Source organism: Plecotus auritus, assembly GCF_963455305.1.
Source record: "Plecotus auritus genome assembly, chromosome: 2".
Lineage (NCBI taxonomy): Eukaryota > Metazoa > Chordata > Mammalia > Chiroptera > Vespertilionidae > Plecotus > Plecotus auritus.
In genome coordinates this window covers 91,289,651-91,361,739 of record NC_137771.1, presented here as the reverse complement: position 1 = coordinate 91,361,739, position 72,089 = coordinate 91,289,651, and the positions used below count along the sequence as shown (strand labels likewise).

Sequence of the window (72,089 nt, the reverse complement as noted above, 5' to 3'; positions counted from 1 at the left end):
GCACTGATTTATAAGTTGATTTGAAAAATAAATAAAAGTGATAGAAACCTGCATTTGGTTTTAATGATAGACTGTTGCAGCGTGAAAAGTAAGGATATGAAACATTGCAAGGAAATTAGATAGTATGCCCTGAAGACAATTGCAGCTACCAGCCCATTAATTGTTAGATATTTATTATTAAAAATTTCTTTTCATGAGTGACTGCAGAATATTTGTGCTACTCAAGCTGTTGAGTTCTGACATGAATGAAGTGTGGGGAGCTCATTTGTTTCTGTGTGTGTGTGTGTGTGTCTGTGTGGTAACTGACATGGCAATGACCAAACTAGGTGATAGATTTTTTGGGCAAAACCACAAACACAGAGGACCTGCCTCTTAATAGAGCCAAGAATGCTGAGTACTTGTCATTTCTGGAGTCGTCATCACCACCATCATCATTGTCATTGTAATTATTGTTACTAGTAATATTGTTTCCCTGATGTAAAACCATTTGTAAACCCAAGCTATACCTTACTACCTCAGCAAATACAATTCTAAAGTCACTAGCAATAGTACCCCAGAGGGACTTCACGTATGACCATGAAAAGCAATTTTGTTATTGTACCAGCATTTAATTTATAATGTTTTATGGTAGCCTGGGAGGACCCAGAAGGGTTGCTACTTGAACGTATCACAGTTTAGATTATATACTCAATGGGTGCATGAAAACCAGGGTTTCCCCCCTCTGTGTTATAGTTTGTCTAAAACTGTTTTCTTAAAAAATAGGTAACATATTTGTTTTCTCATTAAGAAAAAAACCTGAATGGGTCTTTGATTAACTGGAAATTATTTGTCATTACAGATTAAGGTTGTAAATATTTTTAATTCTATTTTTATTCACATTTAAAACTTTATGTTTTTGATTCTTTTATTTGTCAGGTATTTTTAGGAAAAGGATATATCTGGACATATCTCCATTTATTTTAATATGTAATCAATGGTCCAAGTACATAAATATATTTTTTTAATCAGAAGGCACTTTATAGTCAGTCTTAATTCATGATTCACTTTTAGGGCTATTTTTAGTTTAATCTTTCTCCTGTGCAGTGAGGAAGCACACAGATAAATAATTTACAGTGGAGAGAGTTGGTGTAGCAGAGAGACGATTCTTTACACAAATAGTGTATTTTAAAAATACCAGAGTTGATTTGCAATGCAAATCAAAACATTTAACTTGCCATCATTTAACATCCAATAAAAATGCTAGGTGGTCCCTGTGCCACGATGTCCAGCTTTGCCACCAATGACTTACAAATGCTGCTCCTGTGGACTCTGTTTTGCTCACAGCTTTGACCTACAGAATTCCATGGCAAAGCACTGAGGACCTGAGGGAAGGCTGGGCTCAGATGTTTTTCCTAGATTGTAAGCTACCTGAGGGTGGCAATGGTGTGCATTTCTATCTGTAGATTTGGAGCTCAGCCTGGTGCCTGTCACTGATGGACTGATCAGTTTATTCAGCCTAAAGGCTTCATTTTGATGAATTTGTGAAAATCAATTAACAAGCATTTGTTGCTTTCTGTCCCTCCTCCTTCCTGCAGAGAGGAGGGTTTTTCAGATGTTGACATTCAAGTGTTGCCCATTTGGCTGAGCACCAGGCTTGCATCCTAGAATGGATGGCATTGTATATAAGGGGAGAGACATAAATCCCCTTCCAGCTCTGCGCTGTTCCACTCTCTCCATTCACTTTGGCTTCCAAAATCACTCTCACCCCTGCCCTCTCTACAAATCACCTCACTTCTCTTTTCTTTGAGATTGTGTGAATATTCTTAACTCCAACCTCCTCCACCTCCAGTTTTATTGATATTTCTTTTCCTTTCTTCTCTCTGTCCTGTCTCAGAAGTGTCTGCTTTCCAAAATCAGTCCCACCACCATTCATGTTGATTTGTTTCCACTGTCACTGAGGCTTTGTTCCATTATTTGTCTCATCTCTCTTGCTTCTTCAAGTTACTTCTGTAAAATGACAACTTAAACAATTTGGTAGTGAGTTTGATGTCCACGTCCAAGGGGAAACAACCCATGGAGTGGAGGAGTACAGTGCCTCCCACCCAGCGGAGCACTCTTCCAGAGAGATTTTGGGTAAGAGCAAGTTTTATAGAGCAGTAGAAGAGGCAAAGCACCCTGGCGGGTGTGGCTCAGTTGTTGGGCATGTTAGATTCCTGGTCGGTCGGTTGGGGCACATGCCCGAGAGGCGGGTTCAATTTCCAAAAGGGGGTGTGCAGGAGGCAGCTGCTCAATGTTACCCTCTCACATCGATGTCCTCTCTTCTTCTTTCCTTTCTCTCTAAAAATCAATAAACTATTTTTAAAAAAAAGAAAAAGAAGAAGAGGCAACACAAAAGCAAGGCCTGATTGGCTAGGCGGGTGGGGATTTCCTGAGAAGACTAGCAGACCCCATTTTCCAGGGCAAGGTAAGGGAGCCAAAGCTGAGTTGGAGGGTTGTGATTGGTGTGTATTAGGTTTCCTTGACAGGTGTTTCCATTAATGCAGATTGACCTTAGGTTTAAATTTGTGACATGGACCAGGCCATTGGGACAGCCTTTATTTTGTGGGTCCAGATACAGATATGAACTTTATCACTTATTTCCATAAATAGTTTCCTGTTAGACTTCAGTCAACTCAGTTATCCCCAAAGTGATCATTTTTTCCTTTAAACTCTACTTCTTCAAGCTATCTTCTAATTTTTTGAACTATTTAAAAATATAAAAACTGTTCTGACCTCAGAGCTGTACAAAAAATAGGTAGGCAGTACTTTGCTATTTCTTGTACAAAGAGTCCCACAATGGTTGATTTCAAGCTACTAATCACTATGGCTTGCAAAATTGGTGAAAATGTACTAGTTCTAGCTAGCTGGTAAAATGTGGCTCTAACAAGATGTTCATAGATTTTAATTTGTTTTTAAAAAGTTCCACTGTCAAATAGATTTGTAAAGGCAAATCAAGGAGGTTTTTGTACAGCTGACTTCTCACAGCCATGAGTTTCCTCCTGTGTGTGGTGACTCTCAGGCTTCCTAATGGATTGACCAATAGCTAGAAATGTCCTTTTGAGGAGCATTTCTCAGGACAAAGGATGAAGGGTGTTATTTTGGTGACATTTTAGACTCTCCTCTCTGCTTTTCTCCCATGTACAATCAGACGCTAATGCTATCACTGCTACCCCTTATTTGCCCATTGTTGTCTTCACAATCCTAATTCAGGTGTCAATCCCTCATGTCTAAGTGAGCCAATCTGGTCTATCTTCCTAGAGTAAATCTCCGATTTCTTACTTGGACAACTGCACTGCTTTCCTCTGGATCTCTGCTTCCACTTTGCCCCACACAATAGTCACAGAGATTCTGTTAAGCTGTAAGTCAGAACACACCACCCCCTTTCAGTGACACACCATTGTACTCAGAAGGTCATGGGAAAGATTTTTATTTGGACATGAATGAAATGAAGTCTCTGGCCATGTGAACATCTGAGAAAGACAAGTGCAAGGACTCTGAAAAGAGCTTGTTTGGTGTGTCTGGGGACAGGGGTGAGAATGGAGACTGAGGTGTAGACGATGAGATCCAAAGGTAGCTGGGGTCAGATCACCTGATTAACATCCTAGTCTGGATGGTCTATTCCCTATTCTCTGCCCTGCCCACGGGTCTCATTGCTTCCCCCAAACCTAGCATGGCTATCTTATGCTTATTCTCGGGAGTAATTGTCAATGGTGCCCCCTTTCACTATCACAGTGCTCAGGTTTACATGATGCTATATGATTACCATACCGTCACCTCCCTCCAATTTCCATCTGTCACAATCTTCCCATTCAAATGTCTTTTCTGATCCTCTTGACTGGCTGTGGTCTATTCCTGACTCCTGGTTACAGTTATTTACAGTCTTCTCTTTTTTCTCCTAGAGTTCTTCGACACAGAGACTGTGCTTTGCCAGACACCACCAAAGTGCCCGCCCAGGACAGTGACTTGCACAGAAGTAAATACCTGACACTATGTGTTGAATGATAAATGACTGACTGATTAGAAGTTCAATAGAAAGAGCCATTACCAGTCTGAGGAGTTTGAGATTTATTTCCAGGCTCCCCAAACACTGCTTTCATCAAACTGACCCTGGTTAATAACCCTCAGTAGTCCTCTTTTTCCTACAGAATCATTTCCAACTCATTCATCTGGAAGTCTAGGTGCTGTCTGAAAAGCACCGTAGAGTAATGATATACTTAATTCCAATAAATACACAAAGAGAAATATTTGTAAGGGAGAAGATTTTCTGTTGTGCATAATATAAAAATCACTGACATGAGAACGTCTTTCTTAAGAACATATCATACTAAGCATGATTGGTTACATCCAGGTTTTTTTTCCCCTGGAAATTTCTTGCTCTTTGTATTTTTATCTTAGTTAAATGTTAAACTTTTAAAGAAAATTTTATACATTAAAATTTTTAATTGAGAAAACCCCACCTAATTGATCCATTTGTTTTTCTATGAATTTGGAAACTATCACTAGTTTGAATTTTGCAAGATAATACCTAATCTAACTCAAGATCAGAGATAGCAATTTGAATAGCACAGAGTCAAGTCCAAACTCGTATCCTGTTCCTGTCATAGTTTTTTTAAAACATAACCTTCTATTACTCTGCTCTCCTGTCTCCTGCATCCTTGCTACTCAGCATGTGCTTACAGACCAGCAGGCTCAACATCACTTAAGCTTGTTAGAAATGCTGATTCTCCATCCCAACTTCACACCCAATGAAGAATCTGCTCTGGAATAAGGCCCCTCAAGTACACAAAGTTTGAGGAGCTAGGTGAGAAGCAGGCCACTTAAATATCAGTTTTCTAGTTTTTAAAGAATAATCTCTCTTAAGACTGTTGTGACAATTAAATAAAACAAAGTATTCTGGTGACTGTGAAGCACATTACTGATGTGAGTTACGAAATGCTGGATTACTCCCTGTCTCAGCCTGCCCATGCACCTTTCTGTGCCTGAAGTTTCCTTCTGTCTGGAATGCCTTCTCTTCTTTTTCTCTAAGAACCTGAATCCTATCTCTTATGGGCTGAATTGTGTTCCCCCAAAAGTCCCAGTACCTCAGAAAGTGGATGTGTTTGGAGGTAGAGACTTTAAAGAGGTGATTAAGTTAAAATGAGGTCATAAAGGTGGGTCCTAATCCAATAATTCAGGTGTCCTTATAAGAAGAGAAGATTAGGACACAGACACACATAGAGGGATGACCAGAGAGGAGGTAACATCTACAAGCCAAGGAGAGAGGCCTCAGAAGAAACTCACCCTGCTGACACTTTGGTCTCTAGATTTGCAGCCTCCAAAACCATGAGAAAATTTCTGTTGTTTAAACTGCCTAGTCTGTGTGATCTTTGTTAGGGCAGCCCTAGCAGACTAGTACACTGTCTCTCCTGGTGTCTGATTCCTTCCCCACCACAGTCCCACACTCAACTATATTGGGCTGATTCTTAATTAACTTAACACATGTATATGCCATATGTCTTCAGATATGTTTTATGATTGGGAATACTGTGGAAACTCTATACAGTGTCCATCATACTTGCCTGTGAATACCAGTTAATCCTATCTAATAAAAGAGTAATATGCAAATTAACCATCACTCCGCTACATTCACAAGCCACACCCACAAGCTACGCCCACCAGCCAATCAGGAGCGAATATGCAAATAAACCCAACCAAGATGGCTACGGCCACAGAGAGCAGGAGAGAGGCATAGGTTTTCCTGGCGATGGAGGAAGCCAAGCTTTCTGCTTGCCCTTGCTGGCCTAGGCCTCCACTCAAGGCTACAAAGTTTCAATGACAGAAGATACATAAACCCAAACAGAAATGGCGGCAGCCACGGAGCTGGAAAGAGCAGGAGGCTAGGGTTGCCCCCAGTGATGGAGGAAGCCAAGCTTTCCACACATCCTGGCCGGCCCAGGCCTCCGCTTAAGGCTACAAAGTTTCAATTATAGAAGATACATAAATCCCCCCAAAAATGGCTGCCGCCACGGAGCAAGCAGAAGGCTTGGCTCCACTCCAGGCTACAAAGTTTCAATTGTAGAAGATAAATAAACCCCAGATACCAGGGCCTCTGCTTGGGTTGCCAGGGGGTGTGGCCGGCCTGCAAACCACCACAGGCCCCTCACCCAGGCCACCCCATGCCCCAAGGGAACCCCCGCCCTGATCCGGGACACCCTTCAGGGCACACCAGCTGGCCCCCACCCGTGCACCAGGCCTCTATCCTATCTAATAAAAGAGTAAAATGCAGATTGACCATCACTTCAACACACAAGATGGCTGCCCCATGTGGTCAAAGATCCTGCCCCCATGTGGACACAAGAGGGCCACCACAAGATGGCCAGCAGGGGAGGGCAGTTGGGAGGGACCAGGCCTGCAAGGGAGGACAGTTGGGGGCAATCAAGCCTGCAGGGGAGGGCAGTTAGGGGTGACCAAGCCGGCAGAGGAGGGAAGTTGGGGGCAACCAGGCCTGCAGGGAAAGGCAGTTGGGAGGGACCCAGGCCTGCAGGGGAGAGCAGTTGGGGGGGACCAGGCCTGCAGGGGAGGGCAGTTAGGGGTGACCAGGCCTGTAGGGGAGGGCAGTTGGGGGGGACCCAGGCCTGCAGGGGAGGGCAGTTAGGGGTGACCAGGCCTACAGGGGAAGGCAGTTAGGCATCAATCAGGCTGGCAGGGGAGTGGTTAGGGGGTGATCAGGCTGGCAGGCAGAAGCGGTTAGGGGCAATCAGGAAGGCAGGCAGGCGAGCAGTTGGGAGCCAGCAGTCCTAGATTGTGAGAGGGATGTCTGACTGCCCGTTTAGGCGGGATCGGGCCTTAATGGGCAGTCGGACATCCCTCAAGGGGTCCCAGATTGGAGAGGGTGCAGGCTGGGCTGAGGGACAACCCCCCCCCCCCCGGGGACGAATTTCGTGCACTGGGCCTCTAGTCAATATATATTTGCTGATTGGTTGACTAAAAGAAGAGGACAATTTAGGACTATATTCCCTATCAAGTGTGCTGGCTAGCCCAAGAATAACTCTTCTCCCAGCAGATAAGCAAAAGCATGTTTTGATTTAAGCCTGCATTAAACATATTTGTTGCTAGTCTCAGGGTTTAATGTAAATTCAGTTTGGGGCAGCCCAAACTGTGAGAAGAAGTGACTTTTAATGCCTTATCTTTTCATTTGCTTTGGAAATTTCTAACTTATTTTATTTAATCTCTCAGCCCTACTCCACACCACAGCAATTTGGGATAAGCAAAGAAAGTGTTCTTGTTCCTATTTGAAAGATACAAGCAGAGGTTCAGAAAGGTCAAGAGGCTTTGCCGAGGCCCCTAGTACTATAGAATGGTGAGTAGATGGCTGCTGGCACTTTGACAACAGATATGTCCTCTGATGAAATTGCCAATGAGTGGTCCTCAAAAGAGAAAAAAGAATTTTTTCTTCCCCTCATCCCCGGAAAAGAAAACCCTCAAATATTGAAAATTCAACCAGAGCTTGCATTTCTGAACAAGCCAGAAACCTTATTTTTCAACTCTTTATGCCACAACTTCTTAGATTTAAAACCAAAAATTGAAAGCAATCTCTATAGAATTTCTCTGGGGAGAAATGAATACTTTAGCTTATATTTTTCCTGTAGTTGCTCTGAGCCTTGGGAATTACCTTGTCCATTTTCATTCAGAATGAATGCTTTAATATATTTCTTTAATCATTTGTTGCATCAGAGAATATTGTTTCATGCATATTAAAGACTTGAGCATGTAACAGACCAGTGTTCTGACTAATAAAAGCACTCAAAGCATGTCACTATTCTTATTGCTTTTCTTGGCTTCAGGATAGATGTGTTTTATTTGGTAAATAATGATAAAAAATAATGATGATAATAATGCCTGCATTAAATAAAGGGAATTATTTTATTTTAAAAAGGTGCCATAGCCTTGTACAGATCATTATTCTTTTGAAGGAACTGACCCTCTACTCTATTTCTAGAGTGTTTTATTCCACATTCAGACAAATCAATCAAAATGTACTAAGAACCTTTTACATTCCCAAGCATCAGACTGTGCAGAAGTAATCAAGATTTCATTCTTACCTGGAATGTCTTCTAGTAGGTTTTGAGTCCATAAGACTTTTACAAAATAAACAAAGGAAGAAATCACATGCTTTCAGAAAACAGAGGGGAAAAAGGGGTTCATAGAGGAATGGGACTTAAGTGGCATTTGGGGAGAAGAAAAAGATTGGGATGGGTGGGCAAATGAAGGAGGGGATTTAAGAAGAAGAGGAAGAATATGAACAAAGGCACAATGTATTCATTTAATAAACATTTACTCTTTTACTCATTGTTCTAAGGTGAGGGGGCCACAAAGATAAAAGACCTGGTCTCTTATCTAGAGTTAAAGGTGGAACAACCCAGGGGAAATTGTGTTGTAGAACATCAGTGCCATACCAGAGCTGAGCACGGCTTGCTGTCGACCTCAGAGAATGGCTTCATTGCACAGTGAGTGAAAGACAAGAAGAAAACAGTATTCATGGCTAAGAGGAATCTTAAGACCAGAAAGAATTAACTACATGAAGGAGAGGAAGAACATTTCAGGCAGATGGAATCATTTGGTGAAGGCAAACAGGAAAGAGAGCAGGATGAGCTAGTCACATGTCTCAGTTTAGTCGGAATGGGAGGTGTGTGCCAGGAACAGTAAGCTATGAGGATGGAGGTATGGTCAGGGGCTGGGCGAAGGAAGACCCAGTAAATCACTGTAAAGGATTCTGGTTTTATCCTTAAAGCAGCATGGAACTCAAACCACACTCAGAAGGGCAAGAAGAAAGAAGGCTTTGTTAGGCTTCTATAGAGGCTACTAGTAAAAGAAAAAAGAGAGAAGAGAAAGTTTGGAAAAGAAAGCTAAATGAAGACTTGTCTTTTACAAGAAGTTTAGATTTAAGCTGGACGTAATGTAGCCACTTCAAGTTCATGCCTTGCTTTGGCATATAAATGAGACTCATTTAGTGTGAGTTTCATGCACACGATAATATGCAGTCAAAATAATCAAATCAGATTGTGGGAATGAGGGCAATCGAAGTCATATTCTATGATTTAGCAAACATCACATAATGATGACAAGTGAAAAACTAATGCCATGTCTTAATGATCTCAACAAATACTAATCTTTCTCAAATCACGCTTTGTCCCAATTTCTGATGTGTTTAAATTTCTTGTATTAAATAACATGTGCTAATGTGAGTTTGAGCATCATAACTGGTACTTTTTTGGTATTTTTAATCTACATTTATAGAGTTAAAATTTTCAGGAGTAGCTTTACTTGGCAATGTATTAGAACTGTGAAAAGTCAGTGGGCATTTTCTTCCCTCCTTGATCTCATCAAGAATATTTGAATGGCCTTTCACAATAAGGTGATAGAAAATAGAAATGCACTAAGTGTGGATTGTTTTATTGTGATCTTTCAGCATGATTCTGAAAATAAATTCACATAATCTTGCTGTTTAGTTTGCAGGCCTGTCAAATGCCCTGACAGCTTTTCCATACAAATGCCCTATGGGTGGATGATGCAATTAATGGCAACCTTCTGTATGCCTTTAGGATTTACTGGTGAAAATGTAATGTATTGTCATTTAGAGATTGTATATCTTCGAGGAGTAAGTAAATATGTATTGCAAGTATGAATCCTCCTACAATTTAGAAGTGAGTTCTAGATATAATGAAAGATGAAACAAATAGTATCTGTTTAACAAGCTTATGCAATAGACAAGAAAGCTTATTTTCAGTAAATCTTAAAGGATCAAGATCAATTAATCATTTTACATGATGGAAAATTTATAAATTGCAAGAATAGAATTAAAAAAAACACACAAGCAAAAAACCAGTACTTAGGAGTCTAGAAAGATTAGCTTAAAGGTCACAATATTTAATGAAATCTCCCAAGAAACTTTTGGGGAAAAATAGGAAAGATGACTAATAGAAAAGTGTGGTAAGTGGCATATCTGAAATCCAAATTAAATAAAAATATAAAACATGCTTAAATTATTCTAGGTCATGTAAAAACCTAGAAAAAAAATTTTATGGTAGCAAGAACACAGCAATATATTGCACTCTAATAATGTTTAAAGTACTGACATTGAAAGATTAAAATAAAATATTAAAAATGGTTACTGTAACATGTTTTGGAGATATACTTATGCTATTTCTCTTGCATAGGAGATCAGAAAACATTTTACCATCTACAAATAGCCTAAAGCCTTACTCATCTGCAAATAATGACAGTTGCACTTACTCTTTTCCAATTTGGTGGCCTTATATTTTTTCTTCTTGTTGGATCACTACAGCTAGGACTTCCAATACTATGTTGAATGAGAGTGGTAAAAGTAGATATCCCTGTCTTGTTCCTATTCTTAGGGGAAGTGGTTTTAGATTTTGCCCACTGAGTATGACGTTGGCTGTAGGTTTGTCATATATGGCCTTTATTATGTTGAGGTATGATCCCTCTATTCCCACTTTGCTGAGAGTTTTTAACAATAAAGGGTGTTGGATTTTGTTGAATGCTTTTTCTGCATCAATGATATGATCGTGTGATTTTTGTCTTACAATTTGTTTATGTGATGTATCACATTTATTGATTTGTGGATATAGTACCATCCTTGCATCCCCAGAACAAGTCCTACTTGGTCATGGTTTATGATCTTTTTATGTATTGCTGGATTCAATTTGCTAATATTTTACTAAGGATTTTAGCATCTATGTTCAAGGATGCTAGCCTGTAATTCTCTTTCATTGTAGTGTCTTTATCTGGTTTTGGAATTAGGGTAATGCTGGCCTCATAAAAAAACCTTGGAAGTGTTTCTTCCTCTTGAATTTTTTGGAATAGTTTGAAGAGTATAGGTGTTATTTGTTTTTTGAATTTTTGGTAAAACTCCCCTATAAAGCTGTCTGGACCATGACTTTTGTTTGCTGGAAATTTTTTTTTATTACTGCTTCAATTTCATCAGTAGTTATCTACCGATTCAGGTTTTCTGATACATCCTGATTGAGTTTTGGAAGACTGTATTTTTCTAAGAATATGTACATTTTGTCCAGGTTGTCCAGTTTGTTGTAATATAGTTATTCATAGTATTTTTAAAAATAATTCTTTGTATTTCTGTTGGATCAGTTGTTACTTCACCACTTTCATTTATGATTTTCTTTATTTGGGTCCTTTCTCTTTGTTTTTTTTTTTTTTATGAGTCTGGCTAGAGGTTCATCAATATTGTTTATCTTTTCGAAGAACCAACTCTTGGTCTTTATTGATCTTTTGCATTGTTTTTTTTAGACTCTATGCAATTTATTTCCAATTGTTTCTTATATATTGTTTCAAGTTGTCTTTTCATGTTGGTGTGGCTCTCATTAAGTCTCTTATAATTCTCATTAAGTTGCTTGCAGTTCTCACTGAATTGTTTGAGCACCCTTATTACAATTACTTTATCTGACAAATTGTTTACCTCCATTTCATTTAGTTCCTTTTCTGGTGATTCCTCCTTTTCTTTCATTTGGGGTTGTTTCTTTGTCTCCCCATTTTTTCTGTCCCTTTGTTTTTGTTTCTATGTATTAGAGCAATTTGCTAGGCCTCCCAGACTTTGTGAGGTGGTCTTATGTAGTAGGTCTTTTCTGGGACCCAGTAGTGCAGTATCTTAGATCTCCTGAGCTGGGTGCTTTAGGAAAGCCCCTTAATTGCATTATTTTGGTTTTCCTGATGTAATTGGGTCTTGAATGTTATTGTCCCATTCATGGATGGAATCTCCTCTCAGGCTAGTTGGCTATGTGGCTCACCCCGGCCATGTTGTGCAAGTTGTTGTATAGGTGCTGACCAAACAGAACAAAATATAGCACAACAAAAGAAACAAAACAAAAACATACTCAAGACCCCTACAGCACCAACAAAAGCAACCACCAGAGAAGACAGAATTAGGAAAAATATTATAGAATGATCGAAAAAAAGAAAGAAAAAAATATGAAGAGACCCTAGCAATTTTGGCTCAGTTGATAGAGCACTGGTCTGTGAACTAAAGGGTCCCAGGTTCAATTCCAGTCAAGGGCACATACTTCAGTTGCAGGCTCCTCCCCGGCCCTGGCCCTGGCTGGTGCAGGAGGCAATCAATAGATGTGTGTCTATCACATCAATATTTCTCTCTGTCTTTCCCTCTCTCTAAAAATCAATGGAAAAATATCCTTGGGTGAGGATTAAACAAACAAACAAAAAATGAAGAGAAAACAAAACAAAACAAAAAACCCAAAACACAAACAAAAACAATAAAAAGGGGGGGGGAAGCAATATGTACCAGTATATGCAGAGCTGAAATAAAGAAATAAGAATAAAAAATTAGGGAAGTAGGGGACAGAAAATGATTTAAGACAGTGGTCGGCAAACTCATTAGTCAACAGAGCAGGAAACCACGGCTCGCGAGCCACATGTGGCTTGTGAGCCGCAGTTTGCAGACCACTGGTTTAAGATAAAGGAGGAAGAAATGAAACAGAAAAAGAAAGAAGAGAAAAAAAAACTTCAAAAGGAAAAGATAGTAGAAAGAAGATGGACCTAAAATATAAAAAGGAAAAAAAGATAAGAAAGCAGGACAAAAAGAAAAGAGGAAAAAAATGAGTAGTGAAAAAAAAATTGAGTAGGAAAAGGGAAGAGAAAAATTAGATATATGAAAAAAACAACAGAGATTAGAGTAATAAGAAATTTAAAAAGCAGATAGATGAAGATAAATTTAAAAAGGGAAAAAAGAAAGAGAAAAAAGATATTTAAAAAGTAAAGGAAAGAAAAAAGAGAAAAGAAAAAAAAGTGAAGTGGCATTGGTTTCAGCAGAGATTAGCTCCCCATGGGATCTTCCTTTTGAAATGGTAATTTTAGGGGTATGTAGGCAGGTCTAGGAAATTTTAGAAATTAAAGGACCCCATGGAAAACACACAGGGCTACAGATCTAGGAGAGGGAACATTTCCATAACACAAGGGAGGCAGGTGCAATTACATTTCCATAAGACAAGGGAGACTGGGAGAAGTTACATTTACATAAGATACGGGAACTGGGAGTAGCAAAGGTCTATATTTACAAAATAAAGAAGGAGGAAAAAAGCCCAGAGGGAATAGAAGGACAATGAGGGAGGAGGGCCTCTTGCGTCCCATGTGCGATTTAACCTTTGAGCTCAGCAGTTACTATAGTAACCAATTCAAAAGGGAATATTGACCAATCAGAGGGGATATCAGGATACAGGGACTTTCAGCCTTTATAAACCGTGGAAACAGGAAGTTGGTGGGACTCTTTCCCTCTCCCCACGTGGGAGCCTGTACTTGTACTTCAATAAATCTCCACCTTTGCTATACTACCTTCTGTCCATGGATTCATTCTTCTGCTCCGGATGACAAAGAATCTGGGTTCCATTCCAAAAATTCTGTATCAATATTGTGCTAATCTGGCCAGGCATGGCCATATGCTGAATTTTAATGAGTTTCTAACCCTAGTTTGTAATTTGGCACAATTTCCAACAAATGCATGCCATTGGTTAAAAAGAAGCAGTCAGGTTTCAGAACAGATATAGTACTGGAAATCTATCACTGTTGATACAACAAAAAATGCCCAATAAGTGTAGGTTGGTAGTCTCAGTATGGGAAATGGATTATGTTTTTGTCATATCTGTCTTTGAAAGATTTACATCCACAAATGCTTTATGGTGTTCTCAAACCTCACCAAGGTCAGAATTACCTAGGGAAGATTTTTAAACATAGATTTAAGACAGTCCCGGAACTATAGAATAAGAACCGGTAGCAGGTAAATTTTGGGAACCTGTGCGTAGTGTTCCAAAGGTAATTTTGAGGTTCAGCTAGGTTTAGGACCACTGTTTTAGAATATAGCCCAGGGGAAATTTGTAATTAAAATTTATTAAAAATAAATTGTATTTCTATATTTCAGCAATAAACAATTGGAAATTGAAATTTTTAGAAGTACAATTTATTATCACTTCTCAGACTTTTCACATAGCATTGCAAACATGAAATCCTTGGGTATAAGTCTAATAACATGTACAAGGTATATATGCTGAAAGTAACAAAATACCGATGAAAGAAATCAATGAGGATCTAAGTAAATTGAGATATGTAGAAAATTCAATGTATTTAAACTGTCAAATCTCTCAAATTGATGTGTATTGCAACTCAATTCCACTTGAAATTCTAGCTACAATTTTTACAAAGTTGACAAGCTGATTCTAAAATGTAATAGAAATACAAAGGAATTAATTATACTAAACAATTTTTAAAAAGCATAACAAAGTTGTAGATCCCACACTACCTATTTAAGACATTTTAAAGTTACAAAATCAATACAGTGTAGTATTAGCAAAGAGAGAGACACACATGAATTGATGGAATAGATTAGAGAGTCCAGAATTAGACTTATGCATATATAGATAATTGGTTTTTGAAAAAAAAGTACAAAGACAGTTTAATGGAAAAAGTAACTTCTTTCCAATAAATGGTGCTAGAAGAATTGAAAATCTATATATGAAACAATGAAGTTTGACCTATACCTCACATTATATGCAAACATTATCTTAAAAAAGATCATTAGACCTAAATATAAAATCTGAAATTATAAAACTCCTAGAAGAAAATTTTTCTGATTTTTGGGTAAGGCAGTGTTATTGGAAATGATCAAAAGCATGATCAACAAAAGAAAAAAATAATAAATTAGACTTCATCAAAATTAAATATTTCTGCACTTTGAAGAACATTGTTGATAACATTGTGGAGAAAATATTTACAAGATATGTATCTGATAAAGAATGTATATCCATAATATTAAAAAAACCTCCTAAAATTCAATAATAAGGAGACAACCAATAAAAAAGTGAGCAAAAGATTTTAACACACTATACCAAAATAGCTATACAGATGCCAAATTAGCACATGAAAAGATACTCAACATCATAAGGAAAGTGCATATTAAAAACACAATGAGATAGGTTTATATACTTATTAGAATGGCTGAAATGTAAAATTTTAATAATATTCAGTGTTGGTGAGGAATCAGAATAGTTGTAACTCTCATACATTGCTGATGGGAATGCCATTTTGGAAAATAGTTTGAAAGTGTCTTATAAAGTTAAACATACACTTACCATATGGAACAAAGAGCCCACTTCTAGGATTTTATTTACTCAAGAGAAATGAAACTTATGTTCACATAAAAACCTGTACAGAGATATTTACAGTGTCTTTATTTATAATCACCAAAATTAGAAATAACCCAAATATCAATCAGCAAGTGAAATGCTAAGCTGTGGTATAAACATACAATGGATACTACTCAGCAATGAAAAGGGATAGCTTGCTGACATGCCAAAATAGAGATTAATTTCAAATGCATTAGTGTAAGTGAAAGAGGCCAGAATCAAAAGGCTCTTTGATCCCATTTTAAATGACATTCTTGAAAAGATAAATCCATAGATACAGAAAACATACCATTGGTTGCTAAGAGCTGGTGGGGAAGAAAGGTTGACTGTAAAGGGCATGAGGAAATTTTGGGGGTAAGGGAATTTTTGGGGTAATGTAACTGTGTTGCAGTACTGTATGATTTCTCAACATTTACAGAATTGTATCAAAAATGGTGAATTATTTTACTATATGTAAGTGATGCCTCAAATAACCTATTTAAAAAGAAAACAAAATAAAGACAAGCAAAATTTCAATTTAATGTGTCAAAGGAAATGCATTTTGTTTTCAGTTCCAAGCATTTCTAGAAACCTAATTGATTTTTATTTTTCCTCAAAATGACTAAGCTAATAAATGGGCTGCTGTGGTAATTAAGAGAGGACAGTGTGTTATGTACCACTCCACTTGCTGTTACAAGAGGCTTTCAGCATCCACTATTATTTATTACATAGGCTAGGATATAGGAAGAGGTCCCTGCCCAGCTGCAGTGAGATATTAATAGATTGAGGTAGATGGGAGAGAGGAGGACCTTTATGTATATATACTAGTGGCTGGGTGCATGAAATTTGTGCAAGGGGGGGGGCTGTCCCTCAGCCCGGCCTGCACACTCTTTAATCTGGGATCCCTTGGGGGATGTCTGACCGCCGGTTTAGGCCCCATCCCTATGGGATCGGGCCTAAACCGGCGGTCAGACATCCCTCTCGCAACCTGGGACTGCTGGCTCCTAACTGCTCACCTGCCTGCCTGCCTGATCACCCCTAACCACTCTTCCTGCTGGCCTGATCACCTCCAAATGCCCCCCCTGTCAGCTTGATTCCCCCCAACTGACCCCCTGTTGGCCTGCTTGCCCCCAACTGCCCCCCTGCCGGCCTGCTCACCTCTAACTGCCCTCCCCTGATGGCCTACTTGCCCTCAACCGCCCCCCCCCCCACTGGCCTGCTCGCCCACAACTGCCCCCCTTGCTGGCCTGATCACCCTCAACTGCCCTCCCCTGCCAGCCTGATCACCCCTAACCGCCTCTGCCTTGGCCCTGCCACCATTGCTTTGTCCAGAAGGTCTCCCATTCTAATTAGTATATTACCCTTTTATTAATATATATATATATATATATATATATATATATATATATATACACACACACACACACACACACATACACACATACACACACACTAGAGGCCCGGTGCATGAAATTCATGCATGAGGGTGTGTGTCCCTCAGCCCAGTCTGCATTCTTTCCAATCTGGGACCCCTCGAGGGATGTCCGACTGCCCGTTTAGGCCCGATCTCGGTAGGACATTCCTCTCACAACCCAGGACTGCTGGCTCCCAACTGCTCGCCTGCCTGCCTTCCTGATTGCCCCTAACTGCTTCTGTCTGCCAGCCCGATCACCCCCTAACCACTCCCCTGCGAGCCTGATTGATGCCTAACTGCTCCCCTGCCAGCCTGTTTGCCCCTAACTGCCCTCCCCTGCAGGCATGGGTCCCTCCCAACTGCCCTTCCCTGCAGGCCCGGTCGCCCCCAACTTCTCTCCTCTGCCGGCCTGGTCACCCACAACTGCCCTCCCTTGAAGGCCTGATCCCTCCCAACTGCCCTCCCCTGCTGGCCATCTTGTGGTGGCCATCTTGTGTCCACATGGGGGCAGCTATCTTGTGTGTTGGAGTGATGGTCAATCTGCATATTACTCTTTTATTAGATAGGATAGAGGCCTGGTGCACAGGTGGGGGCCAGCTGGTTTGCCCTGAAGGGTGTCCCGGATCAGGATGGGGATTCCCTTGGGGCATGGGGTGGCCTGGGCGAGGGGCCTGTGGTGGTTTGCAGGCCAGCCATGCCCCTCGGTGACCCAATCGGAGGCCCTGGTATCTGAGATTTATTTATCTTCTATAATTGAAACTTTGTAGCCTTGAGTGGAGCCAAGACTTCTGCTTGCTCCGTGGCTGCAGCCATTTTTGTTGGGATTTATTTATCTTCTATAATTGAAACTTTGTAGCCTTGAGTGGAGGCCTGGGCTGGCCAGGGTGTGCTGAAAGCTTGGCTTCCTCCATTACCGGGGGCAACCCTAGCCTCCTGCTCTTTCCAGCTCCGTGGCTGCCGCCATTTCTGTTTGGATTTATGTAACTTCTATCATTGAAACTTTGTAGCCTTGAGTGGAGCCAAGACTTCTGCTTGCTCCGTGGCTGCAGCCATTTTTGTTGGGATTTATTTATCTTCTATAATTGAAACTTTGTAGCCTTGAGTGGAGGCCTGGGCCTGCCAGGGTGTGCAGAAAGCTTGGCTTCCTCCATCGCTGGGGGCAACCTAAGCCTCCTGTTCCCAGCCATCTTGGTTGGGTTAATTTGCATACTCGCTCCTGATTGGCTGATGGGCGTGGCTTGTTAGTGTAGCAGAGTGATGGTTAATTTGCATATTACACTTTTATTAGATAGAATATATATATATAAAATAAAGTGAGTGATGCAAAAAGTAATCCAACAGACTCAAAGATAAGATGTTTTTGGAGAAATCTCATTTCAAATCTTCAGATTTAATTGAGACGTTAAAATGCACACCAAGTTTTGCATTTTAAATGGGCATAATTAAGTCATTCTCAGCCAGTTGGCCTCTACATGTGTTTGCATTAAAATCTCCACAGAGGAAGGAAAATTTCTTCAATCTCAGAGGTACCTGTGTGCCTCTAAGCAAGTGTTATGAAATATTAGCTAATCTCCAAAATGCCATCAAATATTTTAGTATTTGGAAGTACATAATGAATACAAAAGAGTTAAGAAATATTAAATGAATTGTACAAATCATATACTCCACATATTTAATTTCCTGAATTTGCCATCTCCCTCTTGGACCTGGAAGAGGTTAAATGAATTAGCCACAGTTGGTATGTGAATGGAGTCATATTTAAACTCAAGTCTTCTGACTCCAAGGCCAGTACACATTGTATTGCTTTACTTTTTCTCTTAGAAGTTCACAAATGTACAAGCCATGATGGTGTGGTAAATCACATTAACAGATGCCAGCAGTATTTCTTCTCTTGAACTCTGGTGCTTAGCTGAATACAACAAGTGTTTTGTTTTGTTTTGTTGTTTGTTTTATTAACTTCAGAGGAAGGGAGAAGGAAAGAGAGAAAGAAACATCAATGATGAGAATCATTGATCCGCTGCCTCTTGCACACCTCCGACTGGGGATCGAGCCCCCATACCAGGCATGTGCCCTGACTGGGAATCAAACTGTGACCTCCTGGTTCACAGGGTGACAATCACTGACCCATAGAGATCAGGCAGAATATAACAATTTAAAAATTAATTTTTCGCTTGGCAATCAATTATCATTCGATTGACTTAACTCAGCTACATTTTTAATATTTCAAAGTTAGAAGATATATGGCCCACCATTTTCTTTTATGACTTTTTTAAACACTCTAGAAATGAAGAAGAAAAAAAAACTTGGTAACATTTTAACCAGAGCATAGCTGTTCTTTTCTCTTGCCCCCATTACGCCAGCCTCTCTTTCTTTCCAGTTCCTTTTAGACCACTTGCGGGGGCATCTCCTCTGCTTGCCCGTTAGATGCTGGTGTTTCCCAGATTTCTGTCCTTGGGCATCACTTCTTAGCATATATGATGTCTTCTAGGTGATCTCATGCATTCAGTGTCTGCTACCTTCCATAGACCGATGACTTCACCCTTGGTTCAGACCATTTTGACATGCAGAATCATAGATCCCAGTTCGTCTTATTGGGCCATTCTGCCTGGATGACCCACACTAAATAAACAGTCTCAACATGCCCCAAGTGGAGTTCATTGCCTTCACTGCACCTGCTCGGCACTCGTAGTGCTCCTCCTGTATTCTCTATGTCCTACGTGGCACCTGAGAGTCATTTCCAAGTCCCTTTCCTCCCTCTTCACCTTCAGGTGTTCACCCAGTCTCACTGTTTTGCCTCCTTTATATCTCTCAGTGTCTTCCCCTCCTCTGTATCCCCTCATCACAGCCTCAGCAAGTCTAATCTGCATTATTCCAATACCTCTCCTCACCAGTCCCTCCTACTTCAGCCGTGTCCCACTGTCATTCCCCAGGCACAGGCTGGACCATGTTATTGTAACTGAAAGCCCTGCAATGGCTTCTTACTCCCAAAGGGCAAAACCCAAACTCCAAGGCCTCCCCCACCCTCCTCTACAACTGAGCCCTCACTGAAACCCAGGTTTCATGGGCAGCAACTACCTGCAGCCTGCTGTGCTACTTTGCTGTCAATCAACTTCACTTACTCACACTTCTCTGCCCAATCTCTTAGTGCTGGGTTGCTAGGTCTCTGCTTTTAATGTTCTTGTCATTACATATTTATTCAGCAAATGTTATATATTTTTAACATTTAAAATTATTTTTGTACTTCCCCATTCTTTCTTTTAATTTTTCTAAAAGAGCAAGCAAATCTTTTCAAATTAGAACATCTAACCTTTGGTAAAACACCTTAATGAATAAGTAATGGTTTTCTCTTCTGCTTTATTTTTTCTGATATAGTTTATATAAACATAGGAATTATGAAACTTCAAAAAAGATATAATTCTTTTTAGTCTGTTCATATTTGCAAAGCTTTTAATTTTATATGTAACTCACGCCAGAACAAGCCTGGGGCTATGGATTTACTCCCAGATCTTTCTTATCTACTAGAGTAATTCTTCATTCCCTTCTTTTTTGGAAAAAAAAAAAAAGAATAAACTTTATGTTTTAGCATAGTTTTAGATTTTATTTTTTATTCTTATTTATTTTATTTTTTTACTTTATTATCTTATTTTATTTTATTTTTTTTACATGCAATAAACATTAATATTTTAAGTAAAAAGATTTCAAATATATCAAAACTGTACTAGCATGGTATATAATATCACAAAAGTGGGAAATATTAAAAATCTGTAAATAACAGGATTACTTCTATAATATTCTAAAATATTTTTTTTTCTCTGGCTCTATTTTTGTTCATCAGTATATGTTGTTCATTATATTCCACAAATGAGTGAGATCATGTGATATTTATCTTTCTCCCACTGGCTTATTTTGCTTAGCATAATGCTCTACAGGTCCATCCTAGTTTTAGGTTTTAGATTTATAGAATAATTGTGCAGGTAATACACAGCAATCCATACACACATGCTCCACTGCCCACTCCCACACACACACACAGTTTCCCTACTATTAACATCTTTCATTAGGGTGGTACATTTGTTATAACTAATGTTCCAATACTGATGCATTATTATTACCTATAGTCTGTAGTTTACATTAAGGCTCACTTTTTGTGATGTATAGTTCTATGGGTTTTGACAGAACATATTAAAATGACATGTATCCACCATCACTGTTTCTCACAGAATAGTTTCATTTATGCTTCATTTATTCATCCTTCCCCTCCCCCTCAACTCGTGGCAACCACTGATCTTTCTCCTGTTACTGTAGTTTTGCACCAAAATTCTATTTTTATTAAATTTATTGCAGTGACAGTGCTTAACAAAATTATACAGGTTTCAGGTATACAATACAATTCTACAACACATCATCTATACACTGTATTGTGTTTTCAGCACCCCAAATCAAGTATCCCTCCATCACCACTTATCCCTTTCTCCCTCCCATCCCCTGGCAATCACCACTGTACCCCCCCTCCCCACAGCAATCAGCACACTATTGTCCGTGTCTATTTTGCAGCAAAGATTTCATCACCTTTTAAGGCAGATCCCTGTTTTCTTAAAATGAAAAAAAGAATCTCATTAAATTTAAGTTATTTTGTAGCTGTAATGTTTTTCAAGGACCAGGTTGTATTTTCTTCTTTCATTAACTTGCAGTGAATAGATCGCTGGTCAACTAAAGCTATAGGAGGAAGATCCACCCTTGGGGATAAATGAGGGTCAGATAGACCCAGAAATGCCCATGAAAGACACTGAATTCTTTCTAGTACATAGTGCAACCAGCAGTAGTGTAAGAGCTTAGTAAAAGGTTACTCCTACACTGGCCAGTGTGGCTCAGCTGGTTGAGTGTCATTCTGTGCACCAAGAGGTCACTGGTTTGATTCCCAAGCCCAGGTTTCTGTCTTGATCCCCAGTAGGGAGCATGCAGGAGGTAGCCAACGAATGTTTCTCTCTCTCCTCCCTTCTTCTCTCTCTCAAATCAATAAAAACATATTTAAAAAAAAATTTGTTTTACAAAAATTTACTCATTTCTTACATATGACAATGATAAAATCATCCAATACATCCAATATACAGTCTAGGGAAATACAATTGCAGAGGTCAGTATTATCATTTTCTGGATTTTTCCATCAGAACAAAACCCAGTCATGGGTTCAAACTGTAGACCTCAGCACTGCTCATTTTCAAATAGATACCTTAACAACCCATTTCTAGATGCTGTTCCCGTTTAAAATTGCTAGTGCATGATTATCACTGTTTGTCTTGGAGTAAATGATCAGGACACCAGCGTAATACAGCAGCTGAAAGCAGGACTCAGTGTTGCCACATGCAATCCGCAGGCAAGAAGCCCTGACCTTCGCTTGACCACATTGCAGTCATTTGATGAAAAGTAAACTTAAGGGACATAGAAAGATCAGATGGGATATGATCCAAGTTAAAGGAGAAATCCTCTTTTGACTCTGAAAGCAAATAACTTTTGCTAGGTCTCACTTTTATGGGGAACAAAAAGAGGAGCCATGTTAGAAGCTGAGAGAATGGCATGACCAATGGTATGGGAGAGCATGAGCAGACCAGCAGCTTAACAAAAATGAGTGCTTTCACAGTGCTTTGTAGTTTTCTAGGTGCCCTTTCTCATATACACACTTTGAATAATGATAAAAGCAGTGTTTGTTAAAATACATCTCATTTTCAAATGGAGCTATCAGCTGTTACAGTGTGTATACGTTTTTTGATACAAGTTGTTCTTATCAGATGTGTTAATACTATAGCAGTGTTTTAAGACAGTGAAACTCCGCTGCTGAGAGGAACAGATCAGGGTGATCAGAAATGATCTGACAGTGACAATACATGGCCTTCCTCCAGTGAAACGCTGGCCAGCTCTCTGAGCTGAGTGCATGACTTGCTCTTCCAGAACTGTCTTCGTTCAGCACACATGGAGTTTACACATGCATTTTATGTAACTGGGGCAGACTCACATTAGGGGGGAAATAAAGTATATGATTCATAAGAAGAAATGGCTGCTTTCAAAATCGCTTCCTACCATAATACTGGCCACTTCATTACAGTGGTAATTAGAAAGTAAAAAAGCAGAAATGGCCATTTGAAGAGGGAATTAGTGCTTAATTTCCTAGACTGTTTTATTTTAGTGGATGCAATACTGGCAGGATTTTACATTTAGATTGCCAACAGAAGAATGGTATGACTAGTGTTTTAGATATGTTTTCTAAATGAAAACACTAAATGCAGCATGTGATGAAAAAGTGTCTGGGACCAAATATACATCTTTGCAGGAGGGTTTCATGCCCATATTTCTAATACATGTTTATTCAGAGTGTGTAAGTTAAAAGAATTCTGATATTTGCCAATTGAATATATATGTATATGTATATATGTATAATTATAGAGGCAGTGTTTACTAAAATACATTTCATCTTTTCATTTTCAAAATTGAGCTATCAGCTGTTAAAGGGTGTATAGCATCCTATACTAGGTGTACTGGTTAATAATGGTGGATTTTGTAATCAAAGAAAACACGATAATTTCAAGAGAAACATTAAAAGTGCTTTATTCAAAGTAATGTCCATTGCTAGCCACACATTTCCCCCATCTTTCAGGTAATTTGTGGATACCGTCCCAATAGAACTTTTCTTGTTTTGAGGCAAACCATTCAGAGACCCAATTTTCCACTTCTTCATATGTTTTGAAGTGCTGCTCAGAAAGTGCGTGTGCCATCGATCAGAACAAGTGGTAATCTGAAGGAGCAAGGTCTGTTGAAAACAGCGGGTGGGTTAATACTTTCCAGGCAAGATCTTTTAACGTGTCTTTAACTGGTTTTGAAGTGTGTGATGGTGTGTTATTATGAAACAAAATTACTTTGCCGTGTCTTCTGGCCCATTCTGGTCATTTCACGATCAAAGCGTGGTTCAAATTGATTATTTGTTGTCAGTAGCGATCAGTATTAACTGTTTCACCTTGTTTTAGAAGCTCATAATACACCACACCTTCCTGATCCCACCAGATGCAGAAATAAAGTATATGATTCTTTCTGAAGTGATTTGGCCTTGCAGTCGATATTGATGGTTGACCTGGATCAACCCATGATTTTGTGCATTTGGGATTCTCAAAATAAATCCACTTTTCATTGCCAGTCACAATTTGATGCAAAAAAGACTTTCTTTTGTGCCCTTGAAGCAACATTTTACTGATGACTTTTCGGTTTTCCATTTGTCTTTCATTCAGTTGATGTGGCACTCATTTTCCTTCAAAACCTTTCTTATTGCTTGTAAACGATCAGAAATTGTTTGCTGAGCAACATTTAATCTTTCTGCAAGTTGTTTTTGAGTTTGACATGCATCTTCTTCCAATAATGCTTGTAATTGTTGTTCTTCAAACTTCTTTGGTTGACCTGGACATTCTTTGTCTTTCACATCGGAATCATCACTTTTAAAGTGAAAGCGTTTAAACCAGTGTTCACAAGTATCTTGAGATGGAGCATGTTCACCATAAACTTCCTGAAGTATACGATAACTTTTTCTTCAAATTAAAGTAATGAATTAAAACTTCACGCAAATGCTCTTTTTTTGGCACGAAATTCGACATTTTTAAGTGTAAAAATATCTATGATCTTAACCCCTTCAGCAAATTTGACATATGAAGTTTTGAAGCTTGCTGTCAATACAACAAAATAGCATACATATCAAATCACATATATATCAACATATGTGTAACTCCATCTATTGAAAAAAAATCTGCATTATTAACTGCTACACCTAGTAAAATAAAGAGCTAATATGCTAATGGTCATCACACCATCATGCCATAATGACCAATCAGCAGGAGGCTGTGTGCACAGCAAGATGCGCGAAGGTGGCTGTGCGAGGAGGCGGGAGGCGGGGCGCCTCCTGGCAGTGGCAGGAGGTGGGAGGTGGGGCGCCTCCTTGCGCGATTTCAATTGCGCCTGGGCCTCTAGTATATCTATATCTATAAATACATATATATACTGGTATACATATATCTGCATCTACAACTGTACTTGGCAATAGAGTGAATATTTCTGTGGTTCTATTTAATCCTAAAATTCCTCCAACTGCCTTTTCCTTTGGATACTTCTCTGTCCTCATCCCTTTAAGTAGAGCTCTATCTATAGGTTCTGTGGACAGAGGACCTTTGGGGAATATAGCTTATGAGACATGTCTTGCCATGATGGGTTCAGAAAAAATGGGACTTTTGTTTTGGCAAATGTGAAAATGGAATTATACCAAACAATTAAGTTAAAGCTATTTTCAAGAGAGAAGTTCTGAGCTCAGGGATTTTGTTAAATGTTACAGTCCCAAGATGCCATGGGCTGCAGGTAATTCAATTTGAAGGGTGAGGACATATTTATTTTCCATAAGGCTGCCCTTGTGGGGGTGTGACATGGCATTTCCTCAAATATTGGTAATAAATATGCATGCCCTGAGTGCACTGGGCCTCAGGTGTCCCATTTGAATGGATAATTATGATGGAAAGTCCACTAGACAAGCATGGAGGACACAGGAAATTCCATGAGGCAATCATATATGAGGCTGGCTGTGACTTGCCTCTGGAATCTTTCTTCCTTGACTCCAAGTTAACTTCTCCTGATGCCTAACTTTTTGTTTATTTTAAAGTAAGTCACTAATAAAATATAAATCACATTTGAGCAAATGCTTGGGATAAATCAGGTCAGCAGATAGTGGTTGTACAGTATTTTACTAGAGAAACTTTGCTCTGAGTTTTCCAATTTATGAGGTTAACAACTTTTTTTTTTTTTTTTTTTTTTTTTTTTTTTTTTTTTTTTTTTAGAGTTCCTACTCTTCTGTCTCCAGTAACAAGGAATTGAGGATTTTTTTCTTTTGGTAATACTTTATGAGAACAATACTCATTGGAAGATAGGTTTTGGTTCATTTAGAATCTCCACACCTGGAAGTGACTTCAGTAAGAGATAAGGAATGACTTATTCTTAAGGCAGCACACATTGGCAATTATTGTTCTACTAGAAGCCTGGTGCATAAAAATTCGTGCAGTGTGGGGGGCGGGGGGTCCCTCAGCCCAGCATGCCCTCTCTCACAGTCCAGGAGCCCTCAGGAGATGTCTTCCTCTGTGGGAGGCAACCGGGCTGATCAGAGGAAGGCGCTGCCCCCATCATCCTGCTGCAGCTGCCGGCCTTTGGCCCTCACTTCTTAGTGCTGGCCCCACCCCCCACCCACTAGTGGGTGGGGGGCGATCTGGGGCCAGGACGGCTGAGGGAGGGGCTGTGGGAGGTTGAGGCACAGCAGGTTGCACTCTGTCCAGCCTCTGTGGAGCCATGGCGCCTGGACCGGGCCGCACTGCTGCCCTTAGTGGTTGCCTCTGCAGAAGGGGCAGCACTGTGACCAGCCCGTGCCGTGGCCTGTCCCGTACCACTTCTGTGAAAGGGGGCGCAGTGCCACCTGCTCGTGTGGGCGCCATTCATTGCCTCTGCAAGAGGGGCCATGGAGCCGGACTGACCCACATCTCCCGTGCGGTGCTGTACCCACCTGCCTCACCCGCGTGGCACCTGCCCTAGGCCCTCGCAGCAGCTGTGGCTTTGTCCAGATGGACATCAGAAGAGGTATGCCCTAATTAGCATATTACCCTTTTATTAGTATAGATAGCTCTAGTAAATTTTCTTTTTTAAAAAATTAAATTTATTGGGGTGACATTAGTTAATAAAATTATATAGATTTCAGGGTATAATTATATAATATATCATCTGTATATAGTGTGTTCACCACCCCAAATGAAGTCTCCTTCCATCACCATTTATTCCCCCTTTGCCCCCTTCTAACTGCCCCAGCCCCTCTACTCCTTCCCCTCTGACAGCTGTTTGTCTGTTCTCTGTATCTCCCAGTCTGTTTCTATTTTATTAGTGATGCTGCTCCACATATTCTTTTTTTTTTTAACCCTAACCTGAGGATATGTTTATTGAGGGGGGGGGGAGAGAGAGAGAGAGAGAGAGAGAAAGAGAGAGAGAGAGAGAGAGGGAGAGAGAGAGAGAGATATATATCATTACCTCCTGTACTTGTCCTAACCAGGAAATCGAACTTGAAACCTAGGAATTTGTCCTTGTGCCCTGACTGGGGATGGATCTGCAACTTTTTGTTTTTTTTGTATATTTAGATATCTTTAATTGTAGCCTTTCTGGTAAGTTTGTAGTAGACTTTCACTTGAGATTAAATTTATATTCCCGATGACTAATGACATTGAGTACCTTTTCATATGTTTATGAACATTTGGCCATCCTCTTGTAAAATGTCTCAAGTTTCATATTCTAGATATGAGCTCTTTTTTGGTTTTGTGTGGTAATTTTCTTTTCCTACTTCGTGGCTCCCATTTTTATGTTCTTGGTGATATCTTTTTTATAAATAAACCCTTTTATTTTAAAAAATTCTATTTTGAATTAATTTTAGATTTACATTAGAGTAGAAAAAATACAAATAGCTCCCATATACACTTCATCCAGCTTCCCTAAGTATTAACATATCAAATATATCAAACATTTTTTAAATTCAGATATTAACTTTGGTATTATATTCCTAACTAAACTACAGAGTTTATTCAGATTTCACCAAATTTTCCACTATTGTTCTTTTCCTGTCCCAGGATTCAATCCAGAATACCATGATGCATTTAGTTGTTCTGTCTCCTTAGACTCCTCCAATCTGTGGCAATTTCTTAGTCTTTCATTGTTCTATATATTCTAAGAGCCTTGAAAATTGCTCAATACATATTTGTTGAAGGGATGAAGCAAAGTGACGTTTGAGTCAATGGATGCCATCATAAAAAAAACAACTATAGAAAATTATAGCTCACTATTTTTCCATTATTTATTACAATTGCCGATAAGTCATACTTTCAGTGGAGAGGTCATGTGGGTCATGGCTTATTATTATTAACCTTTCTAAAAAGTCAGTTCAGATGGGACTATTAATTTTAGTGGACTTGTGTCAATGTCACTTTAAAATGGAGCTGAATCGTTTATGATCATCTCTGCTCTCTAGAAAAAGTCTGTGTTCATGCACTTACAATGAAGCTTTCTGACATTATAGCCACCTCATTTGAATATTTATGTCTATTTGGAAGATCTAGTGAAATCATAATATTATTATGATTAATATTATTTAAGTTTTATGCTTAGAGAAGCTGAGGATCATGTAATTTGAGTTTTCAATATTATAATTTCAAACTAGAGGCCTGGTGCATGAAATTAATGCATGGGGGGGCATGTCCCTTAGCCCAGCCTGCACCCTTTCCAATCTGGGATCCCTCGGGGGATGTACGACTGCTGATTTAGGCCCGATCACCTAAACCGGCAGTCAGACATCCCTCTCACAATCCGGGACTGCTGGTTCCCAACCGCTTGCCTACCTGCCTGTCTGATTGCCCCTAACTGCTTTTGCCTGCCAGCCTGATCACCCCCTAACCACTCCCCTGCCAACCTGATGGACACCTAACTGCTACCCTGCCGGCCTGATTGACCCCAACTGCCTTCCCCTGCTGGCCTGATCACCTCCAACTGCCCTTCCCTGCTGGCCCAGTAACCCCCAACTGCCATCCCCTGCCAGCCTGGTTGCCCCCAACTACCCTCCCCTGCTGGCCTGGTAGCCCTTAACTGCCCTCCCTGCAGGCCTAGTCCCCACCAACTGCCCTCCCCTGCTGGCCTGGTCACCCCTAACTGCCCTCCCCTGCTGGCCTGGTCGCCCCCAACTGCTCTCCCCTGCTGGCCATCTTGTGGCGGCCATCTTTGACCACATGGGGGTGGCCATCTTGTGCGAGGCGTGAGGGTCAATTTGCAAATCACCTCTTTATTATATAGGATTATATGCCATTTAACAAAACTATCACAAAAAACTTCAATTCTGTGGTGAGGGTTTTTAATAATCTCTTTTTCAATGTTGTGGATAAAGTTAGTAAAATCAAGCTATTTATACTAAATCTCATCATATTACTGACAATAATTCAGGAGTATTGATTCCCAATTCTCTATTCTCTTTCATATGAAGGTAATAATACCTCCAGCTAACATAGAAGAGTCACCTGAAATCATTAAGTATAACTCTTGATCTCACTCTTACATGCCATATTTTTGAAATTCCCATTGTTACTTACCTTTAGTCCCTACACCAGCTTTAGGTTTAGTCCCATTTCGATATCCTGCTGTGGGAGGCTAATGGACCATAGTTTAGCAAGTCAGATTTCATTTGGTTCACCTCTGACCTTGGAGGCTACATTCTCTATTTCCCCCCTTGTAATTAATCTTCTTCCATGTGTCCTATTTCTAGTGATGTCTTCTCAGCCCTGATCACTCTTGCCTTGGCTCTTGGTTCAGCATTTCTTGGTTCACAAAATTCAGATTGTGATCAGTCCTTTGATTCTACTCCCCACCCCCAGTTGTCCCTAAACACTTCTCCCCATGATTGATTTCCATTACCTGCTGATAAACTGCCCCAATGCCTATCCATAAAACAGGGCCATTTCACTAATGCATAGGTGGATTTGGCTGATCAGAGACACCAGGCAGAAAATCCCTTGTTCGTTCACTTCTGTCTGTGCATCCCTCCTAAAGCCTGATTGAGGAAGTCAATATCCTGAGATGGGTTAATAAATACACCAACAGGATTGCCCACAAAAGTCCTTCCATGGTAAAGTTTTGCTCAATGTAAGTGGTCCAGAGAAGGAAGGCAGTATTTCATCCTTTGGAAGGACAAAGAAAAAGTGGAGAGGATGCCATCCTAAGCTGGTGGTGAGGTTAGAAAGGGTAGAGATTCAGAAATGGCAGGCTATCAGACAGGCATTAGGATCGAGAGTTAAAGGAACTGGATTCAGGTCCATTCTGCCACTTCTACATGTGAACCTTAGGCATGTCATTTGTCTGGCTGAGGCCTGTTCCACGTCTGCTCAATAGAAATGATTTTCGCCTTTCGAATTTCACTGGGTTTTGTACAAGTGATGCTTCCTTCACTGTGAAATAGACAATAGCAAAACTGGGGAATCTGACAAGGTATTTGAATTGGTATCATCTCAAATAATCAATACTTTCAGGTGAAGTAAAGTCTTCCAATTTCAATTATATGTACATATTAAAAACAATCTTATCTAATTAATCATGATATGAAATTTAAGCTTATTGTAATGACTGAATTCTATTTTCTATTTCTATTAGTTAATTTTCCTTCTAAAAGATTTTAAGTCTATACTTAAATTGTTAAACATTACAAATGTTACTGCTTAAATTTGAAGTGTTACTCATTTAAATTGGTAAATAAACCAGTATTTTAAAAATAAATTGAATTAAACTAGCAGCCAGCAAGCTATTATTTCTATGGATTGGGATGGTAATCAGAGAATTGTTAATTAAATCACTAAGACAAATATTTGGGAGAAATTCCCTTTTAATTAGTCTTGGCTCCTCTCAAGATGTTGAACTAGCAAAGGCTGCTGGCTTCTTCCTAAAACCATGAAACTATTGAAGAAAGGGAGAGAGGGAGGAGGAGAACGAGAAAGAGGAGAAAGGGAAAGCTGGGATGAGAGACATACAGATGAATTTTAGCAAAAACGAAACTATGCCAAAAAGTAAGCCGTCCTGGGAAGCTGAAGCTGTGCTAAGCTTGGAGTGTGGACTGGAAGTGGAGGAGGGAGCAGTGTGTGGAGGGCAGAAGGCTGGGGGAAACTAATACCTTAGTCACTTAGTAGGGATCCTCGTCATCAAATGGGCTGGCAGTATCTCAGCACTTGTGTTCAAGTAGCCCTTATTTTACTTCATAATGGCCTCAAAGCACAAGAGTAGTGATGCTGGCAATTTAGATATACCAAAGAGAAGCTGTGAAGTACTGCCTTAATCTTTTTTTATTGACCATTTTTAGAGAAGGAAAGAAGCACCAATTGGAGGACGTGCCCCAACAGGGGATTGAACCCACAACATCTTGGTGCATGGGACAATGTTCCAACCGAGCCAACACCAGTCAGGGCTATAAAATATTCCTTTAAGAGAAAAGGTTTGCATGTATAGGAAAATCCAGTAAATATAGGATTCAGTACTATCCATGGTTTCAGGAATCCACTAAGGGTGTGGGGGGGTGTCTTGGGACAAATTCCTCCTGAATTAGGGGGGCTACTGTATTTATTATGATTACTTTAAATTCTGGGACTCTCTGTTCTAATCATTCTGTTTCTCATGGTTGATGTGTTTTAGTTGTCTTTCTTTTACAGTAATTATTAACCTATTAAGTGGGAAGGGTATACAGAGTGAAGATGCTGGACAAAGGGCTGAGTCATGTTCTGGGCAGGACAGAGCACAAGGAAGGGTGCAAGCTTTCATTACGATACTCAAAATGGCACACAATCTAAGACTTTTAAATTACTTCTTGAATTTTCCATTTAATATTTTCTGACAATGACTGACTCCAGGCAAATCCACCTGAGGAGAGACTATTATATAAGAAAATTAGGAAAAATACTAGTAACATAAAACCAAACCAAACAATAATTTAAAAAATCTAAGAGAAAATATTATGAAAATCTAGAGGCCCGGTGCACGAAAATTTGTGCACTGTAGGGGGAGGTCCCTCAGCCCGGCCTGCCCCCTCTCATAGTCCAGGAGCCCTCAGGGGATGTCCCCTGTGGGAAGCAACCAGGCTGATCAGGGGAAGGTGCTGCCCCCATCACCCTGCTGCTGCTGCTGCCACTGCCGCAGCTGCCGGCCCTTGGCCCTCATTTCTTAGCACTGGCCCTGCCCCCTGCCCACTGGTGGGTGGGGGGCAATCTGGGGCCAGGCCAGCTGAGGGAGGGGCTGTGGCAGGTTGAGGCACAGCAGGTTGCACCCTGTCCAGCCTCTGCGGAGGCGTGGCGCCTGGACCAGGCCATGCTGCTGCCTTTGTGGAAGGGGCAGCACTGGGACTGGATCCGCCTCTGCAAAAGGGGCTGCAGCACTGAACCAGCAGCACCGGACCAGCCTGCCTCTCCCACGTGGTCCAGGCCCTAGGCCCTCGCAGCCACTGTGACTTTGTCTGGATGGAAATCGGCCCTAAATAGCATATTACTCTTTTATTAGTATAGATAACATTTGGAATATAAAAAACACAATGGATAGGCTAAATAATAGATTGAATAGATGAAGAATGAAGGTTTGGAAGATCAGATGGAGCAACTCTCCCAGAAGCAGGAAGAACAGTAAAGAGATGGGAGACATGAGAGTAGCTCAGGGACATGTGAGACAAAAGTAGAATTGACAAAGTCTATAGGAGTCCAGAAGGGGAGGAAAAAAAGAGTTAACTATTAGACCTTCTCAAGAACTTTGTGAACAGGTAAGCCCTCAGAATAAAGGGAGGAGGGGGAGGGGGAGAAGTAGTCATGTCTCAGTTTTAAGAGAATGGCAAGCTGCTAAGAAATGAGTAAACAAACATAATTTATGCCAGTAACACTGTTTCAGAATTTATGGGACATTTAGAAGAATCAATCCATTTATTTGATGTATACATTTCAGCCTGAGTATCTTCTCATTCATACTAGTAGCATAACAACAGACGAGCTCCATCAGCGGCCAGTGTCCAGTGCGGTGGCACTCCTCTGCTTCTGTGTTCCCTGAATCTGGCAATACTTACTAGCTGTGTAAAGACAGACGTCTCTATGACTTGAACTGGCTGTGGATATGTATGTAGTCATTTTATAGTAAATTCCTCTCCACCTCATCCCACCCTATTAGATCAAACCTTCATAAGAGTTGACACTTCAATCTACTTCTTTAATTTAATGAACAGCAAAATAGTTCTAAGATTTTATGATTTTGTTTTACTTAGCACAGTATTGTAGACAAACATTATATTGATTAAAGTATACTTAGGAATGGAACTATAGAAAAGATGATTACCTGTCTTTATGAATCTTTTCTGGATATATATATATATACACACACATACACACAAAAATATCCTACACAATTAAGGTACATATTAATAAACCTTATCAGAACATAAAAATCCATTCCCAACTGCTCATATTCTGTTGAATCAGAAATGAAACACACTATATACCTGAACTGATTGCTTTTGTTCCTTTCAATGCACATGGCATTAGGAGAAAATGGAAGATGAGTCCTGCAATGAGATCTACAATAATCAGACTCCCAGGTCATCATGAATAATTATCCACATTTCTTTACTTGTTTTATCTATGTAAGTCTTATCCATTGTATTATACCAATTGAAATGATCTAATTATATTTTAGAAATGTTGGGGGTATCACAGGATTAAGATATTTAATAAAACACATTTTGTGATTAAAGTCTCAGAAGAATCCCTTATGTGTTAAGTCCTACTTCCCGAACCCGCTGGAGTCCAGTTCCTTCTAAAGCAGTGGTGAACCATCGAAGCGAACCTTTTCTTCATAATGTCACTGCAGAATAGCACAAAAAGTACTCTAACTACATGCCATGAAATTAAAACAACAGACCATGACTGGTGGGAAATTATGGGTTTTATCTTACTTTCATGGAGATTTTAAAAAGTAACATTTATGGAGAAAGTAATGAATATTAAATCTTTTATACACTTACAATGATTCAAGAAATCTTTTCACTTATGCAAGCAACTCTGTTGCATTTGGACAAAGAGACTCTGAAAGTCTCTTAAATCAGATTAGGTTACACAGAATGGGAAGTTAGGAAATGGAAGGGAATCAGGAAAACATTATTCAAATAATTCAAGATGCCCTGGTTCTGCAAACGTCTGGAGTTTATTCTCTAAGACCCTGAGACTTAAGTGTGGTCCATGGACCAACAGCATCAGCTTCTTGTTGGAGCAAAATATCAGGCCCCATGCCAATCCTACTAAATTAAAATCCTCCTTTTTAAGATCTTCAGGTGATTGACATGCACATCAAAATTTTAGAATCACTACCACGGTGGGGAATTATTATTTTCAACACATAGTGTTAACGAGATACCCTACATATATTTTTTATTTTTTTAATTCTCATCCGAGGACACACTTAGAAAGAGGAAGAGGGAGAGAGAGAAACATCGATCAGATGCCTTCCTTATGTGCACAACCAGGGATAAAACCTGCAACTCAGGTATGTGCCCTGGCAAGAACTGAACTGGCAACTTTTCGGTACACAGGATGATGCTCAACCAACTAAGCCACTCTGGCTGGAGATAGTAATATATTTTTAAATAGATATCACAGCAATCTTCTCTAGAGTGGGTATGCTTTAAGAGTAGTTATATATTCTTTTCTGCATGCTCAGCATCTCATATAATGCCTAGCTCATACTGGCCTAGTGAGAATGGAAGGATAAATGACGTTAAATAAAAATAGAGCAGTCAAGTCAGTGATGTTATACAATTTGTTAAAAAGGTTAAGATGGTTGGCTCAGTGGGCAAGTACAAGGCCATTCAATATGGACATGATAAGAATAAGTGAAAATATGAAACAATTTTGCTCAAACATATTAAGAAAAATGGTCATATGCTTCATTAGGAAGGCAGCACACAACAAAGATTCTGGCAATACTATGCATAAACTGATAATTTGATAACTGTGTAGTTTACAGAGCAAATGTGGTATCAAAATGCATAAATATTTTATTTTTATTTTTTGTTAATCCTCACCTGAGGATATTTTTCCATTGATTTTTTAGAGAGTGGAAGACAGAAGGAAAGACAGAGAGAAAAATCGATGTGAGAGATACACATCAATTGGTTGCCTCCTGCATGCACCCTGACCAGGGCCTGGGCCAGGGAGGAGCCTGAAACCAAGGTATGTGTCCTTGACTGGAATCGAACCTGGGACCCTTTGGTCCGAAGGCCCGTGCCCTATCCACTTAGCTGAACCGGCTAGGGTGAAATGCATAAATATTTTCATTATGCTAAGCCATATTATTGGTCCATTATACTAGTCAAATCTTACTAAAATTCTTTTTGACCAAGGCACAATCTAGAATGTAAAGTGGATTTAAGAGAAATCACTTGAGAAAATTAAGAGATTTAGATTACAGTCCAGAGAATACCAATAATTATTTAAAAACATTTATCTACCTGGAGTTAGATCAAGTTCCACAAGACTGCCCTCACTTGAGACACCAGCTGCAACCCCTGAGGTTCCTAGGCTATTCACACCTGTTACAAACTGGTTACAAATTCAAGGGGTTCCCACTATCCCCTCAGGTTTGACTGTTTGCTAGAACAACTCAGAGAACTCAGGGAAGCACTATAATTTCCACTAGTTTTATTATAAAGAATAAAGATCAGGACCTGACAAGATTCCCATGGGGCAAGATTTGGGAGAGTAACAAACACTAAAGCTTCCATGTTTTCAGGATGAAGCATCGTCCTGTCATATCAATGTGTATTTCCAAGCAGTGGACCTCTCCTAAGAGCTGGTGTCCAGGGTTTTTACTGGGGTCTCACTACACAGCAATGATTGACTGTATCATTGGCCACATGATTGAACTCAATCTCGAAACACCTTCTCCTATCCCTCCCCCGCCAGTTTGGGCTGATATAATGTGGTTCAAAACCCCAACCCTATAGTCACAAGGTTAGTCTTTCTAGCATGATCAGTCTCCACCCTGTCATTATCTAAGGGCCCACCATGAATAACAAAGACACTCCCAACACTTGGGAAATTCCAAGGATTAAAAGCTCCCTTCCAGAGAACAGGGACAAAGGTTAGCCAGATTCTTTATTACACAACATGGCCTTCCTGAGGGCTCTGGATCACCTTTAGGTCCAATCTTAATACAGTGATCCACAAGAGTTAGCCAGATTCTTCTGCTATGTATTTTGTTGACTGAATATGCCAAAGAAGGGGACATAATATGGCAAAATTCAGAATGCCACTTATCCAATTACCTTTTTTGATCTAATGATATTCTTTGATGTTCTTAGTCTTGTATGACACAGATATTTATTGAGTGCCTACTGTATGATACACACTTAATGTGAACATAGCTGAAGAAACAATTTATATCTAATACTGCTTAAGACACATTTCTCTGCATTTAACAAATGTTCCAAGCAAAACATCCTTGCTTATTCATTGAATTTTGTCTCAAATTCTTTATTGAGAGATACCTCATTACTTAATATGTTACTTTGGGTTACTTAAATGTTCATAGTGGGGTTCAATGGATAGAAAATATCCCATAACAATTATGTAACTATGAACTCATTTTCAATTTCTGTATTTGCAAAAATGTGAACATGAATAATCACATCTACTGAGAGAGGCAACATAGTGATTAAGAGTATGGACTCTGGAACCAGAGTGCTTGACAGACAGTTCTGGCTCTTTGCAGCTAGGTAAGACTAGGAATGCCATTTACTCCCTGGGGCCACAGCTTCCTCATCAATAAGAGGAGGAAAATACTTACACTCATGGAGATGTTGTGAGGATTAAGTAAGTTATTACATATAAAGCACTTATATAATAGTGCCTGACACCTACCAAACACTTAAACATTAATCATTTCAATTATTATTTTTAATTCCCTTGTTATTATTTGGTTGTTGGGATGACATGAGATAATATTAAATCAAAGATCATATAATAAAATCTGGTACAAATATACATTCAAATGTTGATTTCCTTTACTCTGGAAATTATTCTATACTTCAGACTATTCATTAATATAACTCCATGGATACAAATAAGTGAGATAAAGTTTATCTCCATTTGATGGCAGGTAGAAAAAGGAAATGGAGTATAAAGGGTTAGGCTGGAAAACTGATGTTTTAAACAGTGCTAAACAGTTTAAAACTGGGGGAGGTGATGAGTTTGTAATAGGCAAACAGTGGTAAAAAAAATTAGAAAAGCATGGAGGTAAAATGGTGCCCATATTAAGTTAAAATTATACTATTTTATCAAGGACTTGGAAAAATAACTTTTTTTTTTTTTTTTTAAAAAAGCACAAATCCTTATTGTCTTAGAGTTTAAGGCAGCATTATAAAGTAGAAATTAAGATTCCTTTCATTTTGAAATGGAAACTTAAAACTGATTACCATTTGGGAATAAAACACCCACAGTATTTTAACATATAACAAATAAAAACCAGTCCGAATTCCTTATGCTAGATTCTTAAATTATCATGAGCTCTGTTGTACAAATGCACATAACAGGTTAAAGTCACCATCACCATACAATAGAATTTTAAGAATTGAGATTAAATATTCCAAGTATATTATACTGACAAAATACAAGTAATATCACCAACAGCACAGATACTGTTTTAATCAACATTAGTTACACTGAAAATGAAGATTAGTAGCATTTTTAAAAATATAGTGGAAGCAATTCCACAAACTCACTGATAAAACATAAGGGCAAAAATCTTATGAGTTTAGACTCAAACCGTGCAAGCAACAATCTGTACAAATTTGCTATATCTATTTGTTTCTTAAGGTTACCTTATTTCATCTACAACCTGACAAAATAAATTCCAAATTAAATTGTATAAGAAAAATGACAATTTTATTATTTTATAATAATTTAAGACATCAATTATTTTCCCTTCAATTAAAGAATCCAAATGATTAAATCTTTTAGCACCCCTTTGATGAATAGTAGCAAATTTTTCTTGTGATATATACTTCCAGGGTGCAGTATATTGACTCCTTTTACTGGCTATATTTCACAGAAAAATTAAAGCATGTTTTCTCTAAAGAATATTTTTTAAGTTAGCTGAGAAAGCCCTAAGTTTTAAAGCTATGTAAAGCCTTACTCCAATCTTTACTTCCCTCTTTGTAACAAAATTCTATCAACACATTCTTTAATAAAATAATCACAGAATAATTTTTATTTATAATGAAGTTATCACTAGACTTTAAATCATCAGTTCACTCTTATAACAGAGAATCAATTTAAATACCACCAAAATGGAATGAAGAAAAGAGTCTATTACATATCAGTTTCTCTGATATGCCATAATGATACCTAATTAGTCTTACACCATGGTCCATTTCCAGTGAAATTCTCAACAAACTGCTCAAAATTACAGTCTTTTATATTGACACATTATTCTAAGGTGTGACAGATGCTGCTCTCTTGATTGCTTCAGAAGCCAAACAGTCAAACAAGTGCTCTGAGGAAAAGGGCTGACTTCATATGTAATCCAGTCACAAATGCCGCCAGTTCCTTTGGTTTTTATAATAATCCCTTTGGCAAGTTCATTAATTGACCATTGGTCCCTTACAACTCTATATTAAACAGCAGGCATCACCGCCTATACAGTTTGTGCCAACGTCCTTGATTTTTTTACTTCCACTGTTTTGTTTATCAGATCATATATTGATGGTAGTTTTATTTTATCCATATTTTTGCTGTAAACATTGAGAAATATACCAAGGACAACTAACAAACCGGACCATATGTACCTAAGAGAAAAAATATATATTAAAAAAAGATTAATATTAAGATAACAATTATTCACCACAGAATTTGGAGATAAATTCACAAAAACCATGCAATAAAATTTTGAAATGGGAAACCTGCAATAATAGTGTTAAAACAAAGATAGTTTTAGATCCGATTAGAATTTCATATTTTATGTTAAGTATATATAGAAATAAGGTATTTTACAAACTACTAAATGTAGTTTATTTGAATTTTTGCAAAGTCCAGCTCCTACCAGAAGTCTTAAGAGTACGCTTAAAAGCCCTGGATTCATAAATCTGCCAATGGCCATCTTGGGAATACAACTAGTTACCCCAGGTGGCAGAATATATGGAGATAGAAGGGACACATCCAGAGAAAGATGAATTGGCAAAGATAACCATAATGTATACCTACCACATGTAAAAAGAGTAATCAATTCATAGAAAACAAAATACATAGATGGAAATTTATTTTTTGGTTACTTTTAATTTTATACATTTATAATTTCTAGGTTTGAATCTTCTCAATTCCTAACAAGGTAAGTGATTCTTTAGATCAGATTAGATCTGACTGATTAGGAATTGCTAGCATCATTGCTTTAAATGATGCTAATTTCAAACACATCTTGACAGTACAGAAAACAATAATGGCTTTCACAAAAAGCCACAAAGTAACTAAATTATTAGGGCACAACAGACAGAATTCTTCTCTACCTCACTCCTTTGTGGGAAAAGGCAGGAAATAAACCAATAATTCAAAAAATATATAATTTATGTATTTGCACTAGAACAGAGGGAATGAATCCCTTAATCTCAACACATAGCTCATATTCATTTATATTGCAAACAGGATCACATTTGCCCTGGGACTCTGGTTAGAGAATGTAAGTGTACAATATGATTTCTTCAAAATAATTACATAAATTTCTGAAACAGAAGACATTAATAAATTAGTGACAGAGATAAAAAAAATACGCTTTAAAAAAGAATTAAGGCTGTTTCAGAGGAAGTATGGAACAAAATATCTAAAAGCTGAGAAACTTATTTAATTAAAAATACTTACTGAAATGTGAATGGCTTAGCAAAGAATATAAATGAAAGTACAATGGTCATTGCTTTTCTTCCTGTTGTCACTGTAGGAAGAAAGGTTGGTTTAGAATGTGCCTATTATCTTGGAAATATTTTGGAAATCATTCATTCAACACATATTTATAACGCCTACTATGTGCTAGGACCTATATGAGGTGCAAGGTAACAATGGAAAGCAAAAAGCAAACAGCCCGGCCTGGCTTAATGGTTGAGTGGTGACTTAAGAACTAGGAGGTCATGGTTCAATTTCTGATCAGAGCCTATGCCTGGGTTGCAGGCTCAATCGATCCCCAGTAGGAGGCGTGCAGGAGGCAGCCAATCAATGATTCTCCCTCATTACCGATGTTTCTATCTCTCTTTCCTCCCTTCCTCTCTGAAATCAATGACAATATATTAAAAAAAATAAAGTTAAAAAAAAGTTGCTATGGAATTTATAGTCTAGTAGGGGTGCAGACTATAAATATTACAGATAAATGTTAAAGCACAACCGTAGAAAATACTTGAGGCCATGTAGTAAATACATGGAGGCCATGATATATGGAGGCATATGCAGGGTGGGGAACCTTTTTCTGCCAAGGGCCATTTCGATATTTATAATATTATTAGCGGGCCAAACAAAATCATCAACTTAAAAATTAGCTTGCTATATTTGGTCAAACATTTAATTAACTCACCCCTAATGCCTTGGCAGGGCCAGACCAAATGGTTTTGCTGGCCTTATATGGCTCTCGGGCGGGATGTTCCCCATCCGTGCCTTAGAGAGACTTAGTTTGGCAGGGAAGCAAAGCTTTCCCAAAGAAGATATGATTTGGGGTTATTCTTTAAAAGTAGCAATCTAATATCTTAATAGTGGTCATCTCTAATTAAGCTGATGAGTAATCCTTACAATCCTCTTTATCTGTATTAACTTTTACTTATCCTTGAAGTTATTACTTCAAATGAAGTCTGTTGCAAGGCCTCATGCAACCTTCCTCCCTAGTCCTACCGAGGTAGATAGAAGAAACTGCATATATCTCCATTATAGCTTTTCCCTTACTTTTCATTATCAGTTGCTATCTTCCCATTAGACTGTGTACTTTACTTAATTCCTTTGTCTCATTCATCCTTATATTCCCAGACTATAATTCCTGGCACTTATTGTTCAACGCATGAATGAATGAATACCAAATGAAGAAACTGTTTTGGAAATATATATCAGAGCCTGATTCCCAAATCTGTCTTTTCTTTTACTTTAGTAAATGGACCCCCCACCCCCTTTTTTTTAAATGGTTATACCTTTCAGCATCTCCTACAACTAGGTATAATCATGTGATTAGATTCTGGCCAATGAAAATATGAGAAAAACTGCTGTCTCTAGGAGTGTGATTTATAGGAAGTTTCCATAAAGAGAAATGTGTATTTCATCTTCTCTCCATCTCACTGATTGGAATGAGGATTAAGATGGCAGAGTAGAAGCCTATATTCCTGATAAGGATGGAGACACCACACCAGCTCAAGAGGCAGTATACCACATGGGGTAAGAGCAAAGATTAAGATAACATATATGTAAACTACATAAACTAGTGACTGGTGCAAAATAAGGGCTATGTGCACATCTTACCTAATAAAAGAGAAACATGCAAATTAACCATCACTCCGCTACACCCACAGCCAATCAGAGTGAGTATGCAAATTAACCCAACAAAGATGGCGGTTAATTTGCATATGCAGGCATGCAGCAGCGTGAAGCCTGCTATGAGGGGAAGTGGGGTGGCGGAGGGAGCTACTGGAGTGGTGCTCCAGACAGAAGCGAGGACTTGCCTGCTCCGGGCGGCCAGGGAGCGGGTAGGTGCCGGCTCCCAGGCGAGCCGGGGAGCGGGTAGGTGCCGGCTCCCAGGCGAGCCGGGGAGTGGGGACTTGCTGGCTCCCGGTAGGAGCGGGGATGTGCTGGCTCCCGGTAGGAGCGGGGATGTGCCGGCTCCCAGGCGGCCCCGGGCGGCCGCGAGTTAAGCCAGGGGAAGGAAGGCCTATTCTTACATGAATATCGAGCAACGGGCCTCTAGTTAACTATAATTATTATCACCACTTCTAGATTTCTTTTCACAAGCTAGAAATAGACCGGCCTGAACCTTCAAGATCAGGACTGCATCTCACAATTCTTTTCTTTCTTTTTTTTTAATCCTTACCTGAGGATATTTTCCCATTGATTTCTAGAGAGAGTGGGAGAGTGGGGTGGGGGTGCAGGGGGAGGTGAAAAAGAGAGACAAACATCCACGTGGCATAGACGCAATGATTGGTTGCCTCCTGCACAGCTCTGGGAAACCTGCAACCAAGGCATGTGCCCTTGACTGGGAATGGAACCTGAGACCCTTTGGTCTGGGGGCCAACTCTAACCACTGAGCAAAGCCAGCCAGGGCTCACATTTCTTTATATGAACCTCAGGGTTCAATAAATGCATACCAGTTGATATAAGTAACTGTTTTTAAAACAATTACTACCTTACAAGCAAAATTGGAACCTAAGCTAAGTATATGAATTTGCAATCTTTCTTGACAGCATGAGATGAATTGAATGATTAGTTATATGGCCTATTCTACAGCCAAATTCCCTCTATTTATCATTAGGGATGTAAATTTTAAAAAGGAGAACCATACCAGAGCAAATAAAGAGAAATGTTAGAAAGCAAATATACTCTTACAAAGACAGAGGTATTTGTTCATTTGTTTAGCTCTGTGGTATTAAAATACGTGTTTCTCTAGGACCATAGAAAATTAAAATCAGATAAATTGACTAGTATACATTTATATATGCATTATGAATTAAAATTCTATAGATCTCTGCTGGAAATAAATCCAGTTCAATCAATTAGTACACAAAAGAGAGAAATGAAGCCCACAGAAGAGGAGAGACTCGCTCTCCAGGTCACAAGTCATTAACCTGAATCAGAGCTGGGACTGGGCTCTACCTTCTCTGACACACAAGCCAGAGCTCTTCCACTTCTTGCAATCCTGGCTTCAGGGCTCTCTCCACATGGGAGACACCAAGAGCACTCATCATCTGTACGTTCATGTGGCAAACAATTCAAGGTAGTACTGGGAGCCATCTGTTGCCCTCTTCAGGTCTCACCTGTAGCCCCTCATCTGTTTTCCTCACTCCTCCACAGCAGAACAAATACAAATTCCATGCCTCTAAAGTGGAAGCTAAGTCCCCGCACAGAGCAGGTGCCTAATAATTGCTAGTGAAAAGAAAAGCTCATTTGGTTGATGTTCTGGCAAGTGTCCAAAAAGCTTTGTTCAAAACAGATCTGTCATACTTTAACTTTAACCAAACTGAAATTTTCATTTATAAAGTGTATAAAGCTACTATATCTATCATACTTCAACTTCAACCAAACTGAAATTTTCAGTGATAAAGTGTATAAAGCTACTATGTTTCTATGAAGATGTTAATTCATTATACTTTTTAATAAAAAGTTATTTTAATGTATTTAAAGGTTACTATTTTGATAAATGCATATGTTTGACTTTAAAATTAAACCTTCAGATAAGAAATTAAGATTAAACATCATTTTCTTTAGAATTAAAAAAACATACCATAAGCCCAGGAATAAATTGGTAAAATATGACAATTTTCTTTTTAATGAAGTTTAGGTACTATCCTTATCTTTTGAAAAAGAGCATCAGAGAAAATTTAAATGCTTATTTTATAATCTAAGCAAGTATATTATTCCTACCTGTTACAGCAAGAAGTGCACCGAAATTTTTAATCAAAGCCAGAACAAAGGAGATTCCAAAATACCCAGTGAGGGAAAAAAGAAAAGCATAACCATAGGTTCGCATTAGATTCTGCAACATATAAAAAAGCCTGTGAGAAAAATGCAAAACAAACCCTGAGGTATTACAAATGAAATAAAACCACATTTTCATCAACTTCTTGAGCAATAATAAGCCATTCAAACAATGCAGTCAAGCAAAGATTCTTATTTAGTTCTGATTTAATGGAAAAATAATGATGAAATTTAAAATCCACAACTTCTACATCATTAATAGCTTAAACATTATAGGGTAGAGCAAGGATAAAACAAATTTAAGTATAAATCATTTCAATTCTGAAATAATTTTTGATCTGCATATAAAGGAGTTACCAAATTACATAAAAATAGTATTTTGAACAAGGGGAAGCAGATATACAGAGGAAACTATTTAATGAAAGATGTTTATTTTTTAAAATGTGATTAGTGTTTACCTTTGAACAAAATGTTACTGCAGGGCCTAATCCACTAGTGCATGTCAATCCCAATAAAATGTACACAAAACCGATTGAATATGAATACAAAACCTAGAGTAGACAAAAATAAAATGGAAAAAAAGTAATATAAAACCAAAGGTAGAAAATGAAGGATTTTCAACATGTGGCTCAATTAATCTATTAAATTAAATTTGTAGAACAAATCATTTTTAAAGTAACATCATTGTTTCAGTATGACTTAACTTTCTGGAAATGATGGTTGATCCTCTTTAAAAGTCTATGCTTTATTTTATGTGCAATATAACACAGCAATACTAACCCTTTCATATATGGTTCTGTGGTAGGCAGTTAGACAGACATGAGCAGAGCAAGGGTGATGGGCCAGGTACAGAAGGTCACTGGGGTGGAAAGTGCCAGGTGCCTAGAAAAGGACAACTGTAGGGTGGGACCTCACCCCCAGAGTGACCTTTCAGTTGGATTCCCTGACCTTTCCTCCTAGAGATAACATCCAGGCCTCAACTGTATTTCAGCTCCAGGCCTAGAAAAGCAGCAAAACCAGACAAGGGACACCAAGGCTGACCTCAGGACCGACCGGCTGCATTGACTAATAAACCCCCTGCCCTGGTGCGCACCAATCAATTAATGGAGACCTAGACCCTGAAAGGACACACTTGGAAAGCTGCTGAATATTCTATTGAGATCTTCTCCTGGGACCTCCCCTAAAACCCTTAGCACTGAGGAACTAGTGAGCTTTTCCCTTCCCTCACTCTCCCCCAGGTATGTAGTTACCATTACTTTTTTCACTCCCAAGCTCCAAGGGCTCTTCCGTTACCTTTATAACTTGTTTCCTAAGCCCACCTCTTTTACAAATTACTTCTTCTACCTCTGTGACTTTACAAATAAACTAAAGGCCTGGTGCAAGGATTCGTATACCGGTGGGGTCCCTCAGCCTGGCTTGTGCCCTCTTGCAATCCGGGACCCCTCAGGGGATGTAAGAAGCCCGGTGCATGGATTCAGCCCGATCCCCGCAGGCCAGGATGAGGGACCCCACTGGTACACGAATCCATGCACCAGGCCTCTAGTATGCATATAATATCTTTGGTTAATCTCTTCCCACCCTCCACCTTCCCCCTTCCCTCTGAGATTCATCAGTCTGTTCCATGTTTCCATGCCTGTGTGCTGAGCGTCTTCCCCCTGGTGGTCAGTGTGTGTCATAGCTACTGGTTGAACAGATGGACAGTTAGCATATTAGCCTTTTATATATAGACTAGAGGCCCGGTGCACGAAATTTGTGTGTGGGGGTGTGTGTGTCCCTCAGCCCAGCCTGCACCCTCTCCAATCTGGGACATCCCTCTCACAATCCAGGACTGCTGGCTCCCAACTGCTCACCTGCCTGCTATTTGATTACCCCTAACTGCTTCTGCCTGCCAGCCTGATCACGCCCTAAACCACTACCCTGCCAGCCTGATCAACGCCTAACTGCTCCCCTGCCGGCCTGGTCACTCCTAACTGCCCTCCCCTGTAGGCCTGGTCCCTCCCAACTGCCCTCCCTTACCGGCCTGGCCACCCCCAACTTCCCTCCCCTGCAGACCTGGTCACCCCCAACTGCCCTCCCCTGCTGGCCTGGTCACCCCTAACTGCCCTCCCCTACCAGCCTGGTCACCCCCAACTGCCCTCCCCTGCAGGCCTTGTCACCCCTAACTGTCCTCCCCTGCTGGCCCGGTCGCCCCTAACTGTCCTCCCCTGCCGGCCTGGTCATCCCTAACTGTCCTCCTCTGCTGGCCTGGTCCCCCCAACTGCTCTCCCCTGCCGGCCTGGTCATCCCTAACTGTCCTCCTCTGCTGGCCTGGTCCCCCCAACTGCTCTCCCCTGCTGGCCTGGTTCCCCCAACTGCCCTCCCCTGCAGGCCTGCCCCCCTCCCACTGTCCTCCCCTGCAGGCCTGGTCACCCCCAACTGCCCTCCTCTGCTGGCCTGGTCACCCCTAACTCCCCTCCCCTGTAGGCCTGATCGCCCCCAACTGCCCTCCCTTGCAGGCTTGGTCCCTCCCAACTGCCCTCCCCTGCAGGCCATCTTATGGCAGCCGTCTTTGAGCACATGGGGTGGCCATCTTGTGTTGGAATGATGGCCAATTTGCATATTACCGCTTTATTATATAGGATGTTCTCTTACAGTTTGGGTCTTTGTCTAGCCAGATCCCAAGTACAAAGGTTGCTGAACCCAGGTCTAGCCTGACCCCACTGGTCTAACACCTGGTGCCTTTCTTGCTGCCTACAACAGTTCCATAATTCTTCATTTTTTGACAGGCTTAATTGCTAAAGTCAAACCAGATTTGAATGTTGGGATTCTAAAAACATACACAAACACAACAAAAAATCTTTTTAGCTACTTATTAACATGAAAGAACCCAAACATTAAGTTTGCAAAGACACTAAAATATAACAATAAGTAGTATATTGCATATTTATTGCTTAATTTCTCAATTTTCCTACCAAGCTTTCTATCCCAGTTTATTACACTCATCATAAGCAGAAAGGGAAACAAACTTAAATAACTGCTATGTGCTAATAATGCTCTATATCAATTATTACATTTATTTCTCACAACCAACCTATGACATGAGTACTTTTAATCATCATTTTGCAATTTTCAGGTGAAGAAACTAAAATATAGATATTGTCATCTTCCCCAAACAAGAGGGCTAGGAAAAACAGGATATGAACTGAAGCCATCTTAGACCAGAGCCTATGGTCATAACCACTGTACTACATTAACTTTCTGATTACTTACACTTTCTTAATTATTTTTTCTTTACCTTATCTAGGACTAGTGATGATGATGATCAAGAAAACGATGACAAGATTAAAGTTCCTCTGTTCCTAGAGACTTAGAGCACCCCACTATACTGACAAAGAAACAGGAAAAGCCAGTCCTGTAACTCCTTTATGCAGTCTGCTCTGTCTCTCTAGCAAGGTGGCTGGCTATAAAATTAATGTAAACACACACACCATAACTTTCCTATATACAAATACTGACCAGTTAGAAGATATATTGGAAGAAAAGGCATTATTTGCAGTAACAATGGCAAAAAGGTCAAACATCTAACATTAACTTCAAAAGAAATATGTTATATTTATCTAAAACTTTAGAATACAAGGGACAAAAAAAAAACTTGAAAAGGAAACTCATACCTTAATTCTTGGATTGAAAGAATTAAGGGCACAGATTCATTCTCCCTAATTTAATTTATAATTCAACTAGAGGCCCAGTGCATGAAATTCATGCATGGGGGGGGGGTGTCCTCTCAGCCCAGCCTGTACCCTCTCCAATCCGGGATCCCTTGGGGGATGTCCTACATCAGCAGTTGAACATCCCTCTCACAATCCTGGACTGCTGGCTCCTAATCACTCACCTACCTGCCTGCCTGGTCACCCTTACTGCCCCCCCCACCAGCCTAATCACCCCCAACTGCCGCCCCCCCCCAGCCTGGTCACACCCAACTGCCCCCCCTTGCCGCCGGCCTGGTTGCCCCCAACTGCTCCCCTTTGCCGGCCTGGTCGCCCCCAACTGCCCCCCCGCTGGCCTGGTTGTCCCCAATTCCTCCCCACCCCCCATGCCAGCCTGGTCGCCCCATGCAGCCTGCTTATTCAGTCATTTGGTCATCCCTCACTAACCCCCCTGCCGGCCTGGTAGCCCCACGCAGCCTGTTGTTCAGTCGTTTAATTGTCCCTCACTAACTCCCCTGCCGGCCTGGTCACCCCATACAGCATGCTTGTTTAGTCATTTGGTTGTCCCTCACTAACCCCCCTGCCGGCCTGGTCGTAGGCAGCCATCTTGTGAGGGCGTGAGGGTCAATTTACATATTACCTCTTTATTATATAGGATGTGATACCAATCATAATACCAATGCACTTCTACTTTATTTGGGGACATGAATACCCAAGAATAACTATTGGTAGTAATATTATGAAAAACAAAAGGAACAATGGTGGCTAGTCCTAATAGATAGTAAATGTGGGATAAAACTACTGTCATCATATGGTTCTGGTGCAGAAATAAATATAAAAGAATATAATTCTGGACGCTATGTTAGAATATGAAGTAATAAAGAAGGCACTTAAAAATAAGCTAAAAAATGGATTATTCAATAAGTGATATTGGGATGAGTGAACAACCATATGGGAGAAAATTTTTAAAGTTTTGGGTAGACCAAAGATTTAATAAAAAAGAAAATTATAGCCCTAGCTGGCCTGGGTCAGTGGATAGAGCACTGGCCTGTGGACTGAAGAGTCCCAGGTTGAATTCCGGTGAAGGGCATATGCCCAGGTTCTGGGCTCTATCCCCAGTTGGGGGTGTGCAGAAGGCAGCCAATCAATATATTCTCTCTCATAATTGATGTTTCTATCTTTCTCTCCCTCTCCCTTCCTCTCTCTGAAATCAATAAAATATATATATATATATATATATATATATATATATATATATATATATTTTTTTTTTTTAAAAAGGAAATCATAAAATAGGCAACATGAGTAAAATTCTTAAATCTTAGTGTTAGGAAAGCCTGTTTCAATCATAATATATAGCCAGAAGCCATGAGGAAAAGATAAACCTGACCACATAAAAATTATAAACTTCTAAAGGGAAAATAATACCAAATAAAAGGTAGGAGAAAAATGATGTATCAAAGGATCTTTTTAATATGTAAAAAGTATAATCATTGAGGAAAAATTTATCAAATACCATACCATTAGCTATTAGCAGTGGTAGTAGCATTTTTATTTTTTACCTTCCTATGTTCAAATGCATTACTTTTATGAAAATGATAAACTAGTTTTTAAAAAAATGTATTTTTATTGATTTCAGAGAAGAAGGGAGAGCGAAGATAGAAACATCAATGATGAGAGAGAATCACTGATTGGCCGTTTCCTGCAAGCCCCCACTGGGGATGGAGGCCGCAATCCAGGCATGTGCCCTTGACCAGAATTAAACCTGAAGGCCGATGTTCTATTCACTGAGCCAAACCAGCTAGGGCAACGATAAACTAGTTTTAAAATGCAATGCCAATCTTCAATGCCATAACTATTTCATAAAATTAAATATACCACCATTTTGAGTCTGAGTGTTGTGAAGAAAAAAATACTAGAATATTTACCATTTCCGAGTTAGAGGCGTTATGCAGTTTCATAGCCTTCTCTTGAACATTTCCAATAACAGCATCAGCACATAGTGCCAGGGAAATAAGGATCACACCTTCAAGAAGGCACAAGAAACAAACAACCTCCTTATTTAAGCATATGAATGATAATCAAGATTTTTCAGAGATGCAATTGGGCTAAAAAATAAAAGCAGATCTTATTCACATTTGTTTCATAAAGCTGAGCATTTTTATCCACAACCAGTTGTAACAGGCACATAAATCACATAGGTGATGTTAATTAAAAAAAAATAGCTAACACTAATAAACTGCATTAATGCTGTCACCATTACTGTGCTACACTCTCATGTCAAATAATAGTTCTGCTTTTAAACTAGATGAAATGTTTGAAAGGAATATTGTATTAAGTAAATATAGAAGAAATTCTTAGATTTACTGGGATTGGTGGTTAGTCAGATGGAGAGGGAAATCATTAAAAAATAAATTTATTATTAAAATGTTTAATTTAAAACACATAAACATGCATACAGTTGTGAAGGCCTTTTCTTTCAATAGGGGTACTAAAAATTCTGCATTTTCTCTTTTGTTTAAACCACACTCATAAAACAACTCTCTATGGTTTCCAAGTTGTTCTGGTTAAAAAGTACATACATTATCTATCTATCTACCTACCTACCTACCTACCTATCTATAAAATATCATGAAACCTGAAATTTAAAAAAGTACACCAAAAACTCAGGAACTTCTGAAACAATTAGGGTGCAGAATCCTTTCATATTTATATGATATCCCCAATTTTTATAGTTATTCCATCTAAATGTAATTCAATACTGATTTTATTAACTTGTCAACCAAATTGTTTCAATTAACTTAGTTTTTACAGAAACAATTCTTTCTTCAAACTCAATTGTTTTTCCATTGTTGTTAATCCTCACCTGAGGATATTTTTTCCATTGGTTTTTAGAAAGAGTGGAAGGGAAGGAAGAATGAAGGTGGGGTGGGCGGGGGGGAGAGAGAAGGTGGGGAGGGAGAGGGAGAGAGTGAGAAAGAGAGACATCAAAGTAAGAGAGACTCATAGATTGGCTGCTTCCTGCACGCACGCCAGGGATCGAACCTGCATGCCAGGTACATGCTCTTGACTGGGAATCGAACCCAATACCCTTTGGTGCAAAGGCCAAAGCTCTAAACACTGAGCCACACTCAGTTCTGAATAATTCAAGTAAATATTTAATTATTGCATAATTATAATAACAGGCCCAAATGGCATAAACAAATCCAGTAATCAACACACTCATACAAACGTGAGTGTCTCTGGAGAAGCAGGCTCTAAACTGCAAGTATTTACTAGTAGATACTGGTCACCAGTCACGGTCCTTTACAGAAAGATTAAACAGCAGCCTTGGTTACATTTGTGAGTCTGATGAAATTTAAGGATATACACTTAATTGAGACTTTTCAAGTTTTCAAACTTATTCTTCAATTTAGCTTTTTATAATCGAACTTAGGTATTTTACCTATTCATGCATTTTTATTCATCAAACTTGATTCTAAATACTCTTTCTTGTTTCATATATCAAATCTACCCTCAAAAGAAAAACACATGGTATTACTGAAGATCCTAAAAACATGGCCTAGTTCCTAAAAGACATCCCAAAAGTGCTCTGAACAATGGAAATAATATGAAGTACTTTTTTAAAAAAAAGATTTATTGATTTATTTTTTTTTTAATTTTTTTTTTTAGAGAGGGAGAGGGAGAGAGAAAAACATCACTGTGAGAGAGAAACATCAATGGGCTGCCTCCTGCATGCCTCCTACTGGGAATTGAACTGGCAAATTTTCGGTGCACAGGACAATGCCCAACCAACAGAGCCACACTGGCCATTATAAAAAGCTGAAATAATTTTATAAAAATACCTGAATTATGGGGGCAGGAGGCAGGGGCTAGAAGGTGTCAATGAGGAAAAAGGGAGGCAGCTGTAATACTTCCAACAATAAAGATAAATTAAAAAAGAAATAAAAATACCTGAATTGCATCCTAAAGGTGGACATTTATGTGAATAAGTAAGTCTGATATACCCCTTTATACATTCAAAGTATTATTTATGTCTATCTTAATCATTTTAATAGTTAATCTCCTTTAGATAATATACTCTTATAGATCAGGGATTATAATAAATGCTCAACTATTATTAACTAGAGGCCCGGTTCATGAAATTTGTGAATGTTGGGGAGGGGGTGAGTAGGGGGAGGGAGGTGGTGTCCCTCAGGCAAGCATGTATCCTCTAGCAATCTGGGACCCCTCAGGTGGGGTCCCTAGGCCTGGCCAACGATCAGGGCCTATTGGAGCTTTCTTTCCCCCGGCTGCCCGCAGCTGGCCCCGCCTCTGCCGCTGCCACCGCTTGCCATCTGTGTGGTGCTGCCCCTCCCTCCCCTGCCACCGGTTATCTCCCTCTGCGAGAACAGACGTGGGGTGTGATCACTTGGCTGGCCTGGACCTTCCTCTGCAGGGCTATCACTGGCTGGCCGCGCACACCCGCCACAGCGTTGCTGGCTGGTGGCCTGGGCCTCCCTCTGTGGGGCAATTGATTGCGGGGCCCCCAGATCGATCGCCCCGCAGAGGGAGGTCCTGCCCACCTGCTGCAGTGCTGCTGGCCTGGTAGCCTGGGCCACCCTCTTTGAGGCAATCGATTGCAGGGCTCCACGATTGATTGCTGCATAGAGGGAGGCCCCGCCCACCCGCCGCAGCACCGCCAGCTGGGTAGCCTGGGCCTCCCTCTTTGGAGCAACTGATCGCGGGGCTCCATGATTGATCGCCCAGCAGAGGGAGGCCCTGCTCACCCAGCCGGGGCTCCGCGACTGATCGCCATGCAGAGGGTGGACAAGGCCTCCCTCTTTGGTGCGAATGATCGTGGAGCCCCCCCGCCCCCATCGATCGCCCCTCAGAGGGTGGCCTGGGCCTCCCTCTGCGGGGCAATCATGGGGCGATGGTGGGGCCCCCTGACCAATTGCATCGCACCCGCCTTGTGTGGTCGTCCTGAAGGTCCTCCGGATAGTCATTCTGTTGTTTGGTTGTTTGGTCAATTTGCATATTATGCTTTTATTATTATCCTATATAATAAAAGCCTAATATACAATCATCCGAACTGCGGAACGAACAGTGGAACGACTGATCGCTATGATGTGCATTGACCACCAGGGGGCAGATGCTTAATGCAGGACCTGCCCCCAGCCTGCAAGCCCCAGGCCAGCCAAGGTGTGTGCCAGCGGGGACCCTCTGGCTGCCCCGCAGAGGGAGGCGATTGGCAGCGGCAGCGGCAGGTTCAGGGCCTGCTAGTGAGCAGCACCAGGAGGCCAAGGGGGGTGCCAGCAGGGATCCCCCTGATCGCCCCACTGGTCGCCCCACAGATCAGCCCTGATCTCCAGCCAGGCCTAGGGACCCTACCCGTGCATGAATTTCATGCACCAGGCCTCTAGTAGATTATAAAATAGGGTTAGGTTCTAATTCTCTTAAATATTTCCATGTAACTCAGACAGAGTTAGCACTTCATCTATAGTGAGAAGTTCCAGACCACCTCTTTCCATAGTTATCATCACCACCATCACCCCATCCCACCAGGGTACATGCTCTCACACCCATTACTTCATCGTCTCATTCTGTCCTCTCACCACCTGCTTGTGAGGCAGACTATCACCATTACCTCTGGGTAAGGGAAGCACAAAGGGAGGTGGCACTTTAGCCATGGTTATATTTCTAAGTGATCCGACCAGAATGTGAAGGCATGTCACTGATAGCAAGTTCTGTGTCTTGTCTAATACTGCCTTTTCCTCAAGTAAGAGTCAATTTTCTCAGTTTTCAAATATACTCTTCCTTTTAGATTTGCAGAAATGAAAATGAAGTGTTTCTGAAAAATCTAAACCATGTTAGAAAAACCTGCAGCAATAACTTTTCTTTGAGTAAAACTCAATGAAATAAGGATCACTTGCACCGAATGATCCAAGGTGAAAGAACAGATATAAGAGGTTCTACCACAACTTCTGGTTCTTAAAGGACAGCTCCAAGAAGCTGAACTGGTTAAATTTTAATCCCATAACTTAGCCTGGTTAAACAGATTAGTAAGAAAGGTTGACTAACAACAGGTAAGAATAATGAAGCTGATGTAAATTATTTTCTTCATTATGTAATACTTTTTCCTCACAAATAATTATACTTACTATACTTTGTACTATATATATGTGTAATATACATATTTTTTCTGTTCTCTCAGAGTTTCTTTGAAGACTTAGATATTTTAAATACAATTTTTGTCAGGTTAAAAGATGGGATGATACTAAAATAATTTTATGAGTAAAACTAAATAGTTAAGAATGACAATAAGTATATATAAACAGTTTCTCCATAAGATCTTTAGAATGAAAACAAGATTCTAACACATTTTTTATCCTTATTTATTCCTAAACATTCTATAATACCTATCCTGCTTGTGAAAAAAAATATAAAATTCATTTACAAAATTCCACATGGCACACTACTGTGGAAACTTTAAGCATGTTAAGGTTATGACGATATTTATATCACCCAGTTTAATATTTAAGCACAGCATACCTTTCCCTCTTTAGCTAAAACAATGACAGATAAATGTGCAAGTTTCAACCTAAAAAAATGAGAATAAAAAAATTACTGTGATTCTCCTATAATTCATGTGTATATTTCCAATTCAGCCACAAGAAATTGATCTATCACGTACTGTACTTGGTAACAGAAGATTTTGACTGAGCAAACAACTTTCTGTCACATCAGAATACATTTGCTATACTTCCAGAGTTGTAATATTTTTACTGTATCTTATTTGGAAAGTCTGAAAGCTTTATGTTAGATACTAGAGGCCCGATGTACGAAGATTAGTGCAAGAATAGGCCTTCATTCCCCTGGCTGCTGGCACCCGGGACCTGGGCCTCCGCTCCGGCCCGGAGCTGCTTCCACCTTCGCTCCAGCCTGGAGCTGCTTCCGCCTTTGCTCTGGCTAGGAGCTGCCTTCTGCCTTGGCGTGCTGCCCAGAGGCCTGGAGCGGCTGGGGCGGGGCAGAATGCCTGCGTCGTCACCATGGCAACGACACAAGCCTCCTGGCTCAGCTGCCACCATCTTTGTCGTGTCAATTTGCATATTCCCTTCTTATTTGCTGTGGGCACCACCATCTTTGTCGCAAACTGATGGTCAATTTGCATATTCCATCTTTATTAGATAGGATGAGACTTACAGATGTCACACCATCATTTAAAATCCTTATGAAGTTGTAAAAATTCTTACTGTAAACCAAACTGCCTACAAAATCTAGGAAGACAAAAAAATTCCTTACCTGTCAGGTTGAAATTGGGTGCAATTGTGCTATCAGCAAGTGTAAACCATATCAGGCCAAGGCTCATACACACCGCAGCAGACACATCTGCAACATTGTAACGCTTGCCTGTGTGATAGAAATTTAAGTCAACTTCAGAATGGAAAGACCCACTCAGCACAGATTTAGATCTATGTGTTTAACCAAGGAGGTCAGCAGTCTTTTTATATCTACTGTCAAAAATATATGAAGAACACTGGTCAAGGCCTGAGATAGTCACAGAAGATCTGAAAATTAAATGATCAGCAAGCACTGATGTTTTAGATATGAGAGTATATTATCTGTTATGGTAGTGAGTAAATATGAACATTTAAAAAGTTGATGGAAATTAATATGAACACTTAAAAAGTTTATGGAAATTAATGCCTCCTTTTCCTTATATATTATATACAGCTATGAATTTTCTTCTGGTTTACAAAGTAACCAGAGTAATTATTCAGGCTATATAACTGTTTACTGTTTAAGTTTACAAATACCATAATCAAATAACTACTAGGTTAGTATTAACTTATTTTAATATAGCCACATTTAAATAACAAAACCATGTAGTGTAACTTCTTGTAAGGAATGTAAGGAAATATTATACATGCTCAGTTAGTTATGACAATAAATTTGGTTTTTAATAGGGACTGAGATCATTGTTTTTTCCTGTGTGAATAGTTATCCTGAAATTATATGCAAAGTAGTTGACAGACATGCTTTCATTAAAAGGGATTTTTGGGAAGACAACTAATGGTTAAAATGAAGTCTGGCTGTATAAGGATGTTGGTGATACAGAAACACTTGATTATCAACACATGAGTATTCCTCATGACAGTGATATGAACAACTTGTTCTGCTGCTTCTTGCTTTGACTGCCTCCTCTCTTACTGCTAATTCCGAAGAGCTTGTAACTTGATTGGGGCTCTAGGAAATCAAGAAGCCAACAGAACTGGTAAAACAGAAGTTCTGCTTAGGTTAAGCTTTACTTCAACATGAGAACCACCTATTTGTATAAGGAGGTAGAGACAGAGCCCTGAAGTGTACAGGACTGAAATAATTGGAAAAAGGAGCTTTCCAGGAACTTAGGTGCTTCTGAGCTTTTAATATGTGAATAAAGTATTTCTGGAAATGTAAGTAGACTCCAGACTAAAAGAATAAAACAAAATACTATTTTTATTCTATCTGAATCCAAATTATTGATTTCAGATACTATCACTCAGAATTGTTATAATATCTAGAATGTTCATTAAATTGACCAAAGTTTAATATTTTTCCTAATGCTAGATGCTATAATGTAGCCTACTAGTTTCAAACAGGATGAAAATACATCATTACTATACCTTGAATAAAAACTCCTCCTAGCATTACAGGAATCAACTTGCAGCACTTGAAGATGACTTGGGTCGGATAATTCAGGTAGCCCAAGGAAGTATTTGATAACCCCATAGTACCCACAGTAAGAAAAGCTATTATCATGTAGGTTTTTCCTGGTATTCTGTAAAAGACAATTTTTAAAATCTTCATTTTGGGACCCAATTCATACTTGTTAGATAATGTGTTTACAATGTGTAAATGTCTACTTACTCTTTTTATTTCTGTTTAGTATTTTTAGAAATATTGATTAAATATCACTATTTTAAAGTTATAACATAGTTTATTATATAAAAGAATATCACTAAAAATAATGATTCGCCCTTATTTAATCAATCTTAATTGAGAACTCCCAACTGTGTGAAAAAGTGGTATATTAGCCACTTACATTCTTACTGTAGGTATAAGGTATAAAAACTATCTTGACTAAATTTAGAAAAAAAATAAAAATAAATTTTGGCCTTTATAATGGTAAAAGGCACCTTAATTAATTTATAACTTCTAAATTGTTCTGTTTCTTAACGTTTCCATCTAGCATTAGGAAAAGTATATCCACCCATTCTGCTAGAGAAACTCGAGCAGAATTTCTCTAGAAAAATTACATGTTTAAAACTCTGGACATAGTATTTATTACTATAATATCTTATGATTTATTTCTGTCTGTATTCTGTAAAATGTTTAAACAACAAACTTTCTGGTGAGGAATCTGACTCTCTTGTTATGATCCCAAATCTTCTACTTTGAGTTCTATCTGGATTTTCTAAAGAAAATTCTCAATTTGGCATCTTCAAAAAAATTTTTTTTTAAATATATTTTATTGATTTTTTACAGAGAGGAAGGGAGAGGGATAGAGAGTCAGAAACATCGATGAGAGAGAAACATCGATCAGCTGCCTCCTGCACACCTCCCACTGGAGATGTGCCCACAACCAAGGTACATGCCCTTGACCGGAATTGAACCTGGGACCCTTCAGCCCACAGGCTGATGCTCTATCCACTGAGCCAAACCGGTCAGGGCCATCTTCAAAATTTTGAGCTATCACTGTGAGCACATGCTAGTTAATGGTCTAAAATAATACTCTTGTACATTGGTGTGACTAACACAGGAAGCACTGCTCACATAATTACATTATGCTGCCTCCTTAGATCTAGTTTCTATTTTGGGATTTGTGTTCATGTTTAAATCAAGGGAACAAAATTCTTTCATATTTTAATATGGCTAGATGTAAGGCAAAATAATTTACTGGAAAAATTCAATTAGAATGCATCATTTCCACTTACATTTCAATTCTAAGACCTTTTCCTACTTAACTACTAATACAGTGGTCAACATTTAAAGTCCACATGGAAATAATTTGGCATGCCCGCATGCATCAGTGTACACAAACACTGAATTTTACTCTGTTCGTGGGGTTTAACCCCCCAGTGCATACCATTAGGGAAGCAGGACAGCTCTGCTTCTCTCGGTAAGGATAGACGTCACCTTATTCAAACAATGGCCAGAAAGTAAAAAATTCCAGCCAGAAAAATCACAAGGAATGATTAGAAAAGCAGCATAGAACAGGTAGAAAAAAATCCCAGCCTGAAACTCAGAAAACCTAAATTCAAAAGGCCCAATTCTGAGAGCAACTTGCTATATGAACTCATGAAAATCCCAGCACTCCTCTAGGTCCATTTTCTCATTGGTAAATGAGGAAATTCGAGTTCATCATCTTGCCTGTGGGATTCTCATTGTTTCTGTTTTTATTTAACATCCTAATTGCATACTTCCTTAGATGTGGTGAGAAAATTGTAACTTAAAGTAATAAAGTTACAAGGTAATCTTTGTTGCAAAATAACAAGTGGTATATTTAGGGTATTATACTTTATCATGTGCTTCACCACACATGTACATTTGATTCTCAAAATGAAAGAGAAAGTTAAGAAATTTCCCTGAGCTCTTGACAGAGCTGATTAGAGGCAGTGCAAGACTCAAAGCCCTATTTTCTGACTCCAAATCCTGTATTCTTTCAAGTACAGTGGTATTCATAAAAACAAAGAAAGACAAAAACTAAGCAAAGGTCTACAGAGCTGTGCCACCTAACAGGTTAAGCGCCACGCCTGTTTTGTCTTCCTTTCCATTTAGCCCGTGATATCCAATTTCACAGATATGCTGGCGGCCAGAGATCTGTGTAAGGTTGCGATAAGACTGCATGTATATTTTCAGATATATTTCTTGTATGTATTTATCGCAATCTGTACTCTGTATTCTTTTAGAAATGCTTTCTCTTCAGTCAGTTGTCTGTGGTTCGTGTTCCAGTGCAGTTTAAAAATTTTTTCTTTACCCGTAACAGTGACAATGTCAGTAGAAGAAGTGTGTGAAAGCAATTCAAGTGAAATTAGTTTTCCTAAAAAACATCGAGTCGTTCTTTTTTCGTCATCAGAGGATGAGGATGAGGACTTGGAAGAATGGTATGATCCAAGAGGTAATCAACCAAGGATTATGCCTTTCACCTATTCGTCTGGCTTTAGGATTGAAGACTTGAATGTAAAGTCATGTACAACAGTAGAGAATTCTTATGAACTGTTTGTGCCTAATGAATTGTTTGAGGATATCACCAAACGAACTTCTATGCGTCGCAAAAACTAGGGATTGGAAACTCGCAGCTAATGCGTAGGAGGACAGTGACAAACAAAAATGAAAAGATTTTTTGCGTTGATTCTATGGATGGGACTAGTTAGACTACCATCTTTACGTTTATATTGGTCCCATAATCCTGCATATATGCAAACTTTCCCCCAAAATATAATGTCAAGAAATAGATTTGAAATATTATTACGAATGCTGCATTTTTCAGACAATAGGGAGACAGATGTTTCCAATCATTTATGTAAAATACAACTAATAGATAACATGGAAATAAATTTCAATAAATAGTATGATCCATCTGAAGCCATATGTATCGATGAATCGTTTGATTCCATTTTGTGGTCACATAATATTTAGGCAATATTTAAAACAAAAACGACACAAATATGGTATTATTTAAGTTGTGCTGTGGATCTGGGTACACATATGCTTTTCATGTATATGCAGGAAAAATTTAGAAAAAGAAAATACAACACCAACTAATGTTGTAATGTCTCGTTGTAGAGATGTATTCAATAAGGGACAAATGTTGTACACAGACAACTGGTACACGAGTTTAGATTTAGCATATAAATTACTCGATAATAATACTCATTTAGTAGGAACATTACGTTCAAATCGATGGGGAAATACTCATGAAGTGACATCAAAGAAATTAAAATGGGGAGAAATTATAGCAAAAGAGAACAAAAAGGGAATAACGATCTTAAGATAAGTGGGACATCTTACTTCTTTCAACAAAACATACGTCAGAGATGGTGAATGTTGAAAATAGATCAGGTCACTACTTGAAACCAAAAATTGTAGTGGATTATAATGCAGAAAAAAGCAGCAGTTGATATATCTGATCAAATGAGTGCCTATAATAATGTTATGAAAACCCATGAAATGGTATAAAACTCTAGCCTTTGAGCTCCTACTAAATACTGCTGTTCTCAATGCTCATATTTTATTTAAAAACTAGAGACCTGGTGCACGAAATACATGCACAGGGGTGTGTGTGTCCCTGAGCCCAGCCTGCACCCTCTCCAATCTGGGACATCCCTCTCACAATCCAGGACTGCTGGCTCCCAACTGCTTCTGCCTGCCAGCCTGATCACACCCTAACCACTTACCTGCCAGCCTGATCAATGCCTAACTACTCCCCTGCCCACCCGATTGCCCCTAACTGCCCTCCCCTGCTGGCCTGGTCACCCCTAACTGCCCTCCCTTGCCAGCCTGGTTGCACCTAACTGCCATCCCCTGCAGGCCTGGGTCCCCCACAACTGTCCTCCCCTGCGGACCCGGTCACCCCCAACTGCCCTCCCCTGCGGGCCCGGTCACCCCTAACTGCCCTCTCCTGCTGGCCTGATCACCCATAACTGCCCTCCCCTCCTGGCCATCTTGTGGTGACCATCTTGTGTCCACATGGGGGCAGCCATCTTTGACCACCTGGGGGCGGCCATGTTGTGTGTTGGAGTGATGGTCAATTTGCATATTACTCTTTTATTAGGTAGGATATTAGCAAGAAGAATATGAGTATAACAGAATTTCGGAAGAAATTAGCTGTCCATCTAACAAATTGTCAGGATGAGGAAATTCCAAGTAGCAGTACTGTAAATATACCTCAAATATCTCATCACAAACTACAACAAAAAACTGGAAGAGTATCTAAAGTTCGAAGATATTGTAAAAAATGCTACAAAGATAATGCAGCACGATTTGGACAAGATATTGCCAGAAAGTTGACAAAACAAGTTATAACATTCTGTGAAACCTGCACAGGACAACCATTTTTGTGTATACTGTGTTTTAATAATATTCATTAACATTTTTTTTGGTAACAAGTAATATTTAGGTACATTCTCTTATGATCTCCAAATTACTTAAAATTTATTAATAGAAGAATATAATTTTTTTAAATTGTATTTCGTCAGTCAACAGTGACTGATGCGGCCTGAATGAATAGTATACTGTCAGTCACCGGTGACAGACGAGGTCTGGACAGAAAGTATAGTGTCAGTCTCTGGTGACCGACATGGTGCTTAACGTGTTAAATAAATTCAGAGATGAATTATTCTTAAAGTGAATTCAGAAATATGAGATTAGGTGTACTTTCATTGTAACAGACCTCCAAAGACGTTTTATAAAAAAGTTTTTCATGGGCTGTAGAATAAAAAGGTTTCAATTCATAATTGTATTGATTATACATCTATTCTCTCAAATCCCTTCACTTTGTTTAAATGAAACACAAATGATGTTATCTTTAAATATGTATGATCATGTGGTTTAATGGTTGGGATAAACATGTCTTCAGGCTCACTCTCCATCTCATTTGGGTAGCTGAGAAGGGAGGTGTACCTTTTTAAAATTTAGGAGATGCAGTTTCTTTATTGTTTTTCATTTAATAGAGACAGTATTAGATTCTTTTACTTTAGAAGCAACAGAAGTCTAGCAGTTTGCAATAGGTAATGAATCATGAGGGTTCCTTATGTATTACTCTTCACATATATATTTAATTATTTTCTATTCTATCACCTATGGCTAAATCTTACAGAGTTTCAGAGCATGAAAATAGTGAAGAAGATATCCTCAGATTCAAATATTTTTAATATCACTGCTGTAATAATTTATTGGCAATATAGAGAGGTTGAGAGGTAAAATTAGACCCATGAAGAAATACTAAAGATACAAATTAAAATATTTAAAATGTTATAGTTATCTCCATACAAACATCAAAAACATTTATGAAAGAAAATAGCTGTGAAAATTTTATATTTTCACTGAAGGATTAAACATTTGTATCAACGAAGACAAAATACCAGTACAATATTAGAGCGCCTTATTACATTTTAAACTGCCTAATATATATGTGAAATATTTACATATTAGGCTCTGATATGTCAGAATAACCACACTTACCAAAAACTTATATCCAATTTCCTTACCACTTTCTAATTATAATTAGAGGCAAGGTTTTATTGTATATTTTTCTATATGCCATTAAAAATATATGGAGATGTTTCTACAATCCAAATGGCCCATTTAAAACATATTGTCAGCCCTAGCCAGTTTGGCTCAGTGGATAGAGCATCGGCCTGTGGACCAAAGGGTCCTGGGTTCGATTCCGGTTAAGGGCACGTACCTTGGTTGCAGGCTCCTCCCCGGCCTGGGCCCTGGTGGGGCTTGTACAGGAGGCAACCAATCGATGTGTTTCTTTCACATCGATGTTTCTGTCTTTTCCTCTCTCTTCCACTCTCCCTAAAAATCAATGGAAAGATATCCTCGGGTGAGGATTAACAAAAACAAAACAAAACAAAACAGAAACAAAAGAACAAACAAAAAAACCATATTGTCAAACAAGCTCCTTTGGTTTTGATGAAAAGGAATATTATGAAATTTCTCTGTCTAAGAATGCAATTTCAGCCACTGGACATTACAAATATGACAATGTTAAGTGAAATATATCTCACAAAACAAAACCTAACTATACATTTTAAAAACCACTACAAAAACAGGTACTGGCATTTCAATTTACCACTTTGATGTAGTAGCACTGTAAATCTTTCAGTAATCACACCTATGTCAGTGAGATTTATAAAAACACACATGTACTTATGCTTTCTCATTTCAAAATATATTTACTACATGTTGAGCCTAAATTATATTTTTTATTTGATAACTTATACTTAGAGATTACTTTTTTCAATGTATAATGAAAATATCATATTAATATTTTTAACAAGTTGATTAAACTGCTAAAAATGCTTTGGTATTAAATATTTTATTACATTTATTTCATGTATTACACTCTGTATGCCTAAAAAACAAAATTTAACTACTACTAGTGAACTTAACTGTCAAAAAATAAAAACAAACAAACCACATACCTTCTTCTTTTGTCCTGAATAAGCTGAAGTTCTATTAGGCCAAATATGGAGTAAAATGCAAACTGTACTAATGTAAGGTACCAGCCATAGGGCTTAAAACCCTCCACTGAAAATATTAATTCCTGTCAAAAGATACATGAATACTGTTAAGTTCAAGAGAACAACCAATTTCCTCACAATAAATTCCAATAAACACAACATTTATTAAAAACACTCAAATCATGACACTTCTCAGAGGTATAACTAGAGAAGTTAGGAGGCCTTTCCAAAGAACTGACACTAGATGTCCAGGTATGAAAATCAGGAGAAAAATTAAAAGGGTGAGGGATAGCAATGAAGCAACATTATTGTATGTTTTTTTCTCTCTCTCTTTTTAAATTTACTGATTTCACAGAGAGAGAGGGGAAGGGAAAGAGAGAACATGGATTTCTTGGTTCACTTATTTATGCATTCATTGGCTGACCTGACTCCAAATCCTCACCAGGGATCAAACCCACAACCTTGGCATATTGGGACAATGCTCTAACCAACTGAGCTACCCGGCCAGGGCCTTTTCTTTCTCTCTTTTTTAAAAGACAAAAATTAGAAGAGTTGCCCCCAAAGTTGGAAAGGTACCTGATTCAAGAGCTCATTTACTATTTAAAAAGCATATTTCATTAGAAGTCTATTATCTCAGGCCTGTTTTTCTATAAAACTATAATCAGTTCAAATCAATTTAATGTTAATTTTTTGAATACTTGTGCCACAGATTATATAAAACTTCTTGTGAGGAAATGGTTATTTTGCCTAAACATAATGTTGTACCATAAAGTATTATTTACATTAATTCTTTAAAAGACATTCTTAAAAAGTCATTAAGAGGTGTTCTAATAGCTATCTTACTAAATAAGATTTCCCCCGCAAATATACATTTCAACTGTATTTTAAATAAATTAAAAAAAAATAAGATTTATGTATAAATTTTCTTTCAAAGAAAAACTAAACATAGCCTAAACAGACCCTGAACTAGACTTTGTACATTTAGGATACAGCGTAATTTCTCAAATTTAGATTTCATGTTAAGTAAGTCTGCAAAGTATTTAGGATTTTTCTGGTTTATGAACTATAAAACATGAAAATAGCTTGATTAAGTATTTTGGCATTCATATTATATAAATATATAGCTAACTTCAGTACAAAACTTCAACCATTTTCTTTAAACTATTTTAATATGCAATTATGTGTCATTTAGTAACAATGTCAATTTCACAATGATAATGTTGTTACAAACATATTTATAGCGATTTATCTATTTTAAAAGAAACTCTGCACATTAGCTATAAATTAAAGTCTCTGATCATTAATATATAATGAAATTTGTACAGTAAATTTCTAATTCATTTTCCTTTGCAATGACTAACTTTGCTCCCAAGTTATTTGGTAAGAATGATATTTTATTTATTTATTTATTTATTTATTTTTTAAAATATATTTTATTGATATTTCACAGAGAGGAAGGGAGAGGGATAGAGAGCTAGAAACATCGATGAGAGAGAAACATCGATCAGCTGCCTCCTGCACACCTCCCACTGAGGATGTGCCCGCAACCAAGGTACATGCCCTTGACCGGAATCGAACCTGGGACCTTTCAGTCCGCAGGCCAACGCTCTATCCACTGAGCCAAACCGGTTTTGGCAAGAATGATATTTTAAAAAAATGTTTTCAGCAAGTATTCTAGATTTTATTTAATAAAATTTACTATTTTTTATTGTTCTTCACTGTGATATCTGAATTTTTATAGCATTTTATAGTGGCAAAATCAGTTATTATTATAAAAATTAAGATTTTAATTCATGTTTTTGTTTTACACTAATTCTCTTCATAGCATTTTTATAAGCTAAGGAATAATCACAAACCACCTTTATTTATACTAATATTTTATCTTTAAGACAACGTCAGAGTACAGTGATTAAGCTCACTCTAATTAATACTACAGCATACCACAAATATCTGTGTTTGAAAAAAACACATCACCCTCCTTTTCTTGAATTATAAAGGGTTCTCTCTTGTTGGGAGTTGCATAAAAAGCAACGTTGGTAATGGCTGAAAATACTAATGAACTGACCATTAATAATATTAGTCCATTCCAAAATTCTGTTTACACTAGCCTAGATCCTCCCATCCAGCCCATGTCTTTGAAGGTCAGGAATTTACTGCTGGTTAAATGTATACAACTATGCCATAACACAATGCAAATGTGAGACAAACTGTGGAAATGTTAGAAATGTTTGGCACAGGTCAAAAAAGATAAGGTTCTGCAAAAGTTAGAACAGAAAAAGAAAGTAATAAGAATGAAAACACAATAGGTGTTTAAAAAAAAAAAGAAAGGATTCAATGATCACAGGATCAAAGAGATACCCTTGGAAAAATATAAAACATCTGTAGAAGCTTTTTTCAAAACTGACCTGCTAGTATTAAGCTCCAAGAATGAAGAATGAACTGGAATACAGCCTTTGTGCTATCATTACAGTAAATTTTAATGAAGAACTATGTTCCAGAAACCAAACAATACTTGAATTATCCACTTCTAAAAACAAATACATGCTTACATTATCTATATTTTGTTAAATATTTTTTCATACTTTTAATTTCTTAAGATTTTCTTTGCTCTCTTTCCCTCACTTAAAATATTGAATTCTGAAACTGTGACCTCTGCTGAAGCAGATTTACTTTTAAGAGGCCCTCTTCTACTACTATACTGAAAACTTCAAATTTGTGAATAAACCACTAACTTATAAAGAAAAATATCTTGAACAAAACTCTTGAGTGCTCTTATTGACCATAACTGTTATAATTACCATAAACAAATAACTATTTTTTTTACCTGTAAATATCCATAAATGAGGTAAAATACAAAAACTCCAGCAACGCATATGAAAAATTGAGTAAGTTTGTTAAATCTGCTAAGATTTATGCCAAGCACTACAATGTCATCTATTGACTTGATGTGTGGTGACATTGTTTGGGTTTTGGATGGGACAGTTATAGAAATATATTTCCTGGAGTTGTTGAACTTGAGATCCATTGTTCTTATTTTGCCACATTCAGATTTTCCAAAGGTATCTTTGTTGGCTTCCTCTCCTTTGTTCAGTTTTTCTTTTGCTTGCTGAGCTAAGTCCTAAAGAAGGAAATAGGCCATGTAAGCAAAACATTTGGATCATAAAGTGTCATGCTCCAAATAATATTTCAAATCACTTTAAAAATTATACAGATAAATCTCATAGTCTCTGGATATTAATATATTAATTCCCCTATTCAATCTTCCAATCAACCAAAAACATGTCAACTCTACATCTTCACCTAATAAAGACGAATATGTCATTAAATTAAACATATACCATTCTCATTTCCAAAAGCTAATGTCATATTTATTTCATCAAAGTAAACACATCTTTATGTTTTTATATGTAGAAAAATATAATTTTTAAAGCCCATGACAGTTTATGCATGACATCTTCACATTAATGTCAATTCTTATTTGCAGAAGAGTAAAGAACAACTAATGCTTCTCATATACTAAGACAATATATTTGCTAATGACATTTTAAAATAAAGTCAAACAACTGTAAGTGACTTAAAAAGCTAGATTTATCAGAAACTACAGAAAGGAGGATATACTTTAGCAATAGCATCTCTTATGTAAAAAAAAAATGTTTTCTTTCTTTGGAGAAAATAATTTTAAAAGTCTTTAGGGAGGTGTTGTTCAATGGTTGTAAAGTTTTAGTTAAACAAAATGAGTAAATTCTAGAGATCTGCTATACAATATAGTGCCTATAGTTAAAAACAAGGTGTTGTGCGCTTAACATTTGTTAAAAGGATAGATCTCATGTCAAGCGTTCTTAATCATACAAACACACACAGAAGGGAAAATAAACTTTTGGAGGTGATAGATATGTTTACTACTTTGATTATGGTGATAGTATCACATGCATATGCATATATCCAAATTCATCAAATTGTATATATTAAATGTGCAGGTTGTTTTTAAATATATATCAATTATACCTCAATAAAGCTGTTTAAAAACAAAAGAAAAAAGTCTTTGGAAAAAAAAAAAGTCTTTGGGATTGCAAAAAGCTGAGAAACACACAATTTTCTGTTAGCCTGTAAAAAAAAAAAAAAATGAAGGCTCCATAGATGACTGTTGATTTTCTTTGGATTTATACATGGTGGGACAAAAGTAGGTCTACAGTTTATGGTATGGAAAATAATACAATAATTAATAATTAATAAGACAAGAATAAACTCTGTTTTGCATACTTTAAAGTATAAACTTAAAAGTGTAACATATTAAATGAAGGACTCTATTGCACTTTAGTAAACACTATTTAATCAACAGTATTCCTCTTCTTTCTAATACTTTGTCACTTCAACACACCTACTGGCAATCTTATGAGCCACAGACCTATACCAGACACGCATAAATCCCTGCAGCACTGTTACTTCTTGGACACCTGTGCCAAAATATTGACATCCATACTGAAAATTTCCACAGAGCATCCAAAATGAACATGGAGATAAATTCACTTCTGTTGCTTACTTGAGGCACCAGCACTAGAAAACCTGCCTTTTAAAGCTTTGCATTTAGAATGCAGTTTTATTAATCAGAACATCATTGGTCAGATCATGTGACTGATGAAGACCCTGTGAGCTCTGAAACCCAATAATTGTGATCTTAAATGATTGTTATATCCCTTCCATTTCAGACATTAATGACACTACTAATCAATATCTAAAGAAATGAGGCCAATGTCCTTGTGGTGCAGGAAAAAAAATCAAGCATAAAGTTAACACTGGTTAACATTTCAAATTAAATGATCGACATTTTGCTTTGCTTTAGAAGTTTACAGTAACTCTTGAAACTAAGTACAAAAACCCAGAGCTGTGACTCACTGCCTGAGGCCTCTTACTAAAGACAACACAGATATTTAATTTTAGTTACCTAAAGGCACAAATAACAGCTAAAACTGAGTAAAAAAGCAGTATTTCTAGCACATAGTAAATTTAATAAATTATAAAAACTAGTGATAATGTTGATTTACAACGACCTACTTAAGTCAAAAGTATTTCAGTAAATTTCTTAATCCAGTCTTTTCCAACCTTAAAAGAAAAGTCTCCCACAACAAAAGGGTAAAATATGAGGAAATTATGCCATTTCATTGTAAGTAACCTGAAGTAAGCTTGATTCTGTATTTTGTCACACTCATTACTACAAATAAAAGGATCTTACTATTATAGTTAGATTAAGTGGACTCTAGATATTAATCATGACCTATGGGGAATGATTATAAAACAGAGAATAATAAATGCTGTCCCAATTCTTTGTACACACCTCATTACACAAAGTTTAAGAAACCGTGTGGTACTTTTTGAAGGTTACTCTTTTTTTCCAAGCGATAAAGCTAAACTTAGGACTATATATATAATATATATTAAGTATAAAACACACTTATATAAATTATTTTCAAATGCTGCTCTTTCTCTTCCAAGTCACAAACTATCTCAATTCACTTAGAAAATGTTTATCGAAAAAACAATTCTCGACATCTGCTATCCTCCTGATTATGTCCAATACTAAAAAATTAAAACTCTCTAAGCACACCAAATCTTCTGGCCTTCGTTCATTATTTAAAAGAAATATAAAACGGTTGCGGAGAGAACTGAGCTGCAAAGACTGGAGGATCAGCATAGATTCTAGTGGAGGTTTAAGACATGAATTTAATAACCCGGTAAGAACAATCACCTTGCACTGCAAATCAAATGGACAGCAGGGTACCCTACTTAACGCAGAACCGGAAGAAGCTCCTAACTAAAATGCAGGCTTGGACCCCAGGTGACGGATATTTCTCGAGGTCTGCGAGGCCCCTGTGCGTGGCCCCAGGCCTGCGACCCAGACACCTGGCAGGAGGGAGGGAGTTCTCGCCGGCGGAAGGGCGAAATGGGGCAAAGAGCAGCGCCCCTCCCTAGAAACCATGACAGCAGGTTTCTGGTCTGTACAGAAGGAAGTGACCCGCGCTCTCCATCCCAACCTCAGCCTCTCCCCGCAGGTTCCTGAGGGATGAGGGGAGGATCTCGGGGGCAAGGAGGGCGGGGCGGTCGGGTCCCAAATAGGACGAAAGGCCCGTGCTGCACGTCCACTCCTGAGCCTTCCGGTGACCCCAAACTGGGTAGCGCCAGCCAGACGAGCGTCTCCCCCTCCCCATGTCCGTCACCATCACCTCCTGCTTCTCCTCCTCTTGGACTAATCTTGCACTTTCCGCCAGGTTGCCGACTCCACGCAAAGGTCCTCGCGGTGCCGGCGCCCGCGCGCCACTTCCGCCTATGTGTCTCTGCGCGCGTGCGCAGTCTCACGGCCCCGCCTCCTGGGTGGCCTCTGGCCACCGGTCTGGGCTACCTCTCGCGCATGCTCTCTCTCCTCCAGGGCGCGGGAAGAGTGCCTCCCAGGTGGGCTCTACCTTGCGAGGACAGCGCTCCTTACCCACTAAAAATGGCATAGGGGCGGCGACCGCCAATGGGATCAAGTGTGCTCCACTTGTTCCTTGGTCCAAGCCTCAGCTTCTACAGCCTCCTGGTTAGCAGGGGCCTGGGACTCCCCGGCTTCTCCAGCCCCGTGGGCGCCCAAGCAGGAGGAGACCTCCTGTCAATGGCCCTGCATTGAAATTTGAGAAGGCGGCCAAGAGGTGAAAGATGACCCCGCATTTAGAAATCTTTGGAGTTCCCTCTTTCCTCTACTTGATCCTAATGAGATGAGGCAAAGTCGACATGCCTTTCTCTGCTTCCATGTTCTTACCTGACTTGCACCTGCTTTCTGGTGTAAATGGACTGAAGTAACACTTGGGTTGCCTCTGACGTTATAATTCAGCTTGTAGCTATCAGAACCCCGGTCCTTGCAACACAACAGAAGTGTTGCCAGCATTGTTTTGACAGTGTCACTTACTGCTCAGAATGTAAATTCCATAGCTTGACCATCTATCAAACTCGTAAACATACCTTGGGTTTAGGGCTACATCTACAATTACTGGGATGTAATGATGTGAAAAACCAAGATGGGGTGGATAGGTGATAAGTTGTTTTTAGTTAACACTAAAATGATACCGAAGCAAAGGACTGCTAGGACAAAGCTGGAACATTTTTGAGTGCATGCTTTGGATAACTAGAAAGGAATTAATTGGATTAATATATGTTAGAATCCAGTCAGTTATGTAAAGCTTTTAAAATCTCACAGGCATTATACAGAAAGAGCATGTGTGTTTTGTATTGGGTATTTGGTTCTGTTGAAGTAACATAGATATCTTCCATTGTAAGTGATGGGTGTGGCCAGGCATTTTCATTCAATCCTTATTGACTAGTAGTAGGAAATTAGACAGACAGGAGCGGAGCAAGGACAATGGCCAGGTACAGAAGGCCACCAGAGCAGGTTCAGAAGGTCACCAGGGCAAAAATCCCAGGTGCCTAGCAAAGGACAATTATTGGGTGGAACCTCCCCCCCCCCCGCCCCCCAGGGTGACCTTTCCTTCCCTAGCATATTGCTGGTCATTTGGTTTGGACCCCCTGACCTTTCCTCCCTAGGGATAACATCTAGGCCTCAGTTGTATTCAGCTCTAGTCCCAGAAAAGCAGCAAAACCAGACAAGGGACACCAAGGCTGACCTCAGGACCAGTTGCATTGGATAATGACCCCCTGCCCTGGTGCCACCCAATCAATCAGTGGAGGCCCAGACCCTGAAAGGACACACCTGGAAAGCTGATGGATATTCTATTAAGATCTTCCCCTGGGACCTCCCCTAAAATCTGCACTCTTAAAACCCTTAGGATGGAGGATCCAGTGAGCTCTCCCTCACAGTGGCTCTCAACCTTTCTAATGCTGCGACCCTTTAATACAGTTCCTCATGTTGTGGTGACCCCCAAACATAAATTTATTTTCATTGCTACTTCATAACTGTGATTTTGCTACTGTTATGAATCGTAATGTAAATATATGTGTTTTCCGATGGTCTTAGGTGACCCTGCTGTAGAGCCCAAGACCATCAGAAAACTCAGATATTTACATTACGATTCATAACAGTAGCAAAATCACAGTTATGAAGTAGCAACGAAAATAATTTTATGGTTGGGGGTCACCACAACATGAGGAACTGTATTAAAGGGCCGCGGCCTTAGAAAGGTTGAGAACCACTGCGAGTCTAGGAGCATGCCCATGCCTTTCCCTCCCCTCCCCCTCCCCCCAGGCTTGTTACCATTAGCTTCCTCATTCCCAAACTTTGCCTCTATAACTTGTTTCCTAAATCCATTTCTTTTATGAGTTACTTCTTCCACCTCTGTGATTTTATAAATAAGTGTTCTATTATAGTTGAGTCTTGGCTCTAAATTCTTTCCTAGCCAGAACTCAAGCACTGAGGTTCCTGAACCCAGTTTTGGTCTGATCTCGGTGGTCTAATGACTGGTGTCATTCCTGCCACCTACAATAGACTAGGTTAGGTAGGTGTTATAAGCATTTTATAATGTTGAAATTAAGGCTTGGAGAATAAAAATTTCTCAAAGAAATAGTAAATGACAAAGGCTTTCAGTGATCCCATATTGTTACCGAATGATGTGGATTTAATACTACCATTAGGCATTTAAATAATTTATTGAGCCGTATTAAATAGACATGAATATAGGTCATATACACAATCCATCATTTAAAAGTATGAGCTCCCTGCCCTCAAGGAGTTATGGATACACATGACAAAAAAAGTAAACGTTGGTACAAAACAATTTACATTACAGGAGGTGTCATAAGGTACCATCCACTCAGGCATGCACGATTGCAGTAACCTAAGTGGTCTTTCTACTTCCCTTTATTTCTCTATATCCAAATTCATTCAGCAGCTGGAATGATCCTTTCAGAATCTGTGACCAAATATACATGTTCCTGCTGAAAGACCTTTTAAGGCTTACAGTTTTACTCAGATTAAATTTCAAAACCCTTATTGTGGCTTCTAAGAAAGAACTTGATGTGGATGGACCACATCCACAGCTACTCTTCAAAAGCCATCCAACCCTCTCCAAGCATATTAAGCATCAGTGCTCAGGACTTAACTGTTCCTTCTGCATGGAATGCTGCCCTCCCCAATGTTAACAACACATACTTCCTCATTTTCTTCGGACCACTGCTCAAAGGTAACTGATCAGACAGTTCTTCCATGACTCCCCTCTCTAGGAGAGCTAACCCCTGCAATCACGCACGTACACACACACACACACACACACACACACACACACACACACACACTGTCCTCACCCTGCTTTACTTGTCTTCATAGCAGTTATGATCACTTCCTACATATTTATTGTCAGTCTCTCCCACATCTTTTTGTTGTTGTTGTTAATCCTCACTGGAGGATATTTTCCCATTGATTTTTAAGGAGAGTGGAAGAGAGAGGGAAAGACAGAAACATCAATGTGAGAGAAACTCATCGATTGGTTGCCTCCTGCATGAGCCCCGACCAGGGCCAGGGCCCAAGGAGCCTGCAACCAAGGTACATGCCCTTGACTGGAATGGAACCCGGGACCCTTTGGTCCGCAGGCTGATGCTCTATCCACTGAGTCAAACTGGCTAAGGCTTCCCATATCTTTTGTGCTGCTGCAATTTTGTTCCATAGAACAGGAATTTTGTCTCATTTATTCACAGATATACTACCATCATCAAGAACAGAGTGATTGGGACATAACCTCCACTCAGTAAATACTTCATGAATGACTATGACTAAGTGCAAAATGAGTGTTAAGACAGCAGAATGGGCCCTAACCGGTTTGGCTCAGTGGATAGAGCATTGGCCTGTGGACTCAAGGGTCCCAGGTTCAATTCCGGCCCAGGGCATGTGCCTTGGTTGGGGGCACATACCCAGTGGGGAGTGTGCAGGAGGCAGCTGATCGATGTTTCTTTCTCATCAATGTTTCTAACTCTCTATCCCTATCCCTTCCTCTCTGTAAAAAATCAATAAAATATATTAAAAAAAAAAAGACAGCAGAACGGAAATTAGAAGTAGTAAAATGTTGACTGGAGTGGATTATGATAGCTTCCTTTAGAAGGCAGAACCTAAATGATGCTGAGGGTTCAAATGGGTTTGGTATGGGGAAAAGAGGGAAGAAAGGGTAGTCCAAGCAGAGTTCACCAAAATAAACAGAGGCATTAGACAAGGCAGTAATCCAGTCTATAGAATTGCTAGTATGCTGATCTCTAAAAGCATAATTAAACAGGAAAACTGCTAATAGCTGATCTGTGAAAATTCACCTTGCCTC

The 72,089-nt window shown here is 39.0% G+C and overlaps 1 protein-coding gene across 2 annotated transcripts; it reads right to left on the bottom strand.

The window, feature by feature from the left end:
* Positions 1-34,324: 34,324 nt before the first annotated feature.
* Positions 34,325-68,143, bottom strand: SLC35B3 (solute carrier family 35 member B3). Of its 2 annotated transcripts, none has more exons than XM_080655273.1 (10): positions 68,025-68,143; positions 64,631-64,924; positions 61,768-61,889; positions 61,023-61,138; positions 53,879-53,986; positions 48,523-48,620; positions 43,367-43,459; positions 42,855-42,966; positions 39,117-39,186; positions 34,325-38,053 (listed from the first exon to the last, which is right to left on the bottom strand). In XM_080655273.1, exons 2-10 carry the CDS (start codon positions 64,829-64,831, stop codon positions 37,903-37,905), a joined length of 1,071 nt encoding a protein of 356 aa, XP_080511399.1. In that variant the 5' UTR covers positions 64,832-64,924; positions 68,025-68,143; the 3' UTR covers positions 34,325-37,902. The 2 variants fall into 2 exon arrangements, with proteins under 2 accessions (XP_080511399.1, XP_080511398.1); XM_080655272.1 differs by lacking the exon at positions 61,023-61,138 and adding an exon at positions 55,240-55,394.
* Positions 68,144-72,089: the final 3,946 nt, after the last annotated feature.

What these genes read in the sequence shown, in the direction of transcription:
- SLC35B3 (XM_080655272.1), bottom strand. Translation starts at nt 64,831, where the DNA reads ATGGATCTCAAGTTCAACAACTCCAGGAAATATATTTCTATAACTGTC. An exon ending in TCATTTATGGATATTTACAG is followed by an intron (nt 61,890 to 64,630) that starts GTAAAAAAAATA and finishes ATCTTTTGACAG; the next exon opens with GAATTAATATTTTCAGTGGA. An exon ending in AGGAGGAGTTTTTATTCAAG is followed by an intron (nt 53,987 to 55,239) that starts GTATAGTAATGA and finishes TCTATCACACAG; the next exon opens with GCAAGCGTTACAATGTTGCA.